General features: G+C 34.4%; 1 protein-coding gene across 1 annotated transcript; it reads right to left on the bottom strand.

Moving 5' to 3' along the window:
* Positions 1-30,615: 30,615 nt before the first annotated feature.
* Positions 30,616-64,080, bottom strand: LOC150108463 (protein SET-like). The gene is made up of 7 exons (XM_090390797.1): positions 63,695-64,080; positions 51,816-52,005; positions 43,349-43,527; positions 40,841-40,932; positions 40,571-40,650; positions 32,976-33,023; positions 30,616-31,423 (listed from the first exon to the last, which is right to left on the bottom strand). The coding sequence occupies exons 1-7, from the start codon at positions 63,962-63,964 to the stop codon at positions 31,386-31,388; spliced, it is 897 nt and encodes a 298-aa protein (XP_090246923.1). The 5' UTR covers positions 63,965-64,080; the 3' UTR covers positions 30,616-31,385.
* Positions 64,081-72,089: the final 8,009 nt, after the last annotated feature.

Here is a 72,089-nt window from a genome sequence, read left to right as displayed (position 1 = left end):
TACCAATCATCTACAAAATTCTTGAAAAAATAACACACACACACACACACACACACACACACACACACACACACACACACACACACACACACACACACACACTAGACTAAGAAACAACTTACAGAAATGCAACATTATTTTACAAAACGAATACGGCTTCTAGATAACAAAAGCACCAGCAAAAAGAAATTTTCGCCAATTCCTTAAACATACCTCTCGATAAAAATAAGCATGCTTCGTATTTCTTCACTTAACATGCTAGTTCAAGCCTGTTAATGCTTTTAACACGCTTGAACATGACATGCTGCTAACCGAACTATACTCAATCATAATAAAAGAAAAACGCTTCATACCTAGTTATTATTATTATTATTACAGGCGACTCCAAGGAGTCCTTTGACTCATCCAGGGAGGCTCTAAACATCATCTCCATCACAACAGTAGTAGGGGTGACGGTTTGAACCAAATGCTTCCGGTGGGCGTGGCTTCATGAGTCATCAATTTCCCTCCGGGCATATGTGTCAATGGCTTCAGTTCTTGTGTTTTGGTTCGCGTATGGAATTATGGGTGATTTTTTTGGTTCGCGTATGGAATTATGGGTGATTTTTTCGGTTCGCGTATGGAATTATGGGTGATGGTAGAGATAAGGATTCGTGTTGTGATTGGTGGGACACTTTAAACCAAATGCTTCCGGTGTGCGTGGCTTCATGGGTGTGGAATGTTTGGAATTTCCCTGGGAGCATATGTGGTCAATGGCTTCAGTTCTTGTGTTTTGGTTCGCGTATGGCATTATGGGTGATGGTAGAGATAAGGATTCGTGTTGTGATTGGTGGTGCACTAGTGACAAGATGAAGATCAAGATAAGATAAGGAATCGTGATGTGAATATTTGTTGTTAGTTGTAAATAAGTGACGTTATTGTTTTGAATGGGAAGGATAATTTTAGTGGTTAAGCAATCGTGTCGTGATTGGTGGGACACTTCTGACAAGATCAAGATCAAGATAACATTAGGATTCGTGACGTGAATGTTTGTTGTTATTGAGTTTGGAATGATAATTTAATTTAACAATATTCTATGTCACACAAACATACAGTTTTTTTTTCTTCTATAGATGGTTGTACTAATTTTCCAATACATTTTGGGTATTTCTTTCCTGTTAAAGTGTGGGAATTCTTAGAGAAAGTCGTGATGGCTCTCGTATTTTTCGAGTTTTTCTGAATAATTAATTATATACTTAAAAAACCTGTCCTTAAACACACACACCTACACACACATATATATATTAGATATAAAAAATCGCTAATGTATCCATGTTGATACTCTAATATATACCATATGATTATTCTTATGGGGAAAAAAAAAACTATTCAGTATTAGAATTACGCTTACCAAAAACATACGAGCAGTTGTTATGGTTAAGTTAAAAAAGTACTTACAGCTTTCCAGATGACTCTTCTAAATACGAATATTCCAAAATAGTTGAATTTTATATCCACAACACAACACAAACACAAAAACCACAAAGAATGAAATTTCTGTAAATACTGTAACCTGAACTAGTTACTTCGTCCATTAGATTACGGACCGTAGATGCTGAGGTTTCGACATTTGCAATATCCCCCAGTGAGCGCTTTTCTTCAAAGGGGATGACATGAGTCACATCCGTAAATTGGGGTATTGTTCAAAAGGTAGCATTTCCTCAAGTTTGGATATTTCTCAAATACTTACATATGACTAAGGGATTAGTATCCACATGAAAATTATTCATTCTTTGTCACTCATTTTGTTACTCACTTTGTTACTCATTGGGGTATTGTTCAAAAGGTAGCATTTCCTCAAGTTTGGATATTTCTCAAATACTTACATATGACTAAGGGATTAGTATCCACATGAAAATTATTCATTCTTTGGAATTCATTGGTGTAGTAAATTAATGCTTACATTTAATGTTAATTTAGATTACTATCCGATTGGTTCTCTGTATTAATTCTTTCCCATTGTTGCCCAAGCTCGGTGGGAAAGTCTATGCGCCGTTTTGTTTAGGGTAAGTGTTATTTACGGTTTCGAATTCCGATTGCTGTTAGAGTATGGAATTCTGACAAGTGAAATTATTATTTTTTTTTTTTTTTCAAATTGATTCGTTATTTTCTGTATTTTACTTTTACAGGTCATATTCTAATAGAATAACTGAGCAGAACTAATAAATATATAAAGTATATGTGAATTTATTTTCCAACACTGTATATTTCTCATTAAGTCTTATCTTTAAGGTATCTATCTTATCCGGTCGCCCTTTGTTGTACGTAGGTGAGAAATCGTGTGTTTTGTTTCGAACTCTTGGTTTCCGTTGGGAAATTACCAATATAACTATTAATTTACCTTTGATTCCTTGTGCTTTTAACCTATTTCTGTAAGTGGAATTTATTTATTTTATTTATTTTTTCTTTAGCATTAGTAAATTTTAAGTAACTGATATGAGACAAACTAGGTTTTGAACTCTCTGCAGTTTTTCTACAGCAATCTTTTTAAAAGTTTTTGTAACGTGTCGTTGGTTTTAAATATCTAATGGCTCTGTAAAATAACCAAACTCTAACAGTATTGTGACTTTTCAGGTGAAATCTTCACCACTAAAATTCTAGCTATTAATTTAATATCCGATTATTTCTTTTGCTTCCAAGATTTGACAGTAGTTTCTTGAAATATTTGAGGGCTTGCATGAACAAATAAGACTTTTAATTCAATGAATCAAAAAAAAAAAATTCTCTGGTTACTTTGTGGCATAAAATTTCACAAGAAAAAAAAAAGTTATCCTTCTTCTTAAATTTGTATAACACATCTACGACACCCAATTTGTTCATTTAAATTTACACATTTTATTTGAACGAAATTTTATTTACAAATTGTATTTACTGAATCTAACAATACAGAAAATAAATAAATTGAAAAATACATCAAAGGTTCTTCCATGCTTGTGGAATTGCCATCGTATGGTTTTGACAATGTGACTCTCATCTGAAAGTTAATTTTCATTTGGTGTTTGTTGGGAATTTATTACTGTAGTAAAATTAAGGGTTGCATATTTATATTTTCGAATCCAATACGTATTCTTCAGAGAATTATTAAAAGCACAGAATCTTTCGTTATGTTTCCAAAAGCATTTAAAAGTACACGTTATGTTTTCACGTTTTAGGCATCCAATTTCATTTAATTCAAGAACAGGCCTCCCTGTTAACATCGTTAATGTTTTTGATTTTTCTCTTCCTTTGGCAAGTAATATGTGATATTTGCATGTTGATTCTATCATCCAATTTCTTAGTTTGTCCAAAGATAGTGAACCAATTTCCCACTTCAGCTGATGGTTATGTTTTTTAACTCTTTCAGGAACGGTTCTGGCTATAAAGTTTGTTAATGTTATTGATTTTTCTCTTCCAATGGCGGTAATTTTTTTTTTTTGATTCATTCATGCTGATTCCTTGTTATCTGCACGCTACGATACCTTTTTATTTTCTACAACGAACGTTTTTTGAGTTTAAGTAACGTGATTGGCTAAAATATCAGCTGTTTGTCTCTGTAAATTAATCAAATTCTAACAGTCGTATTGTTAGAATTTGGTACGACTGTTTTTTCTAGTCTGGTGTAGTAACAAATTGTCACTTATCAGTTCATTTTTACTTTATTCACAAAACTGCAAATCCGTTATTTGGAATGGTCTCTGTTTTTAATTCCCCCATTACTAGAATGTACGGGTGGTAAAGTTTTGAAATAAGTTTCGACTCGCAAGAAAAATAAAATGTTTACATTCAAATAACTATTTATGATCACAGCAAGCAAGAAATTCATCAGCTTTTCAAAGTTTGGAAATTCAAACCCATATTGTTTTCATCATTTGGTATCATTTAAATGAAGAACGGGTATGGCTATTAAGTTTGTTAATGATTTTCATTTTTCTCTTCCAAAGGCGATTATTATTTGATATATACATGTTGATTCATTTGTTATCTGCATGCTACGATATCATTTTTATTTTCTACAATAAACTTTTTTAGAGTTTAAGTAGCGTGATAGACTAAAATATCAGTTGTCTCTCTGTAAATAACCAAATTCTAACAGTCGTACTGTTTGAATTTGGTACGATTGTTTTTCTAGTCTGGTGAAGGTATCTACAGATGTAGTAACAAAATTGTCACTTTTCGGTTCATTTGTACTTTATTCACCAAAATACAAATATGTGTTGTCAAGTTTTGAAAAAAAAAAAAAAGTTTCGACTGGCAGTGATATGTTTTTAAACTTTTATCATGTACAACTATCTTAAAAGAAAAGAAAAATGTACCTTCTTTTCTTTTTTACATCAAGCTTTTTTAAGAGTTTGGTAACGTGATCAGTTAAAATATCTGCACTCTGTAAAATAACCAAATTTTTATCTTACTTTGTGTTGGGAAAGGTAAAATTTGTATTTGTGTTATCTGGAGAGTACAAACCTTTTTTCTATACTAAACTTTAAGAGTTTAAGTTATGTTTTGGGTAAAATTATCTGCTTTCTCTCTATAAAATCACCAAATTCTAACAGGTAGGATTTTCGAGTATGCGAACGAAATGTTTACAGATAACTCAAAAAAAAATGTCAGTAGCATTAGACAAATTTCTAAATACTTAATTACAGGATATCAGGTTTCCCATGGTCCTTGCATTAATTTCACAGTAGTGATTTTTTTTTACAATAATTGAACAGAATTGCATTAAGGTATAAAGTTATGGATTTAATTATCAAATTCTAAACTGAATAACTTAAATAACTTAAAATTTACTAATGCTAAAGAAAAAATAAATAAAATAAATAAATTCCACTTACAGAAATAGGTTAAAAGCACAAGGAATCGAAGGTAAATTAATAGTTATATTGGTAATTTCCCAACGGAAACCAAGAGTTCGAAACAAAACACACGATTTCTCACCTACGTACAACAAAAGGCGACCGGATAAGATAGATACCTTAAAGATAAGACTTAATGAGAAATATACAGTGTTGGAAAATAAATTCACATATACTTTATATATTTATTAATTCCGCTCAGTTATTCTGTTAGAATATGACCTGTAAAAGTAAAATACAGAAAATAACGAATCAATTTGAAGAAAAAAAAAAATAATAATAATTTCACTTGTCAGAATTCCATACTCTAACAGCAATCGGAATTCGAAACCGTAAATAACACTTACCCTAAACAAAACGGCGCATAGACTTTCCCACTGAGCTTGGGCAACAGTGGGAAAGAATTAATACAGAGAACCAATCGGATAGTAATCTAAATTAACATTAAATGTAAGCATTAATTTACTACACCAATGAATTCCGACGGTAACAAAGAATGAATAATTTTCATGTGGATACTAATCCCTTAGTCATATGTAAGTATTTGAGAAATATCCAAACTTGAGGAAATGCTACCTTTTGAACAATACCCCAATTTACGGATGTGACTCATGTCATCCCCTTTCAAGAAAAGCGCTCGCTGGGGGATATTGCAAATGACGAAACCTCAGCATCTACGGTCCGTAATCTAATGGACGAAGTAACTAGTTCAGGTTACAGTATTTACAGAAATTTCATTCTTTGTGGTTTTTGTGTTTGTGTTGTGTTGTGGATATAAAATTCAACTATTTTGGAATATTCGTATTTAGAAGAGTCATCTGGAAAGCTATAAGTACTTTTTTAACTTAACCATAACAACTGCTCGTATGTTTTTGGTAAGCATAATTCTAATACTGAATAGTTTTTTTTTACCCATAAGAATAATCATAGGGTATATATTAGAGTGTCAACATGGATACATTAGCGATTTTTTATATCTAATATGTATATGTGTGTGTATGTGTGTGTGTTTAAGGACAGGTTTTTTAAGTATATAATTAATTATTCAGAAAAACTCGAAAAACACGAGAGCCATCACGACTTTCTCTAAGAATTCCCACACTTTAACAGGAAAGAAATACCCAAAATGTATTGGAATATTAGTAAAACCATCTATAGAAGAAAAAAAAACTGTATGTTTGTGTGACATAGAATATAGTTAAATTAAATTATCATTCCAAACTCAATAACAACAAACATTCACGTCACGAATCCTAATGTTATCTTGATCTTGATCTTGTCAGAAGTGTCCCACCAATCACGACACGATTGCTTAACCACTAAAATCATCCTTCCCATTCAAAACAATAACGTCACTTATTTACAACTAACAACAAATATTCACATCACGATTCCTTATCTTATCTTGATCTTGATGTTGTCAGAAGTGTCCACCAATGACAACACGATTACTTATACACTAATATATTTCCCTTTCCATTCAAAACAATAACGTCACTTATTTACAACTAACAAATGACGTCACTTATCTACATCTCATAACAACAAACATTCACGTCACGATTCTTATCTTATCTTGATCTTCATCTTGTCACTAGTGCACCACCAATCACAACACGAATCCTTATCTCTACCATCACCCATAACGCCATACGCGAACCAAAACACAAGAACTGAAGCCATTGACCACATATGCTCCCAGGGAAATTCCAAACATTCCACACCCATGAAGCCACGCACACCGGAAGCATTTGGTTTAAAGTGTCCCACCAATCACAACACGAATCCTTATCTCTACCATCACCCATAATTCCATACGCGAACCGAAAAAATCACCCATAATTCCATACGCGAACCAAAAAAATCACCCATAATTCCATACGCGAACCAAAACACAAGAACTGAAGCCATTGACACATATGCCCGGAGGGAAATTCATGACTCATGAAGCCACGCCCACCGGAAGCATTTGGTTCAAACCGTCACCCCTACTACTCACAACTATTCGACATTCGCACCGAAATCATTCACTGTCATAGACTCTGGCAGCTAATTCCACTCATTCACCACTCTAAAAGTAAAAATCCTAGCTCTAACACCCTTACTAACCACACTCTTGCCCGGCTTCTACGGATTTCCCCTAGTCCTCCCACCACCAGTCCTGTTCTCAAAAATATTCCCTGAATTAATCCTATAGAAACCCTTCAGCAAATTGAATGTCTCAATCGTATCTCCCCTTTTCTGCAACCCACAAATATTCAACCTGTTTTCATAAGGTTCATTCCTTAGACAAGCTATCATCTTGGTCACTTACCTCTGGATCCTTTCCACTCCTCCCCATCAAGAAGACACCCCAGCACCCAGGGGTTCTTCTTGATGAATACAGTTAAACAATAACTTGCTTATCTCTGCCTGTCAAAGTATTCTTGAGAATTCAAGTGATTTGATGAGCTGATTTAGCTACTTTTGCAATGCACATCCTAAATTTCAACTCCCTATCCACCTACACTCCCAAGTCCCTGGCCTCATCAATATCCTGAGGTATAGTTCCACCAATGTGATATACTGCTGCTAATCTTTTTGCCCCAAAATGCATAACCTTACAGTTTGCCACATTAAATTGACATCCATTCTACTTAGCCTAGACCTCCAATCTATCCAAATCATCCTGCAAAATTTTGACATCTTATGCATTCATTATTGCCCTACCCAACTTAGCGTCATCAGCGAACAAATGAACTGTTCCTCTCAGATCCTTCCCTATATCGTTAATGAACAAATTAAACAGCAGTGGTCCAAGAGCAGAACCCTGCAGCAAATCACTAGTCACAGGCCATCTTTTGGACACTACTCCTGAGTAAACTACTCTCTGGCATCACTCACTCAACCACCCTCCTACCCATCTCATCAACCGTTTATCCATTCCCATATGTTGCAGTTTACGGATTAGACTTCGATGTGGTTTTCTGTCAAAGGCCTTAACTAGGTACAACAGTATCACTGTAAACCCTTATCCAGTTCAGCAATCACTGTGTTATAAAACCTGAGCAATTTACTGAGGCATGATCTACCCTTTGCAAAACCATGCTGTCCCCCATACAGTATCTCATTTTCATCAATCCATTCCTATATTTTTCCCTTGACTACTTTCTCCAAGACCCTGACAACGACTTTTGATATGCTGATCGGTCGGTAATTTGCAACATTAGTCTTGGATCCTCCTTTATGCAGAGGAACTATTTTCCCCTTTTTCCATCCCTTCGGGACTATACCAGACCCGAAACTCAGATTAAACAATCAGGTCAAGGGCACTCAAAATTCTTTAGCTGCTTCACTTAAGACCCGTGCTGATATACCATCCAATCCCACAGATGTATTCACATTAAGGTTCTGTAATAGACCATTCACCACAATTCCCATATAAACTTATGGTTCCTTGATTCCTTCAACGACACCACCTGGATGATATACTCTTGCAAGTACTTAATCAGTAATTGCACTATATCGACTGATTCAGTGATCTCCCTACCATAGGCGTTCCTGAAAATCATTCTGCCATGTACAGTTTTTCTTTTACTAGCAGCATATTGAAAAAACTATTTGGGATTCTCTTTAGCTTGCATGGCTAATTTCCTTTCATAATACGTTTTTGCTTTTCTCATCACACTCGTTAACCTTCTGGCCTGCGCTTTGTACCATTCATGTGCCTGCAGGTCACCTTTCTCGTTAAATTCCTTCTAAAGTTTCTTTTTTTGCAACTCAAGATTAATGGTGTTAGTCATCCATTTAACCCTTACTTGATTTAGTATTCGGACTCTATGTATACGGTAAGCCATTACCTCCTGCAAGTGCTCCTTGACCACTTCCTATGCCCTATCTGCATCCAGTAGTAACAGTTTTACATGCCATGGCACTGAACCAAGCAATCTCCTAAGCTTCTCATACTTGCCAGCACAGTAATTCCACATTTCTTAATCGAAAAATTCACACATTTAGCCACCTCCCAGGTCAAGACCTTATGATCACTCTCACCAATAGGTGGCAACATGGTCATATTCATTACAGTCAAATTCTCAGATCCTATTACCAGGTCAAGCATGCTCACACCCTTAGTATTTTCAATTACATGCTGTCTCAGATAGTTATCCCTTAATAATTGAATAAAATCCATTTCCTTCCTCACATGTGTTTTCTCCTCCTTCCAATCAATGTTACCATAGTTGAAATCCCCCATAATAATTACCCTCCTTCCACTCGTTTTAACAATTTGTTTATGCATACTCTCTCCACCATCTTGTCTATAGCAGCACCCAACTGTACATTTTGTTCCATTAGTCGCAATCTCACACCAAATAGCCTCAAATGAGCTCAATACAACTTCTATACCCTTTGGTTGCAGTACATCAGCTATCATCAATAACACTCCCCCCCATTTTATTCTCTCTGTCCCTCCTGAACATACTATACTTTGCACATTCTATCCAACTAACTACAGGGTGTCCCATAATTCACGCAAGAAGTTATTTTGATAGAACACACAGGATTTTAATTAAATATTGTAATTTCTTATTGATTCATAAAGTATACAGTATAGGGTTATGCATGGAATAGCATATCGGGTAAATGGCTTCCACGGCTTTGCTGGCACATACGCACTCTTTTGTCAAAATTTTCCATGACCGTTTTGCAGAAATGTGGCTGAATTTCGTTGATAGAGGGCTCAATTTCCTCCTTCAAGGCTTGGATGGTGGTGGGCTTGTTGGCATAAACCTTAGACTTCAAAAAACCTCAAAGAAAAAAGTCCAACGGCGTTAAGTCACATGATCTGGGCGGCCAATTCTGATCACCAAAACGGGAAATTACACGACCAGGAAATGACTCATGCAGTAATTGAATTGTTTCTCGGGCTGTATGGCATGTGGCACCGTCTTGTTGAAACCACATGTCGTCCACATCCATATCTTGCAATTTAGGCACAAAAACTAGATTATCATGTCGCGATAGCAAGCACCATTAACTGTTATTGCGTTACCAGCCGCATTTTCGAAGAAGAATGGACCGATGATGCCTCCAGCCCAAAATCCGCACCAAACAGTGACACGTTGTGGATGCATTTGTTTCTCAACAATCACTCGTGGATTTTCTGTACCCTATATGCGACAATTTTGTCGATTAACGAAGCCATCAAGATGAAAATGAGCCTCATCGCTGAAGATGATTTTGTTCGAAAAATAAGCATCCACTTGTTGTTGTTTCATAATCCATTCAACGAACTCTCTTCGTTGTGTGTGGTCATTTTTAATAACCCTGAACTGTTAGATGTCACGCTGTCTTTTGTTTCTCGTTGGCAACACTTTACCGCACAAATAGCGCTAAATTTAAATCTTGCGTGAATTTTGGGATACCCTGTATATCATCTTCTGTCAGCCATGTTTCACTAATGCCAATAACCTGTGGCCAGGAAGAGCCAACTGTCCGCGTGGTTAGCCTAGTGGCGTTGCCCTTCGCAACCATATGACTAGAGAAGGAGTGTCCTAGGTTCGTTTCCCGTCGACGACTTGAGGAGCTGAAGGATCTTCCTCAACCATAGCCAAGTTAGCCGGTCTTGGGGGTGGACAGCAGGGTTTTTTCCACCAGTTTATGTGGCGTTTATCATCGCGCCAGCAGGGAAACCTGCCCCGTGAACACACAGGGATACTTTGATGCATATGGGTAACCATTCTATCCTCGTATTTCGGTTAGGAAATCCAAGCATGCTTGGAGGGTTGTGGGCCTTAAAGGCCTGTTAAAACCATTGAGATAGGAAGAGCCACCCAAGGCCAAAAATTCTTCCCTCTTGTTCCTAATACTCCTGGCATTAGTAGACACGAAATGCAGAGGTCCATTTGTCCCACCCCTATCTTGATGCTAATTATCCCATTCTGATTTCTTGTACTGGCTCGGGCACATTATAAACATTCTTACACTCAACTGCCTCACTGATGTCTGCATATCCACTTCCTCCCCTCCTTAATAGTTCTAGTTTCTGATTTTGCATATCCACTCTCACCTCATTCAGCAACACTTTTTCCAGTCTTCGCACATCACATCCATTCAAATGTAAGCCATCCATCTTGTACAAATCATTTCGCCCATCAAACTCACTCTACACCGTCTGCATAACCTGCGCATAAAGTCATTTGCGATTATGGCCCTCCTCCTAAACTCTTCTCTCTCATACCGCAGCAACATAGTCACTGTCCTAACTCTGTCACCCTTTTCTTTTGCTACCTCTAATAATTCCTTCACGTCCTCTCTCATATCAAATTTATCTCCTTTCAAATCATTCTTCCCGCTACGATCATTTTTTTCACCCTCTGCTTTTTGCGCTCTAATACCCTCACATACATCCTTAATTTTCTCACCCAGTAAGTACGATTTAGTCAAACTCTCATCTATCACACCTCTTACTAACGAGTCACTGTACAACACTCTTTCCTTCATTTCTGAAACACTCCCAATCATACGCTTATTATTCCTTTCGTACACTTCCTTATTTCCGTTTGCCGAGGCGCTCCAACTGCCGCTTCGCTCTGTGTAATACTCTGCGTAACCGTGCAATCTCACTCATTACAGCTAATTTCTCATTTTTTTTATCATTCAAACCATTTTCTATCATCATCATTATCAAATTCCTGACATGTACCCACCAGGGGTGTACAGGATATGACAATACTAAATGAAAAAATTATATCATTACTAACTTCCTATCTACAATTTTCCTCCAAATCAGTCTGTTACTTATCAAGACTCCAACATCATCAGATCTTATATTTCTATCGTCTAAGGCACTTTGTACCTTATCAATCCACCTATATCATGGTCTTCCACTGGGTCGTTTTCCTGCCAACCTGGCAGAGAACACTTGTTTTGCTAATCTTTCCTTGCCATTCTGTTTAGGTGACCATACCACATGAGATTAGCTCTGCTAACGCATTCCTTGGTGCAGACAATGTCAAGTTCTTTCCTAATATCCTCATTTTTAATATGATATTGCCATTGATGTCATCTGTTCACGTCTCTAATCTTTCTCAGGACTCTCATATCTGCGATCTCTAGTCTTTGGTCAAGTGTTTTACTTCTGACCCAACTCTCAGATCCATAAGTTAAAACTGGTTTGAACACTGTCTTTTATACAGCTAATTTAGTGTTCCGACTAATTTCTCTCTTATTCCATATGAATTTATTCAAATGACTTCCAACCATGCCAGCTTTGCTGATTCTGTTGTCTATTTCCATATTTAATTTACCATCTTCAGTAAAAATCATGCCTAAGTAGCTGAAATGTTTTACTTGTTCCACAGGTTCTCCATTCACAACACAGTTGACATTTTCAGTGATTCAGCCTATTTTCATTGTCTTTGTCTTTTTATTGCTGACCTTCATACCATATCTATTACAACAGCTATTCAATTCAGTCAGAGAATCTTGCAGACTTGTAGCGAATTTATTTAGAAGTATAACATCATCCGCATAAAGCGAAGAGCTGATATCATCATCTCCAATTTTGATATCATGTTTAATACCACTTTCCTTCATAATGTGATCCATATAGATAAAGAATAACAGAGGGGATAATGTACATCCTTGTCTCACACCAGATTTAACATTAAACCATCTTCCTGTACTTCCTTCAATTCTAACTGCTGACTTACAACTCAAATAAAGACTAAGTATTGTTGTTATAATGCCCCATTGACACCATATAACTGCAGCGTATTGAATAGCTTCTCTATTGGTACCTTATCATATGCCTTTTCCAAATCGACAAAACTTAAATACAGATCTTTGTTATATTCCCATGCTTTCTCGACTATTTGTCGTAAAGTGAAGATCTGATCCTGACATGATACTGATCCTGTTTGGCCTGAATCCAGCTTGTTCTTCACCAAGCTTTTCTTCCACAATTCTTCTCAACCGTTTCTCAAGTATACTTACATTGATTTTGCCAGGAATACTCAGTAGGGAAATACCTCTGTAATTCTCACATGCAGTTTTATTTCCTTTTTATATATGAGTACTATGAGAGCTCTACTCCAATCATCGGGAATTCGTCCCTCTGTCCAGGCTTTCTGAACTATGCAGTGCAGCCACTGTAAGACTTTTATACCACCATACTTCAGCATTTATGGTCGAATATCATTACTCCTGCTGCCTTTCCACAATTCAAGCCTTTGATGGCTTTTTCTACTTCAAGTATGGATATGTGTTCCTGACTGCATGCCTGGTCAGTGTTTTTTACCACTGTGCTGTCATCACTGCTTGCTTCATTTAGCAGTTTTTCAAAGTAATTACTCCATACTTCAAGGATATCTTTATTCCAGTTTTCATGTCACCTTTATCATCTCTAACTGCTTTTACAGCACTCTTTCCTCCATTCCTAAGTTTCTTCAACAACCTCCAGAATATTTTCCACCTTCTTGATATTTATTTTCTATATTCTTGCCAAAGTCCTCCCATGACTTTTGTTTAGCTAGTTTTACACAGTGTTTAGCATTCCTGCATTTGTCTCTATATTCTCTAAGAGCACAAGCTGACTTATTTGACAGGAACTTTTGATATGCTTTCTTCTTTTCCTTCACTGCCTCTTTAACTTCCTATGTCCACCATGGAGTTCTAATTTTTCTATCCTTGCAGACAACTTCACCACATGCCTCTCTAGCTGAATCAATCAGTGTTTTCTTGAAGGCTTGCCACTGAATCTGCAAGGTTTGGTTCCTGTTCTCAAACTTTGTTATTTTTTCTTCAATAATCTTTGTGTATTTTAGTCTACAGTTTCATATCTGAGAGCTGCTCAACTTTTATTCGCTTTAAAACTTTCTTACATGTTATTCTTTTCAATATGAAATTCAATTTTATCCTGCTCAAGACTAAATTGTGATCACTTCCAATTTCAAATCCTCTTTACACTCTGGTGTCCTGCACCAGGGAGAAAACATCACTATCAACACTAACATAGTCAATGAGACTTTTCTAATTCCTTGCCTCTTCTCTCCATGTGAATTTGTGGACATTTTTATGTTGGAACATGGTGTTAGTAATATCCAGTCCATGTCCTGAGCAGAAATCCAACAGACATTTGCCATTATTATTAGCTTTGCTGTTTTCTCCGAATTTTCCCAAAATAATTTTGTATGTCTGACAATCATTTCCTACTCTGCTATTTCGATCCCCAACAAGGACCAACTTTTCCTTTTTCATTGTGTCAGTTGCTTTTTCTAAAGCCTCAAAAAATTCCTCCACTTCTACCTTAGTAGAACCTTCTGTGGGACCATAGGCACAAATAAGTCTCATTGTCCAGTTCCCCATTCTCATATTTGCCCACATTACTCTACTTGAGGCTGCCTGCCATTCAAGATTAGCCTCGTATTTTGTGTTGAATACTATGGCTACTCCTTTTCCTTGATTGTCATTGGAACTGGACAATGGACCTACATCACTCTACTTGAGACTGCCTTCCATCAAAAAGATTAGGCTTGTATTTAGTGTGGAATACTATGGCTATTCCTTCTTTTCCTTGTTTGTCATTGCCTGAATATAACATTTTGTATTTATTGCTCAGAAAGATCTCACCAGTTTTGGTCTTTTTTGTTTCAGTCACCCCTATTATGTTGATCTGGTACTTATCTAATTCCTCAGCTAGCTCCATATCTTTGCCATTCAGGCTTCTTACGTTGATAGTACCAATCTTTAACTCTGGTGATGTTGAGTTGGGTTTTTTTTTTCAGATTTGTTCCAGTAGCTGACTTTTCGCTGTTCGCCCTGGTTCCCTGGCAAAAACAACAGGCCTTGTTTAACCGGGCGACGCCCCAGCCGGCATGAAATTTTGTCATGTTGTACAATCATTTTTTTTTATTTTGGTTTAACCAATAAGAATGCAATTTGGTCGGCTAAATCCCAAATTGCCAGCCCATCCTCGTTCGTTCAGTATCCAAGTAGATACCCAACAGGGTGCACCACGAGAAGGTGAGGATTGGACATTAGGTCAGAAGCCCTGGTCGGGTCTCCACATTCCTTTAAAGGCTATGTGGAGGTCTCCTCTCAATTATACAGTTTTGACCCTTAAGTACCCCCCTCATTTTCTATCTCTCTGTATAATTACTTTCACTCTCTCTTTCATAACCGCTCTCATTGCTATCTTGTACATCACAATTTACTGTCAAACCACTATTTTCTCTCACATTCTGGCTTTCTTCTACAACAACTATCTAACGATCTGACCCACACTTCAATTCGTCATAGTTTCCCACTACTATCATTAGCTATCCAAACTCCAGCCTCTTTCGGGAATACCCTCACGTCACACTGGTCAAATTCCCTTACATTCAAGTTTTTGAATAAAGACGGCGAAGTCTTGTTTGCCATTGTTTTTCGTCGTATTGGCTGATGTGCTACACTATCAATCGTATTTTTTAAATACTAGTTTAATTAAAGCGGAAATAACCCCAAAAAACCACACAAACACACCAAGCTACCAAAAACAAACAATACCACGTCAAGATTGAATCAATATTGCCAATTTATTCTCAAAATAATACTTATCTTTTCGCGAGCTCTCTGCAAACACTACACACCGCATAGCCCTCTAGATAGTTCAGGAACTATATCTCAAACAGAACACAAGAAACGAAAAAATAGGCATAAATCATATTATAGCCTGGGAATACAGACAAAACACGGATTCCAACAGGGCGCCACATAATACCAGCACTGTTCAAAATTCAACACATACGAAAGTATGTGTTGAATTTTGAACTGTGTAGGTATTATTGTGGCAGGTTGTGAACATAGTTCACAACCTGGCCATGCAAGTCAAATACAGTATATAAATATACAGATGTCACTGTGGTACTGTCAATGAACACAGGCAATAATACAAATATTGTCTCCAAGGTACAAGACCTAAACGAAATCACAACTTCATCATGATGCCTATGAAGGATTTACGCTAGAGTGGCCTGTTCCGACCATAGAAGTCATCGTTAAATCTTTTCAGAGGACGTCCTGGTTTTCTTTTTCCTAGTGTCTTATTTTGGTAATCTTTCTGTTTTCATTCTTCGAACGTGTTCCATCTATATATGTTTATATTTTTTTCTATTATTACTGATTCCTGGTTTAATTCTTTCATAATTTCTTCGTTTCTTTTGTGATCAGAGTAACTTTACGGTTTTTCTCATAAACTTCGTTTCAGCTGTTATTAATCTTTGTCTTTTTGTTTTATTGTCCAGATTGGCAGGGCCAGTCTTGCTGTATACTTTTAGTCTGGTTTGTTTTTGAACTAGGTTTGGTTTAAATATAGAGTTAACTACACCTGTTATTTTTAAATATTTTGCAATTTTTAGGTATATCTCTTTTTCATATGTGATCACACAGCTTAGATAGTTAAATGAATCTACCTGTTCTAAAAAATCTGGTAGAAATCACAACTTCTACCAAAATTTAATTATAATGAGCAGCACCAACAGGAAGATGTTAATTATACAGAATGCAAGAATTATGCAACCTGCACCAGGTTGCATAATTCTCGCTGACTGGAACTTTTTCTATGCCTATTTTCGACCAGTTCCCGAGCCAGTGAATCTTTGACACAGGCAAGAGAGTTTTCTCCCAGATACTCAAGAAAATCGACCATACTATTTCACAATAACATATCGTGTTAGGGTTAAGCATGAAGTGATTGCAGCACTTGTTTCTGTCTTTTCATCGGTTGCCGCTTATTAGTGATAGACATAGGCCAGCTATCTCTGATTGGATACTGGTGGAGATTGAACTGCCCACTCAGTTTCCAAAAGCTAGATAATTAAAAGGTCTTGCCTACTCCCTATGAGTGAATAAAAGGTGTTAGAAATATATATACACATTAGCACAAGAATAATGTTTAATTTGCCAAATATTTTGGTCTGAATATTACAGACCATCTTCAGTAGTTACATAGGAAGAGTTTTTAAAAAAACAAAGTGGAATATGAACAATTGATCATTCATACATAGAACGAGCCACGTGATGTCATATCGCTCAGTATTAAAGGAGTAAACATTTTTAAAACAAAGATATTAATTCAAAAATGCATATAATAATCTTAAATAACATTAGACTGATAAAAAAAATCAAAAAATAATAATTTAATGTGTTATCCTGATTAAACTTTCCCAAATTTTTGATATTGATATACGTACAATCATTATGATTCAAGTTAGGACGCTGAAGTAAGGCTTCTACACTCTCTTTAAATAAACGTTCAAATTTGTAGTGACATGTGTTTGAGGAGAGTTTTGGACCAAAGGATGTTGTGGTTTGTTTCTAATCCAGATTTCTCATGTTGAATTGATGACTAATGCTCATGAATTCTTTTCTATGAAACGTCCAGTTTGTCCAAAGTAAGAAAGATTACAATTACAAGGAACTTTATACATACCAGGTAGAGACAAGGGTGAGCGTTTATCTTTAGATGAAGGAAAATGGTTAGATAATTTGTTGATAGGTGTATAAGTGGCTGTTAGATCATATTTCTTAGATCAAAATCTCGAAATTGGTTCTGAAATCCCGGAAATGTAAGGAATTGGAAATCGACGTATTGAATCTTGGTTGTTCTATGTTGGTTTGTAAGAATCGGAAAGATGTTGTGTACTCTTTTCGGGGAAGCCATTTAGTTTCATGTGATGTTTGATAGTCGAAAATTCCTTCTGTAATAAATGCGAAGTTGAACAGTTAGTTTTGGCTTGTCGGAGTAAACATTTTGTGACTCCTGTTTTTTGAAAAGGGCGATGAGCATTCTTTGAGAATATAACGACCTGTGAAAGTTGGTTTTCTGTAAACTGTTGTAAGAATACCAGAAGGTGAACAGATGAGGACATCTAAAAAGGATAACTTGTCTTTTTCAATTTCCATGGTAAAGTTTATATGAGGATGTAAGGAATTTTCAATTCCTTGCATCCTCGTTCCATACAAAAAAGAATTCAAGAGCATCAGTCATCAATTCAGCATAACAAACCTGAGAAATCTGGATTAGAAACAAACCACATCCTTTGGTCCAAAACTCTCCTCCTACACAGATGTCACTACAAATATGAACGTTTATTTAAAGAAAGTGTAGAGGCCTTACTTCAACGTCCTAACTTGAATCGTAATGACTATATATCTATATATCAAAAATTTGGGAAAGTTCAGGATAAACACATTAAATTATTATTTTTATTAGTCTGTTATTTAAGATCATTATATGAATATCTTTGTTTTAAAAATGTTTACTCTTCTAATACTTAGCCATGACATAACGCGGCTGTTCTATGTATGAATGATCAGTTGTTCGTATTCCACTTTGCTTTTTTTTAAAAAAAAATCTTCCTATATATAGACACTGAAGATGGTCTGTAATATTCAGACCGAAATATTTGGCAAATTAAACCTTATTCTTGTGCTAACGTGTATATATTTCTAATCATTATGTCACAAGTATGGTTAAAAGGCGCTAGTTTATTATAAAAAAAAAAAAACTCATATCGTATATATTACAGTATTTGAGAATCACTGCTTAGATACGGTATAATAGTCTATATGTATGCAAACACATCAACAGCCATCCAAATTAGAAAAATTACATATGAAAATTGCCTCAACATTGCTTTGGAGACCTCACAAACACCAACCAATAACTGAACCCCTTATGATAACTGATGTGGCATGATGGATATCAGTCCCAAGGACTCCAATCCCTTTGTCTCTATGAAATAGTCTTGCATTAAAGATTAGCGAGCACTTGGCTCACCCTATTTAGGGCTGTATGGAGGCACCTGAACCGATAAGCAGAGCTGTTTTCGGGGGCTTATGTTTCCACCTGTCGTGTTCGTCATAATTAGAAGACTCTCGAATGAGTTGATTTGGATGAACAGCTGCTTTGGCAAAATAAGCAGCAGCACTGTTATGGAGGAACGTGGGAATATCTGGAATATCGGTATCATGGTGTAAGAGAGCATTTCTGACAAACCACGGAGCGTTAAAAATCATACGGAGGCACTTGTTTTGAATAACTTGTAGCTTGTTGATGTTGGTGGGGGAAGTGTGACCCCAGGCTGGAGATCCGTAAGTTAACGATGGTCTGATAATTGTTTTATAGATCCGTAGTTTGTTTTCAGTGCTAACTTGACTTCTTCTATTGAGGAGAGAATAGAGTTGTACAATTGCAGAGTTTGCTTTTTTGCATGCATAAACTATGTGGGAGTTAAAGTTTAAATGGTTATCAAGTTGAATGCCTAGATATTTGGTGCTAGTTCTCCATGGGATGGCTGTGTTAAAAAGTTTAACTTCTCCAGAGTGAGATGCTTGTCTTCGTGTGAATAGAATGGCAGTGCTTTTATCGGCATTTACAGATATTCTCCATTTTCTGAACCAGTCCTCCAATTTTCTTGCTGCAGTTTGTAATCGCTGAGTATCAATATTAGGCCTGAGAGATATGCTAAGAATTGCCATATCATCCGCATAACTAGCTATAGTGGTTAGTGATATGCTAGGGACATCAGAAACAAAGATGTTAAAAAGCAGCGAGCCTTGAGGGACACCAGCAGTGATTTTTTTCAGTGAGGATCGAATTCCGCGCAACTTGACCTGGATTTTACGGTCCTGTAGAAAGGAGTTAATAATTTTAGTAAGGTAAAGAGGGATGTTGGCTGTAATTAATTTATAGATGAGACCTTTGTTCCACACCTTATCAAATGCTTTTGCAACATCTAAAAAGATAGCTCCTGTGTGCTGTTTCCAGTTAAAGCCTGTAGTGATGAATTCAGTCAGTCTGTGAATTTGCTGTGTAGTGCTATGTCTGGTACGGAAACCGAATTGTTCTTTCGGAATTATGTTATTTTTATTCACCTCCTCATTAAGTCGGTTGAGAATGACTCTTTCTGCGATTTTTCCTAAGCATGATAAAAGACTGATAGGTCTATAGCTCTGTGGCATTTGTGGTGCCTTACCAGGTTTAAGGATAAGGAATATATCAGCTTGTTTCCATCTTGAGGGGAAATAATTTAATCTCAGAATTGCATTAATAATGGCTACTAAATGCATGACAGCTTTGTGTGGGAGGGCTTTAATTGTTTTGTTGGTAATTTCATCTGGACCAGGTGCTTTTTTGTTTTTAAGCTTCCTAATGATTGAATAGACCTCTTTAGGTGAGGTGGGACAGATATTTTCACAGCTACAAGGTTTCCGAAGCACAGAGCGTACACGACGGTGTATCCTCTCTATGAAGGTCAGATCAGCATGCGTATAATTAGGACGGCACTGAAGCTGGAGGGCATCAACGAAAGCTTCCGCTTTTTCATTATCTCTGTAAACAAGACCTCTTTCTCCGTGATTGGGCTGGATGTTAGAGCGATCTGTACGGAGAGCTTTAGTCAACTTCCACAGAGAATTATCTTCAGCTTTGAGAGAACAGAGTTTTCTTTCCCATTGCTGGTTTTTGTGATCTTTTAATGCGTAACGAACTTGGTTGGATGCTCTATTTAGTTCTCGACGGTCTTGCGGAGATAGTGTGTTGTGATAGCGGCGTCTGAGTCTATTTTTGTTCCTGATCAGAACAAGGATTTCTTCAGGAAGTGAGTTGACTTGAGCTGGGGTGGAAATAGAACAAGCTGCGGATAAGCCAGCGTGTATTTTACATTCAAGATTGCTGACTGCCACGTCAATTTCTTAACAGGTGGAGATAGTAGGTACTGAGTCTATGATAGAGTTCATTTTTGCCTTGAATTTTGCAAAATTAGTGTGGGATTGGTTGGGAATGAGCTCAGGCTCCCCCCCCTTAACTTAAGAGTACTGGATTGTGATCTGAGCTGAGCTCGTCAACCACTTGAAGTTGAAATTGATGACAAATATTGTTAAAAATAGCAATATCCAAAACATCAGGTCTGCCGATCGCTCCATAATGAGTTGGCTCGATTGGGCCTGCAATAACAATATTTCTCTTTAAGGCAAAATTGTAGAGGATCATTCCGTTGTTGTTAAAACTCTTGCTGTTCCATAAAGGATGCTTAGAATTGAGATCTCCTGCTACAATTATTGCTTCATTTGTATCTAGTAGCTGAGAGAGATCAGAGGGGAGTAAAGGTTTGCCAGGGGGGTTGTATACAGAATAAATCTTTGAGCTGCCTGCATTGTTGGTATGAATTTCTATGCCTGTCTCCTCGAGGTTAGATGTATTAGTCTTCTTAATCTCATTATAGCGGATTCTTCTTCTGACAAAGATGGCAGTGCCTCCACCTCTGGCATTGAGTCTGTCATTTCTAAGTAATGAGTAGTTTCTGAGTTTGGGATTATCGCAGGGACGTAGGTGAGTCTCATTAATGAGGAGAATATCAATTTGTAAGTGATCTATAAGTTCCTGTAATTCCAAAATTTTGTTGTTGAGACCGTTTGCATTCCAGAATATTATCTGTATAGAATTTGATGTTGAATCTGGATTAGTCATTAATCATGGAGAAGATGACTTGAGTATTCCTAAGGAATTTGTTGGTATCGGCCTGGCTTGGATTTGTTTTGCTGAAGGCCATTAGCATCTCCCCTAGTGAGGCAGCGAGAATTGCTGAGGAATTTTGACTGCTAGCTGCAGGGAGTACCTCGGTGTTACGTGAGGAAACCACAGAAGCATAAGATTTATCTGGTGTAACTTTTCGTGCTTTGATTTCAGGCACAGATCTCACATTATTTTTCTGCGTGGGCTGAATTAACTCCTGTCTAGGTTTTTGAAGGTTGGATGGGTGGAGAGAACAGCCCTTGTAATTAGCAGGATGTGGGCCACTGCAGTTCGCACATTTAGCAGGTGTGGACTTTGGCTTGACGCAAGTGTGCGAGGGATGGTTGCCACCGCATTTCACACACTTGTAGTCTGCTTTGCATAACATTTGCGCATGCCCAAATTTTTGGCAGCGATGGCATTGACCAGCCGATGCCTTTCTTCTTAGTGGCTCGGTCTTGATGACCAAGTTGCAGACTATTTTAAGATCATAAATTTCTCTCTGATCTCTACTAAGACCAGAGGCATGGGACGCTTGTCTGCTCGATACATTCGAGAAATCTTGATCGGCTCCAAGCCTTGTAATCTAAGGTCAGTAGCTATTTCTTCTGATGTTATGTTTTCTACCAATCCTCTGATCACTACCTTGAGGTTCTTTTCACTTTTGAGTTGGTAAGTATGGTATGGAAATTTATGATCGTCCATAAGTCTGTTTGGCTGGCGGTAGTCCGTTGTTCCTTCAGGATGTATGCAGGCTCCGTCATCTGTGTTTTTGGCTGATCTTGATGTTATTTTTCTTCATCGTCTCTGCAAGCAACGACCATTTTTCCTTAGATCGCAAGACTACTGGTGGGATCCTCTCTTTGGGCTGTATCGGTATATTTGTCTCTGTTCTTGCACTAGATTGTGCTGATGTGTCCATTTGAGGTGCAAATTCAGGTTCTGCAGCAAGACTCTTTCTTTCTCTTCTTTCTGCTGACTTCCTGATAATCATTGGAATCTATGTCAGTTGTTGTGACATTGTCATGTGTACTGTGAGGAGAAATTTCGGAGGTTTGAGGGTCTTCTGTCTCGACCTCCATAACCTGATGAATTTCAACTCTTCCTGGCCATTTCGTGTGCAAAATGTTACCAATTTGCCGAAAAATAGTTAGAAGTTCTTTAAAAGAGAGATCCTCATATGGTGAATCCATAATTAAATCTAGACTTGAAGTGGGGGAAGGATCTGCCTTGTCCCTTCAACCACCAAGTGCTGCACAGGGCAGGGAACAGGAGAGGGCCTGAAAAATGTTTTTGAAGATGAAATAAAAGTCTTACCTGCTCTGATGATCAAGCACTCTGTTGACGCTGGATAATGCACTGACGAAAATTAAGCGACTGTTTATAACAGCAAGCTATTAACTACTATTACAATGAATAAACATAAAAAAATCGCTAAAACATATCAATTAAATTCACAATTCATCATCAATAATACCCGATACGAAACACTAACACACTCGACTGATAATTCTAAAATCGAACCCCTTATGAAGATATACATACATATATATATATATATATATATATATATATATACATACAAAATCTTGAACATTAAAAACCTGAAACACTAAGCAATGTTACTATGGGATTACTTATCGTACCAACAAAAACATATATCACATCACATAACACGACCTACCAAGCACATTAAATTATTATTTTTATTAGTCTGTTATTTAAGATCATTATATGAATATCTTTGTTTTAAAAATGTTTACTCTTCTAATACTTAGCCATGACATAACGCGGCTGTTCTATGTATGAATGATCAATTGTTCGTATTCCACTTTGTTTTTTTTTAAAAAAACTCTTCCTATATAGACACTGAAGATGGTCTGTAATATTCAGACCGAAATATTTGGCAAATTAAACCTTATTCTTGTGCTAACGTGTATATATTTCTAATCATTATGTCACAAGTATGGTTAAAAGGCGCTAGTTTATTATAAAAAAAATAAAAATAAAATAAAATAAAAAAAAACTCATATCCTATATATTACAGTATTTGAGAATCACTGCTTAGATACGGTATAATAGTCTATATGTATGCAAACACATCAACAGCCATCCAAATTAGAAAAATTACATATTACATTACATATGAAAATTGCCTCAACAGTGCTTTGGAGACCTCACAAACACCAACCAATAACTGAACCCCTTATGAAGATATACATACATATATATATATATATACATACAAAATCTTGAACATTAAAAACCTGAAACACTAAGCAATGTTACTATGGGATTACTTATATCGTACCAACAACAACATATATCACATCACATAACACGACCTACCACAGCTCTTTACGCCACTAGACCCTTCAGAAACGCTATGATGAATTATCAGTCATTTCCGGTGACTGTAGGAATTGCCCAGGTGTTCCTAGTGAGATTTTTTTTACAGGATAGTTCATCATTGCTTTCCCCAACTCACCAATTTTATCCGGGCTCGAGACCGGCGTTTGGCTGGGACATATTCATGGCTGTAATCCATGTGTTCACGGGGGCAGAAAAACCCTAACCCCGTATGAGACTGTCTAACTCACGTTTCGTCAAAAGCGTTCAGATAAAGGTATCTCACGTCATTGACGAGAATCGAGCCCAGGTCTATCCAACCAAAGGGCTTCGTCTATACCGACTGAGCCACGGTGGCTCGTTACCGCAACGCAAATAAATATACAATATAATGTGTGTGTATATATATATATATATATACAATATAATGTATATTTGCGTTGCTGTAACGAGATATAGCTATATTTATTTAAAAAAAAAAAAAACATACGTTAAGTAAAGACACTAGAAATGTTTTTTTCCTAGACTTCTTTCACAAATGGGTAATATAATTCAAATTATTCACATCATTTTTAATAAATTTGACATTTTATCCTGCAGTTTCGTAAATTTTTCATCCTTTTAAGAGGAGTAAATGAACGTGACCTGTTTGCAGAATGACAGCAATCAGGTCATAGACAAAAAAATATATTATATATTAAACTAAATAGTATTTGGATTGTTTTTTAAAAAAGCGCATATGATCTATTTAGATAACTTTAAGCAACACTTTTTTCCCTGAGCTATTACAGGAAATAAATAGCTCAGGAAAAGGAGTGGGACCACAATCGTAATTTTCGTGTTCAATTTTAAATTTCATTGTTCAGGGTCCCCAGCTAGAGCATCATGCGCCTATGCATAAGTATGGCTCTGGTCCTCACAATAACCTGCAATTTTTGATTATTTTTTTTTCTATTACGTTGTCTAAAACATTAATTCTTGAATGCTATATTAAATTAATCATTAATTTCCATTCTCACATCTATTATTGTGTCCTATAAGTTGATGGGTGGGGTGAATAATGTTCCTATAGTGTAGACATGCATTTATGGTCATTTTTTAAAAAGTGGGATTTACAAAATATATATAAACATTGAAGAATGAGCCATATTAAAATTAAGATATCTTTTAATTACGTTTTTAATTATCTTTTAATATGCATTACAAAGTGTGTGTATATATATATGTATATATACTTTGTAAGTTTCAAACTTTTGACCAGAGCACTTATGAAAATACAATCCTCAGGCACACAAGTACTGCCAGAGGGTCTGTACTGAATGGACTAATAAAAGGTGAATACACCAAATGCATTAGTAGTGCAAGCTAAGGCAACTGATGCCAAAGATTGTATTCTGATAAGTTCTCTGGTCAGAGCTTTCAAAATAGCATTGGATTTTTAAATATATCTGCTATTTCCATATAAATATAAATAATGAACAGAATGCTGCTTATGCATTCTTGAATGCTTAAACAGCATTATTATATTATATTTTATATTCTTTTAGAAGACTGGAATAAAAATGTTCCTATAGCATGGAAAACATTCCATCCCCAACAGACATCTGCAGATCTGAGGGAGGAAGAAAATCGGTTTTATGGAGGCATTGGAACCAATTTTATTATTACTAGCTTTGATTGATGAAATGTGTGAAGCATATAGATTTCATTCATAAATATCCATTTCCATTCTTTATCAAAAGCAGTAACCACACTCCATACTGATTGTTACTGCATTTTAATAAACTTTCAAACCTTTAAATTCTGTAAGGAAATGTTGTACAACTTCATTTTTGAAGATATATTTTCTTCCTTGAAGAAAATCCTATAATTTCTTTTACTTCTCTGATACACTTGGATTTAATTAAATTGTAAGGCTGAAATTTCATCTCATCTCTGAGGTGTCTTAAAAGTTTGCCAAAAATATCCCCCCCCCCCCCCCTGATAGGAGCAACTACCAAATGTGGTAGTTCTACTAAACCACTACCCAATATTATTTGATAGTGGTTAAAAAAATAAAAGGTTATCTTGTTTCCAAATCAGGAATTTTTTTTAAAATTATTTAATGAAGCCATTCTCTAACAAAGTGAATATTTTTTCTGCTACTGATAATTTGTGACATAACAAAACCTTAAGGACTTGGTGACTTTTCATTAGTTTCTTAATAAGCAACTCACTGAACATTACATCTGACATTGAGTCAACTTTTAAAAATATTTCCATGTACAGACTGGCAACTAAAGATACGAACCCATAACCATGCATTAGGTCAGTTAAATGATGTTATATGAAGAAATTCAGGTGAATTTCAGTAAGGAAACAATTGTCTGTGTCTATTCCCTTTGTGGGAGATAATATCAGCTAATTTTTCCTAACTATTGTAATAGTATACACATATATATCATGTTTTTTTAATAAGTTTAGGAAATTTAATGACCTCTTTTAGTTATCTAACATTAGCTACTTAGGTGGCACCTTGTGAATACTATTACAATAGTTAGGAAAAATTACTGATTAAACTTTTTGTGTTGGTAAAGTACTTTTTTCCCATCTTGGTTAGATACCCTGTTGTATCAATATAAAGAACCCCAAACTCATGAAAAACTTCATCTGAATTTTGCTTATAATTATAATAATGGAATTAACTCGCATAAAATATTCTTTATTAGTAAAATTTTCACCTGAGTATCACAGGCATCATCATCAGTACAATTACTTTACCAACACAAAAATTTTCATAAAATTATATATATATATAATCCTTTTTATGTCACGTCTTTTGAAACTCACTTGGGGTAGCCCCTAAGAGTGTTGAGTCTTCAAAATTCAAGAACCAGCCTACCAGTCTAGGACACAGGGGATTGGGCACCATAGACATGTAGCCCCCCCCTCCCCAATATATCTATAAAAACCTTAGTTTAGCATATTGCCTCACTATATTTTTGATTCACTCTGATCTATATGGTACCACAACCATTTCGCTCTTAACTGAGTGACGTAGACTATTCCCACTATTTTTGCTGGACCACGAAAAAAACATTTCATATAGTTTTGAGTCACAGGCTCATGTATGCAGTAGCCTGTGCTTATATAATAGGATTTGATATGGCTAAAATTGGTGATGCATCTTTCAAAGATCTTACACATTGCATCCTAAATGTTTACTCTTTAAGCCACTTAAACACTATCTACCAATAATTGTCCAGACACCCAGTTATGGAACATTCCAGGTTTGTTAATTACATAAAAATCAGTGTATCAACAGTATTTCATCATAGCAGTTGAGTACAGGTGGTATGGCTACATGGTGTGAACTGACTTTGATAGGTGGGCTGTTTTGTCACATTTTTTCAAACCATTTTAGTCCTCCGATTAGTGGGATGGTGGTCTCAAACCAGTTTTCATCTCCCACAAAAACATTTGCAAACCATGCCCATGGAGCGATTTGAACCCGCAGACTGTTGGTTGGTTAGCAGATACACTAATCACTCAGCCAATACTGCACTGAAAGAGAATATCAACTACAATGAGACTGAAGAACCTATTATTTCCAATAAATGCTGGTTCATTCCATAACTTGGCTAGAATTGACTCATGTAAGCTCTCTGGTAAAGAAAACAGCTGACAGTAGGGAGTGTTGACACTGTTCAAGAGACTAGATATGCAGTCAGAGGAACTTGACATCAATGAGTTCCTCTGAGTGTATATCTGGTCTCTTGAACAGTGGAAGTGATGCCAGCAAAAAAAATTCACATGGAAAAAATGCTGGAAGATGATGATCCAATATAGGAGTATGACGATTTGCCAAGGCATAGAAAAGATGACTGCTATCTACAGCAAGCATTGTTCAAACTACAAACACTTTAATTCTCAATGTTTGTAATTAGTCTACTAAATAAATGTTAGCTTTACTAATTTTTTTTCATTTCGTTATAAATTTATAACCAACATTCAGTTTTAATGTTTTGGCAAAAAATTTTAAGTCATGGAACAATTGCAATTTTACTCATCAATTATTAAGATTGTTTTTCAGTCCTAGATCAAAGGAAGAGAACTCCTGTGATCTGATTTTATAATAAATCGGTACACTGACTGTAAATTATGCACGCTCCCTATTTAACTGGTATCTGTGTTCATATATCTATGCATACAGCCGAATTAAACATTTTGCAGATTGATAATCTGGCATTGAGGAAACACCTAAGTTGTCTAAAATCATCAAAATTAAATATTTAGTCATTGTTCATTAAAAACTCTGTAAAAGTAGTAAAAAGGCTGCTTTTGATTCAAAGTTAAATAACTAAGAGACCTCATAACATTACAGATAGATTGCAAAGAAAAGACATCTTTTGACTTTGGCTTAATTTTTAGCATGTTAAGCAGCTTCTAGGTTTTGCTTTGCTCAATCTGTTGTTTCTTGCATGTAAATATGCAATTCTTTCGGCGTCCCGCTACTGATGACAGTGTTCAAAGTTAACTGGTTTTTTTTTTTTCGATCCAACACTGAAGTCCTAAATTAAAATTGGTTTCAACACTGTCTTTAGCTACTTTTATGACTACCGATTTATAATTTATGTATAGGCTCTATACTACCCTGCATATCCCACTTATACAAGAGGCTTGTAGCTTAGTTGGTATCAATGAAGCACTATAAGGAATTCTCAAACTGAAGATGAGTTTAGCTGATTTCATATAAAGATGTCAGAGAAAAATGCCAAGTTTCCTGCAAAATGGAATAAACTAGTCTCAGTTGCTTTGGCCAAAAATCTAAATAACCAATGTTTACAATATAACTGGAACGTTTTCAGACAGCTTTCCTCCAGATATTTCTCTTACACAAAAGCCCCTCACATTCAGTGTACCTCTTATTGTTTCCTTTTTTATAGATAATTTCATGTAAACCTCAATCCAATCATCTGAAATTCCACATAATTATGCAGTGAAGTAGTTAGTAGCGTTACTATCAAAACATCTGCACATCCCATTAGTATTTATTCACCAGAAAATGATCATTTCTTGTAGAAATTGACATGTCAAATTTCAGAATGATTTATAGTTATACATCTGTTATGTTCATTTACAAAAATGTGTCCAGAGAATTAACTGATAATTGTAGTACTCAAGTCAGGTGCAGTAAAGGTAAATGCATGAATAGGCAAACAATGAACATTACTATCATATTTGTGAAGAATGTTAAACTTTAAAAGAAATGAATTTTTATTTAAATGTACAAACTACCAAAGTCTTTCTGGTAGTGAAGGCTTTTAAAAAAATGTTTACTTACAGTGGCAAATCTTCAAATTTTTTAAAGCAAATAAGGACAGTAATGTCCAAAATTAAGATTACAGGATTGAAATAATTCAAGAAGTTTACTTATACAGATTAAAAGCAAAAAAATCCCAAGTAAGCATAGGTGATAACACAAAAATGCAGCCAAATTATCCATATACAATTATACAAGACAGCAACGTAAGATGCACTAAATCAGCATAAATTGCTTCACTTAAAAGACAGCTCCAATCTGTAAATTCTTTTTTTAGTGCTTTTTAGGCCAAACAAGTTCTGACCAGAAAGTGCCATTTCCGACCTTTAATAGGTAGGTGGAAATTCGTGAAAGACAAAAAAAGTTAGATTCTAAATGGAAATTACATACTAGAAGAAATTTCCTAACAATTTCATGTACCAGAAATGAAATTTAGTGAGGTATATCCATCCAAATGAAATGTGCTTACCAACATAAGAACCAACTCCATATTTAGTTTAAATTGAGCATTTTGGTAACAGCTGCTTATATGAGAATTTGTTGCTATTATTAATTCAGAATTTCATCTTTGGATGACAACACCATATTAGCAGCATAGTGCAATTTAAAATGTATATAAAGTGGTTGTCATACTTTGATGTTTATTATGCAAAACATGAAATGTGTCGACTAAATTTGTCCATTGATGTGCCAAATATTTAATGAAAATGAAAACTATTATACATTGCATTGAATGAAATCAGTTAAATTGTTTTAGCTACCTGTGCTTATCACAATTTCAAGGAAAACACAAGGCACAAAATTAAATCTTAGTAAGACTTAGAATATTAGATGCAAAAATCAAGCTGATAAAAATATAACCACTTTTTGTATTCTAGTATAGACGTTGCTCCACAGAATTTAAGTGAGTGGTGTTTTATAATTCTCTGTGTGAAATTGTATTTTGAATAAACACAACAATGTAATAACATTAAATTTATTAAAAAGTGGTTATGAAAATTCTTTTGCATTCTAGTGCTGAGATTTTCAAAGCTAAAGCAGTAGCATATGAAAATCTCAGATCAAGTGATTCAAAATTTTAAAAGAAACGTGACTTTCAAGTAGTACTTTCATCAGAACTAAGAAACTATGAGGAGAGAGGATTTACTGTAAACAAATTGGTCCATACTGAACGTATAGTCATAAATTAAGCATCTAGCTCGACGTGGATGCTGATTGTGTCTCAAGGGATTATATTATACCAGGTGTCAGCAGACGAGCAAATAGCCTTGAATGAATAAAAGTTACAAATCTAACTTTTCCCTATTTGGTAACTTAAGGCAAATTAAGCAACACAAAAAATATATTCCCAAACAGTTGTTGCTCATATGCAACATCCTCCAAGAAAAATAGTCTGTTTATGGCAGTTAGATTATGGTATATAAATTGTGTTTATAATCAGACTTTTGATTCTCTGCTACAAGCTTCAAAAACAGTGTCATGTGCATTTCACTCTTGGAAATGGTCAAAAATGTGAAAACTTAGTTAACTAAAACCCAAAATTATCCTCAAACTACTGAAGAGATAAAATTTATTCACAACAGTCACCAATATTACTTTTTTTTTGTATCCATTTTACTAATAGAACATCAAGTAACATTTTACAGTGGTACGTACTATAACTGAAAGTAGCCTCACAAACATGGTCGTCTGTCAAAGAATTATCAAAAAGTATTGAAAATGACAGCACAAAATGATTTTAAAAGGACAGAGTGAAAGATGTTTATTGATCAAGAATGGCTACTAAAGAGTTCATGAAAGCTGTCTTACAGTTACTGCAGAAAATGGTTGAAATACTGTTGCAAATAGGAGAGAAGTTTCCATTAAATATTCATACTAACACCACAAGTTTTGACGACAGTCCAAAAATAATTCACTTTCATGCATGATAAACTGCTAATATGGTTTTTTTATGATATAAAAACTATTACTCAGATGGTGCACAAAGCTAAGAAAATTATAAAGATGTTGACATTTCTAATGTGTGAATTTATATGGGATGCTACAAACAACTGTTAATTTTACAATATTCATTAGGCACCCATCCCCAAAAATTTTCAAGGAGCAAATTTGCTGTTTATGTTGTCACTTTTTTGGGAACCAACCATCAGAAATTGCAACAGTTTATTTCAACAAAACTACCAATGAAAAAGGTCTGGCCCTCTGTCTAAAATGCTGCTGGGAAAGATTTTTCCAGTGGCAGTTCATAATGAATGAAGTTTTCAGTCCAAACTGATGAAGAATGATGGTGCACTTACAACAACTGGTGCAACTAAATACATTTTCACTCATCTCCTCCTTCTGCTCCTTCTTCAAGGTCACCTGAAACAAAATTAAACTTTTTATACCATAAATATAAAATCTTTCATTCTGAAATTTGATATTCAGCAATCAAAAACTATTTTATACCTTAAAGAAAAAAATTCCCTAGTTATTCTTTTCCCATTTGAATTAGTTATTAACTCAAGTTGATCTTTATTAGAACTTAATACAAGGGCATTCCTAGATTTCTGATTTATCATCTTAACATTATAATAGAAAAACGTTTAAATGTCCTTAAAAAGGTTTTAATTGTCTTACAATAATGAGTAATATTTTCAACCCATATTTTTTAAATACCGCATCAAAAAATTTTATTATAACTAAGAACAAGGCATGATGAGCAACCTTTGTTCTTCAGAGGGCCACAACTGAAAACCTAATATTCCAAACAGGCATCAACGAACACAGTATTACATACTTTAATATATTAATCAAAAAATTTTAATTTGTGGGGTGAAATGTTATTTGACAGATTTATAATGACTTTTTTTAAAATTTGATTTACATTTTATTAGTAATACTTTCAATATATACACAGGTATGAGTACATAATTTTTTTAATCAAAAGAAATTAAATAGCTGCTGAAATTTAATTAATTAGATATTGGGTCTGTTGTTCACACAGACAAGTACTACCAAATAAACTCATTATTTGCCTGGAATGGATATCCAGCAATGGAAAATTCATCAGTTGGAAAGTAACTCTTATAAAAATCAATAAGACTTAACATTTTGAGACTTGTTTCAGTGTTACTTTGCAAATCAATTATTTCCATTTCAAATTCTTTGGGAACCCTTTCAACATTTATATTTAAGGGTGATGAGGAAATATCAAATTTAGTTTAATTTTTGCATAAGTTTTGGAACTGCGAATTTAATTCTTCTTGTAATCTCTGTATTTCCTCTGCATTTTTTGTGTTTCAGGTGGATTTTCTTTTCTCAAAATTGGAAAATGAGCCATATTAGATTCCAGTCCCCAATTCCAAATTTTTGGTTTATTTTTCAATATCGTACATTTCATTAATAAGTTTGTTCCGTCGTTGAAGATTTTGCATTAATTCATTCAAATGTTGAGTAATGTCAATGCAAAATTGCACATCCAGCCCTTGTCATTTAATTCTGGAAACAGGTTTTTTTTTTTTGTATATATCTCCATGAATAACTGAATTTCGCTCTTCAAATCATACACAAGCTTAAGCACTGTGTCGCAACTTAGCCATCGAACCTCAGTGTTAAAAAGGTTATCGCCATATATCTCAAAAATTCCTTAAATTCGAGATGATTCAGTCCTCGATATCTAATAAAAAATCAGTGGAACAATATTCGGCATTTTCAAAACTTCTGCACTCAAATTTTCTTGGTGCAAAATGCAGTGAGAAATAATTATTTACTACATTTTTGGGAACTAAAGCAAACAGTTACATTTTGCATAGTTAAATCTTTAGTTTTGTAGCACATGAAACAAATGAAGTTAAATTAACCCATCCAGAATATTATTACATCTATATAGGGGAGAGAGAGGAGTAAATGGATGAACTATACAAAAACTTACCTTCTGCATCATCTTCACCTTCATATACTTCCTCTTCATCTACTTCTTCTGGAGAGATCAAAATAAATGAATTATGGGACATATATATATACACACACACAGAACACAAAGACAATTAGATAGGTTATGCTGAACAATATATACGATCATTAAAAGACTACACAAACTTGTACTACAAACTGGAAGAACAGTTCCAGTGTTCTATTTCCAGGTCTTTTAGCATGAACAATGTGGATCACCACAGACAGAGGTAAGCAAAAAGTAACAAAATGATCATATAATCATAACTTCAGAGCATCAATTTTGATGCCTGCATTCTTAAGGCAATTTACAAATTAGAAGTAAATTGTCTAGTCTATATCTTGTTACTAAAGAGAAAAATGTTGCTTTTTATATCATAAATGAATAAGTAGAAAGTTAAGACCAGACCAGGGTTTCCCAAAGTTGAGAGTTCATAAACGACATATGACCTGCCACTCTCACAATGTGAATGGTTTTCAAGATGAGAAACCATTTAATTAATAACTTTTATTTTATGCAGACAACATTAAAAATGACTGCATTCATGCAATGACATCATTTCATGTCACTGATGAAATTTAACACAATGGAAAGCGCTGATCTTGAGTAGTTCTTCAAATAATAAATCCGATGATATGGATCACATTACCATTTTTTAAATAAAAACTGTGGAGAAAACTGATAACCATTTATTTAGACCAGCTTAAAAATTTCTTTTAATAACAGAACAGTTTTTATATGCATTCCACCCATAATATACTGGGGTTGGATTAGATAATCTGGTAACACTCCATAAGAAACCAAATATGGGAATTTTTAGACACTTCAGACATCCATGTGTATAGGCTTCAAAATACATAGCCTGTTGGAATGCACAGATACTATCCACTCACATAAGGCTAGGTGAGTTAGAAATTTAATGTTGTGTTATAAATGTAAACAAGCTTTCACAAAAATATCACTTTTTTTTGCATTTTTTTTTAAATATAAAGCTAAAATTTACTCAGCTCTAGCAGATTTCAAAGCTTTTTTTTAATTACAAGTTTTTGTTTCAAAAGATCAATTTCCGAAGTGCTAATGTATGCACAAGCAAGTACTTCATTAATTTCAGGAAACTACTCACCCTTAACAGAATGTCAATTTAATCATGATGTGATGTAAGGCTGATTGATTTGTTTTTATTACTGGAAAAACCAAATTAATCTTACTGATGGTGCTTCAGGATGTTACAGATATGCTGGTCAACTTCACCATAACAAAAATACAATCACCTGCCTTCCACATTATTACATTAAATACAACCATTTAAGCTGTCAAGCTTAATATATTACCACAGTGTTTCTCAAAGTGCGGCACGTGCACCCCAGGGGAGGGGAAGGCAAAGGTCATTAGGGGATACATGGCAATTTTCGGCTATGCATAATTAAAGGAATCATTATATTTTTCAAGAAACAGTGCAATTAGAGACAACTGGGATAAAATGGCACTAACTAATGAATCACATCCCCTCTCCAACAGAAACTGCTGTATAGACCAAGCAAAACCATATTTTGCTTAAAACCACCCCCGTCGTTAATGTGTTAAAACTAAGAAATATATAGTGAATGTATTTCAGATATTATGGAATTTGGCTGAAGGGAATTAGCATTTCAACTCAACTGTTGAAATGCTAATGTCTTTGGTTCACACGATCTTTTGTTAATACCGCACCGATCATATGCAGCTCTTCACTGCTCTACGTATCTCAAGTCTTGTAAATTACTGGTAATTTTTGCTTGAAATAATGGGAAAGAAGATGACGCTATTTGGGTAGATGACTTTGACGATGCACACAAAGAAACTGTTCACGATGCCAAACGTAGTGATAGCGAGTAGGAGCTTCTTGGTAAGTCCACTACATTTTCAGTTTTTTTCCGAAAATTCCCGCACATCTCACATGATTTTTTAGCTTTAATTTTGGGAAAAAAGTTAAAAAAAGAGAGCAATATAGCAAATACAAGTAGCTGTAAGCAACAAGAAAACGTTTATATTGCATCTGGATCAAATGAATTGATGAGTGTGTCGTCCGACATCTCTAGAGAACCAAAATTTTAAAATAAATCCATTTTTTGTTTACATGAACATATAAATTCAAATAAAATAGATATTTAATTTTAATTAAATTATGAGGTACTTGGTAATAATGAAAATTTAAGAAGGGGTATGCGGATATCTGAAGTTTGAAGAACACGGTATTACCAGAATAACAGTCACGGCTATGCATCTTCATTCAAACAATTTTAAAAATCTCGCTACTGGCTCATTCTAATATCCTAAATCAATGTTTCCAAAAGTGTCGTGCTTGTTCCCATAGGTATACAAAAAGGCCTTTAGGAAATATGAAGCATGCTTTCTTTCTACTTTTATATTTTTGTTGCCATGTCACATTTAAATGGATCTATTAAATATTTCATAACTACCCTAAAATGTAATGGCCCTCAGTAACTGTTTCACTACCTATGCATGCATCTACTCGGGGGTTTTCTGCAGACCCCCATAAAAAACGTCCTCTTGACGTGGAGCCCAATGATGGCAGATATAGAAACATGTTTTATAACTTTTTATTAATGAAAATTTAAACCCCCCCCCCCACCCCCCATGTGTACTGGATTCATGCAAATCAAATGTATTTACCGATTCAACGTGGTACTTATACAAAGCGGTTTCGATAAAAACACGGTCTACATATTGTAGTAACCCGTTATCTTTTCATATATTTTTCACCCCACGACTTAAAAATTAAATTTTATATGTCTGCACGTATCGTGCATGTAGTTATAAGTAGCGTATTTCCCCTAATTTATATAGGGAGATTCCCATTAGCATGCATGTACATCAATTGTTTACCGTGCATAAATCTCAAGCTGAGCATTTTATTTTCTGGTGAGTTGCATACAATAAGCAATGCTTTTTTTTTTGTGTAAAAAATTTATGTTTGTAGTAATGGCCACTTAGAGGGCTTTTGCGATATGGTTGAAAACTAAATTAGTGAATTAATTGATGGGAAAATAAATTTAAATAAGGAAAAACTTCTGACTGTGATGAATCCATTAAAGAATTCAATTTAAATAAATTACCAGAAGGATTGGACTTGGCAAGAAAGTTAGGAAGTTATTTTACAGATAATAATCCCTCAATAGAGCACTCTTCATGAGAATTCACGAGACAATTGAATATTTGTTTAGCTCCATATTATGAACTTAATATACGAGGGTTACCTGTATTTGTAATTTATGACAACGCAAATGTAAAAAATACAGTCATAATTATTTGCATTCAGATGAAATATTATCTTACCTGAGAACAGATGAACTAGTATTATTAAAAGTTTAGAAACTGTTGTTCCTTCTGAGATAGTATAGGCAGCTACTCCCCCCCCCCCTAAAAGTGGACACTGAAATGCCAGTGTCCACTTTTAAGAAGAATGCATCCTTCACATTAATGTAACATTATGCCCTGCAGTCAGATTCATATTTTAACCAATTATATTACTGTACACATGCTTATTTCAGCAATACTATTTGCACAGCAAATTTATAAAAACAATGCATATTCTTCAACACAAACTGCTTTCGTTTGTGCTACATAACCCCCCCCCCCCATTTAATTTTGCCCTTTATGCTATACTTACTGGTTAAGATCTTGTGTTATCCTGGCTTTAATTCCAACTAATAGTAATTTCTCACACAAATTTTTAATGCACTTTCCACTGAATGAATTCCCATTTCCAACATGTTTGTTCTACCTTCTATGACCATTTCCTGTGTACCAAAATGGGGATGCAAAGTACCTTATTCGATTGTTGCAATTTCAGTACCTCATGCTATAACACACAGAACTGAAATGGCCCATATATATTTCAACACAATTAAGAGCTGATTACTAGTTTCCTATGAACAATTTTCATTTAAATAATCTATTAGTTATCAGGTTTTCAATATAATCAGTTGTACAACTGTCTTTTAAAGAACTCAGCTGCACCTGTGCTTTCGATTTTTGTGCAGAACATCAGTTATCTTCCCTTCTGCTTAAATGACCATGTTATATTATGTTAGTTCCACTTACATCCTGAATAATCCAGACAAGAATATTATAACAAACTGATTCATTATACCAAACTGTTGAAAAATTACAACCAAAGCTTCACAGGTACCATGGAACTATGAGATATTCACTATTACAAACTATTCCCGAGTTTAATATGACTGATTCCCCATGTAGCAATGTTCAGTTCCTTTCTGATTATATACTTCATTATCAATGTCGTTTTGCCAAAGAAGTCATATTTTATGTGGATTTCCTGACAAATCTCAAGGTCTAATTATGTAGGTTCAACTATATTTTCTAATCTGACCTGGCTCAATGTCTTGTATACCTTTTTAAAAAGGTATTTCATTTTTGTTTCCACAAATTAACTTGCTCCCCACCATATGCACCCATACTTACACTATGAAGTTAAATTAATACCACATTTTGAGAAGTTTCTTTTGTGTAATAAAAATATTCCACTATATGCAAATGATATCTTCAGGTCAATAAAGCCTAGGTAGAAATTCCTGTTATATTTTGTTTTCTTGACTATTACTCAAACTAATGGCCATTCATATTCTTCTTATGGTGCACCCTGTTATCTATCTACCTGGATACTGATTGGACAAGGATAAGCAAGCAATTTGGGATCATCATTTATGCAGGCAAATTTAAGATTTCAAAAAAAAAAATACAAATAACTGAAAAAGAAATTGATACCAAATCTAAATACAAAATGAAATAAAAACTGGGGGGTTGCTTATTTATCAAGAATGTATAGCTGAAGAACAAGGATTGGCAAGCAATGTGGCATTTAACTGACCAAACTGTCTTTAAACCATAATGAAAATGATGGTAGAGTATGACAAAACCTGCTAACTGGAGGATCACCCAGTTATACGCAACCTCAAGTTTCTCACGGAATCAGGGCAAACAGCAAAAAAGTTACCCAATAGAATACATCCCAACTCAGAATTACTAGTTCATGATTGGTACTATCAACATGAGAATCATCACCAGAAAAATTGGATAAGTATGAGATCAACACAACAGATGTGATTGAAACAAAGACAAAAAAAAAAAAACAGGTCAGCTCCTATACGCAAAAAAATATGAAATGCTAGATTCAGGCAATAACAAGCAATGAAAGGAAAGATTAGATAGTGTTCAACACTAAATATGAGGAACTATAAAGTAGATTGATGTGGGTAAATATCAGAATGAGAAACTGGGTGATGAGATTTATTTGTGCCTATAGTTATCATCACACAAAAGGAATACCTTTTGTGTGATGCACTAGGCCACCTGAAGATGAACTTGCATCCATCTTCAGGTGGCCTAGTGCAGAGTGCGACTTCCACTGAGTTACACAGGTCTATTATGAAAGTAGTCCTGGCAAGTAAATCAAGCTTGTGTTCTTAGAGAATACAGAAACTAATTAATAGGAAGGTGGCAAATATTCTGGAGGCTATTGAAAAGCTTAGTCCCTGTTCCTTAGTAATTATTTTTGAAAGATTGCTAAATGAAACAAGCAGTGATGAGTAGTAGTAGTAGTAGTAGAAAAATACATCAAAAACCTGATATGCAGCTGGGATATATGATAGTTGACCAGAAATGTTCAAATATGTTGTATAAGTGTTACAGTGGCTACACTATATAATTCAGAATCGTGGAATAAAGATCTCATACTACCCACATATAAAAAGGGAAACAAAGCTAAATGCAAGAATTAAGATGTATGCAATATTTTTACTTTAAACAATTCATTGAAAATAGAAGAATTCAAAAAGAAAGTGGCCATTATAAGAGTCTTTGAGAAAATTAATAGACAAATTGCTTAAAATGTTAACTAATTTAAACATACCAAACCAGCTCTTCCAGTGTATTCAAGAAATATATACAGGAAATAAAATAGCAGTCAAATCAGAAGAAATGAGAATGAGACATAAAAGGAGTACAGCAAGGATGTATCCCATCACACTCTCATAATCTGGAAACAGCATAACCCATTTGGTATAGAAATAAAGATAGATCCACTACTATTTGCAAATGAGCAAATTGTAGTAGCTACATCAGAAGATTTACAAAGATCAGCAAAATCATTAAATTAATCTAACAATATAATGAGACTATTTAAAGTAAAGCTCTTCAAAAACACAGGTTTTAAGGTGTAAATAAGACATTGAGCAATACATAGTCTATTCAACATGTAGATAAGCAGTTAGAATTGAAGGAGGTTGGTGCTTGTTAAATTAGGAGTGCAACAAGGGTGACAACATTATTTCCAGTTAATCATCTATACAGATCACATTATGAAAATTGGAAATATTTATCTCAGCTCTTACTTCATGCAGATATCATACTCTTAAATAAATCCAAGACAAGCCTGATCAAATTGAATAGCTGATGTAATAAATTTGGAAAATTTATTACATCGGAAAATAAATTTGAAAATCAGCATTAAAAAGATAAAGACAATGAAAATAGATAGAAACATTGAGAACATCTTAAATGGAGAACTTATAGAAAAAGTAAAACATTTCAGCTTTTATACTAATTTTTTTTGTGAAGATGGAAAATTAAATGTGGATCAGAACACCAAATTAGATGTATTCAATATTGTTCAAAGCAATTTTAAGTTATCGATCTGAGAGATGGGTTAGAAATAAAACACTTGACCAAAGACTGCAAATGTGATTTCTGTAAAAAATTAGTGGATTATACTGCCATTGATGCTACCAGATGAACAGGCAGCATCACATTAAAGTGAAATAACTATTAATATAAAAGAATCTTTTATACTTCAAGTCTCCGGAAGCATCACCATTAAGCCAAACCTCAACACTGGGATATCAAGGTTTGTATTAACAGTTAATATTTATGCAGAACAATGCATCTCAACTTTATTCCTTTAAATTTCATTAGTGCTAATGTAAAATTCCATTACAGCATTCATTTCATATTTCCATCTTGTGCCATCCTGCTCGTGATGTGAATCATGCGTTTGTTCAGCATATCCACTATCCAGTTAGTCACTCAGTAGCTGTCGTGGTTATCAGATTGACTGTTGCAGTATCACAGTGCTTGTGTTCAAGTAATCCTTTAGTATTCTACTACTTTTATTGCAGTATATTGTTATAATTGTTCTATCTTATTATTCTAGTTATTGTTGTTAATCTCTTACTGTGTCTAATTTATAAATTAAATTTATCATAGGCATGTATGTATAGGAAAAAACGTGTGTGTGTGTGTGTGTGTGTGTGTGTGTATATATATTGGGTTTGGTACTATCAGCTGGAGGGGGGGGGGGGGGCTTGGAACATATTCCTCATGTAAAGGAGGACTACTGTAATTAAAACATTTAAATCATGTTTAATAGTAAATCTCATGAATGTTAATAAAATTTTAAAGAGGGTATAGTATAAAAAAAACAGGCAATATTTACTCTTCATGTAATATAATTCACAATTTTTTAATATAGAAAAAATGCAGCATTCAACACTCACCAGCATCTTCTTCACCTTCCACATCTTCATCTTCTCCTTCTTCTTCTACTACCACCACAGAATCATCTACATCTTCTTCACTATAATAAAATAAAATAAAAAATATTGTATTAATAATGAATTGAAAAAAAATTAAATAACTGCAGTGGTAATTTATTTATTAGGTTCAACTGACTAGGCAGATATTACCAACTTTATGCTTATTTTAAGCATCTAAGTTCAAATATTTAGAATCAAACGTTTATTTTAAAAGATATTTTGCAATGTTACCTATCCTCCTCGCCTTCTAGTCCATTCTCAACTTCAATATCTGGAACAAGGAAATACTGCAGTGGATTTGGCCACATGTCATCTTTAATAACCTGAATAAGAAATAAAAGAATTCACACCACTTAATATTTAAATTTAGCATTATTAACAATACCTAATGCAAACACTGGCACAAGTTAATATAATAAAGCTAATGAGTATGAAATAATATTTCAGTAAAGTATTCCTAACTTGAAGCTGTAGGTGTTGACTTATTTATATAAATAATTCATCTTCTGGTGCATATGCCCATGAACTGTATAAGATATGATAGTAAAACTTGATCAATACTTATGGTTTGAACAATGTCTTTCATATGCCTGCTTGGTCTTCTGATTTCTCTTATGATCCATATAAAAATATTCACTTGGCACCTCACTATACCTGCCTTACATATTATCCATTTAACATCTTCAATAAATAAAAAAAAAAAGCTGTTCCTAAATACCTAAAATATATAAAGCATTCTAGATCAATAGTGTGAATGCAATTTAGGTTTTCCACTTCTCTATTTTCAGAATAGATTTCAAAAATATCTGCCAAATCACTCAGTATTTACAGGAAATTCTTCATCTTTCATTAAAAATTTAAATTTCAATAAATTATCAGGATTATCCTTACAACCCTTTACAGATCTTTTAATCAGTTTTGATGTAGTTTCACTCTTTACAAAAATCCTGTTGGTGATACCATAGAATCAGTATGCAATGGTTTACCTCCTGGTATTGTAAAATTATTCGAATTATGCAGTAATCTGATAAATTCAGATTACTGCATAACATAACATATTGCTGTTGTCAAAAACTGTATAAGTAGATAGAAGGAATTGAAATGAGGTCTCCTATTTTTCCTACTCTAGCAAGTTATTTTATAGGACACTTTGAACATATTCTCAACATTTTTTTTCTCTCCTTGGTACAAGATATATTGATGTTTTTGTTGTATGGAACTCTTTAATTGTCTGAACGTCATGAATTCTTGTGAAAATTAATTCCTTTAGCCAAAGAATTGAATTTACACTTGAAATAGAAGATAAATTGTCTCCCATTTCTAGATGTTCTTCTATGTCAACATAAGGAGAGTTTACAGTATATTGGAAACAAAATGGTCCCGGTAAATATTAATGCTCCTCTCATCATCACCTATCAGAAATATAGTGAGATTAAAACTTTAATTCACTGTGTAGAGAATTAGTTCTGATTCTCTTTTCCATAATCAACTGCCATTTTATTAGAACTACAACTGATCTCTACTGGTTATAATACAAACGTATTTAATTATGGCATTCATCCTAATCCTCCACGAGAAAAAGTTTTTAAAATTTCAATTCCACAATGACTATCAGATAACATTACAAAGAACACCAAGGGCATATTTGATTTCAAGAGTCTGGCCACATCTTATTCACTAGACAGCATTGAATGTGTTGGAAAACTAATGCCCAACAAGTTTTTTTTCCCTTAAAAGATTATATAAAGAAAGTAATAAAGCTTGCATCCACAGTGTGAATCTCAACAAAAACGACTGCATTAAACTTTCTCAATTTTGGGAAGTCATTCTAACATTCCTTATTTCAGTATGTCCTGAAACTGCAATTATTTAAACTTTTCTTTGAAATTAAACATTTGTATGGAATTATCCTCCTGCAATCGATAGCATATACTGCCACAAGTTTGAAATCTGCATCTGATTGACAATGGGTAGGAAACCTAGCCACTACAAATTTTTCCTAACTTAAGTGTAATTTCTGTTACTCTACAACAGCAGACATTTTTTACTATCAGGAACTTTTTCAAGCATTGTATCAACACCTTTAGTGTAGTCACAAGTTACATCAATAAGATATCAAAGTTGCCTTATACTACACCAATAAGATTTCTAATCTTTTTAGGACTCCACAACCTTGTCATCTACCAGCACTTAAGAAACCTGGTATTTACAAGATCAGTTATATCTGTGAGTTATGCTACATAGGGCAGACAATCATGTCAAGAGATACAACAGTCTGAACATTTTAAAAATGTAGAGAAAAAATAAAACAAATCAGGATTGGCAGCACATAAATGGGAACCAAAAGTGAAGTATCATGGCAACAAACTGAAATGATCTAAAGATTACAGTTTCTACTCAACAGCATTCAAAGTCAGCAAGATTGCATTGCTATATGCAACAAGAAACAAGGCATGATGTTACAGTATGGTTCTCTCATAAAACAGTATATGTTGAAGCAACTGGCATGCTTAACACCCATCAAGGTCTAGATAGCACAAGTGTGCATTCGCATTAGTCTCTTTTTCTCTCTCTCACACACCAAAATTGAGTTCCCCTTTATTCATTATATGCTGTGCACATCATGTACACAATTCACAAAACCTTGAGTGTCTGATCATATAAACCAACATTACAATTTCATCATTTACTAATATTAAATGTTTCATATTGGTAAAGTAAACAGTAACTTAAAATTACCTCAGCAATATCATCTGCTGATGCATCTCCATGATCAGCAAACCACGAGAAAAAAGTCCTTGGTTGTTCATGAGCCCTTTTCCTGCTACCTTTGGCATGTAATTCCCTTTCTTTTTGCCTCTTAGTGAGATCCATTCCTTCTTTCCATTTGATTTGTGTTGACTGAGAAGCTGGATCACCTTCAGATAATGTGAATATTACATGAATAAAGATACATTAAAAGTTTTTAGTATAACAAACATTTTCCAAGTTTTAGAAATGTATAAATATTCAAACATCACAAGGATTTTATATATATAAAATAGCTAGAATTGCATAAAGCTAACAGATTAATTTTTCAATCAAACAATGCACTGATAATATCATATAAATAAAATCAAGCATAGCGGTGAAAGAAATGACATGATAGAAAACAAAAATAGTGAAATTGACAGGGAGGAATTAGTCTAATTTGAAAATACTGTTTTTGATTGATTATCGCATGGATATACAGGTGTTAAGATATTTAATTATGATTTTTTTTTTTTTTTTTTACAGAAAAGAGTAGTTTTAGGTAATTGAAAATGAAATAAAAGATGTTAAAATATTGTTATGTTGATAAAAAATACTTGTTAAAACTTTATTCTACTGTAAGAACATAGCTGCAGTGCTTGTAGTTTCACTATTTATGGTTGACTAATGAGGTTGTTAAGCCTAACAGTGACTCATGGCTTACGTTATTGGTGGAAACAATTTATCATTCAGCACAAAGAATCGGCAAGATATACATACCTTCCCACATTGGTGGAATTAAAATACCTGTAGATATATTTCATACTAAGTGCAACAAAATAATCGAGTGAAAAAGAAACTTCCTTCCATCACAAATAAATGTAATCAGTAGACCATTACTGAACAGAAGCTTCTCTTCACTGTGATACCCAAACTTCATTTCAGCTTTTCACTTCCATACAATAGGACTGGTAGAGCTAATGTATTGTATACTTTTAGTCTGGTTTGTTTTTGTAATACCTGTGTGAAATGTGGTGACATTTCACACAGGTATTATTAAGAGAATACAGTGTATGCTTGACTAATATGGCAGATGGAAAAACATAAGGGAGAGGTGGAAATCATTCCCTTTAAGAAATAGAGAAAAATATTAGAAGTTGTATTTTATGGATTCCTTCAAGTTTCTATTGAGAAGCTTCTGTATCTTTGCCATGGTTCACAGATAATTCATCGAGAGGAAAATTTTACGCTGGAAAAATTCATTGAAAGCATTATTCGCTAGAAAATTGAAATGATATTGCATTGATAGATATATGAAAAGTAAATGCACTGCAAGATAAATTTCACAAGATATAGTTTTTTATGTATTATTTGTTTAATTTTAATTAGATTTTCATATTTTTATTCTTATACAATGAAAGTAATATATTATTGATCGGTGAGTTTCCTAATTTCTGTTTCGTCTTAAAAAGTTGTAAATATTTTTTATCATTTAATACTGCAGATTTTGCTGATGAAATGTTAATATTTACAAAATTCAATAGGTATAGGAAGAAAGGCATCACATTTAAGAATACTTATTCTGCGAACCATTCGTTATATTTCTGCACACTTAGACACCCATCCAGATGTGATACTAGTATATATATGAGGGTGGTCTGAAAAGTTCTCGGCAACAATGAAAAAAACGAATTATAATTCCAAAATTATTTTATTTTTCAACATAATCTCCCTTAAGACTTAAGCGCTATTATCCCTTTCCTGTAGTGGTTCTCAGTAAGATCTGAAAAATACTCCTGTACAGCCCCAATCACCTCTTGATTCGAAGAAAAACGCTGAACAGCGGAGGAAGATTTTTAGTTTTGGGAAAAGATAGTGGGCTGGTGCATTGTTCTTATGAAAGATGATATTTTTCTTCTGCAAACTGGGTCTTTTCTTACGAATTTTTTCGTCTAGTCTGGTTAAAAGATTGGAATAATATTCCTCAATTATTGTTTTACCCTTTTCAAGATAATTAATAAACAAAATGTGTTTAGCATTCCAAAACATTGATGCCATGACCTTTCCTGCTGATGGAACAGACTTTGTCTTCTTTGGCACTGAACAACCGGCTTCTCTCCACTTTTTGGTTTCTGGTGTGTAATGGTGAATCCAAGTCTCATCCATAGTAATAAATCGACGCACTAAATCAGTTTCATTTTTGTTAAAATGCTCCAAGCACTGTTCAGAGATTTTCATGCGAGTGCATTTTTGTTCTGCTGTGAGCAATCTCAGCACCTGTCTTGCACAAAGCTTTTTCATTTGCAATTAATTCTTCATGAAAAATATATCCTACACGTTATTTTGAAATGCCTATAGTCTCAGCAATTTCATGCACTTTGACTTGCCTGTCATCCAATACCATATAGTGCACTTGATCAATGATTTTTGGATGTTACACTTTTTTGGACATCCTTCACGTGTATATAATCGTCAAGGCTGGTATAGTCATGTTTAAATTCGGTAGCCCATTTCTTAATATTTGAAAACGAAGGAGAAGAGTGCCCATAAATTTTAATGAACATTTCAATGCACGATACTTAATTGTATCCATTTCACTTTTGCTTCAGACAGCTGTATAAAACAAACTGCTTCATAGAATGACTTGCAATTTCAAGCGGATGCTTATGACAAATGTACCAACTTAGAAAAAAAATCGTATTGAGTGTTGCCATCTATGGACGAGGCCGAGAACATTTTAGACCACCCCCGTAAAATCGAAATATTATTATTATTATTTGACAGTTATATGGTGTTAATTAGAAATTATATCAAGCAATACTTAGTCTTTGAGTTGTAAGTCAGCAGTTAGAATTGAAGGAAAATGGTTTAATGTCAAATCTGGTGTCAGACAAAGATGCACATTATCCCCTCTGTTATTCGTTATCTATGCGGATCACAATATGAAGGAAAGTGACCTGCTATCAAAATTGAAGATGTTAATCTCAGCTCTTTACTTTATGCAATGATTTTATACTTTTAAATGAATCCAGTACAAAGTCTGCAAGATTCCCTGACTAAACTGAATAACTGTTGTAATAAATTTGGTATGAAAATCAGCAATAACAAGACAATCGTCATCGTCATCATTCCTATCAAGGATTTAGGCCTGTTCCGACCTTAGAAGTCATCACTGAATCTCTTAAGGACATCCTGGTTTCCTTTTTCCTAATGGTTTGTAATTTACGGCTTGTTTTGGTAATCTTTCTGTTTTCATTCTTTCCTCATGTTGCATCCATTTGTGTTTATTTTTCTATTACTGATTCCTGGTTAAATTCTTTCATAATTTCTTCATTTCTTTTGAGATCAAATAGAGTATACTTTCAGTTTTTCTCAAACTTCATTTCAGCTTTTCACTTCCATACAATGGGACTGGTAGGGCTAATGTATTGTATACTTTTAGTGTGGTTTGTTTATGTACTAGGTTTGGTTTAAATATAGAGTTAATTACACCTGTTATTTTTAAATATTTTGCAATTTTTAGGTTTATATCTTTTCCATTTTCATATGTAATCATACATCCGAGGAAATGAATTCACCCAATTCTAAAATCTTGTCCTTTAAAGGCCATCATTTTTGATTTTTCTGTTGATATTATCATTCCATAATCTTTGGCTATCTCATTTAGATTTAAAATAGCTTTTAGTCAAAAAGTCAAACTCCTTGGTTTCTCTTGTATATGATAGCTCACGATTTGATCTTATTTGTTTTGATTATTTTCATATATACTTATGATAGCTTTTAGAACATTATTTGGTATTTGTCTTTCGTTTAATATGGTAAGTAAAATAAGACAAAGACAATGAAAATATTAACTCCATCGTGAATGGAGAACCTATAGAACAAGTAAAACATTTCGGTAGAATAGGGGTGCTTAAGGGTCAAAGCTGTAAAACTGAGAGGAGACCTCCACACAGCCTTTCAAGGAATGCGGAGAACCGACCAGGGCTTCTGACCTAATGTCCAATCCTCACCTTCTCGTGGTGCACCCTGTTGGGTACCTACTTTGATACTGAACGAACGAGGATGGGCTGGAATTTGGGATTTAGCCGACCAAATTGTACTCTTATTGGTTAAACCAAAATAAAAAAAAATGATTGTACAACATGACAAAATTTCATGCCGGCTGGGGAGTCGCCCGGTTAAACAAGGCCCCGTTGTTTTTGCCAGGGAACCAGGGCAAACAGCGAAAAGTCAGCTACTGGAACAAATCTGAAAACAAACCCCAACTCAACATCACCAGAGTTAAAGATCAGTACTATCAACGTAAGAAGCCTGAATGGCAAAGAAATGGAGCTAGCTGAGGCATTAGATAAGTACCAGATCGACATAATAGGGGTGACTGAAACAAAAAAGACTAAAACTGGTGAGATCTTTCTGAGCAATAAATACAAAATGTTATATTCAGGCAATGACAATCAAGGAAAAGAAGGAGTAGCCATAGTATTCAACACAAAATACAAGGCTAATCTCCTTGAATGGTGGTCAGTCTCAAGTAGAGTAATGTGGGCAAATATGAGAATGGGGAACTGGACAATGAGACTTATTTATGCCTATGGTCCCACAGAAGGTTCTACTAAGGTAGAAGTGGAGGAATTTTTTGAGGCTTTAGAAAAAGCAACTGACACAATGAAAAAGGAAAAGTTGGTCCTTGTTGGGGATCTAAATAGCAGAGTAGGAAATGATTGTGAGACATACAAAAATATTTTGGGAAAATTTGGAGAAAAGAGCAAAGCTAATAATAATGGCAAATATCTGTTGGATTTCTGCTCAGGACATGGACTGGTTATTATTAACACTATGTTCCAACATAAAAATGTGCACAAATTCACATGGAGAGAAGAGGCTAGGAATAAGAAGTCTCATTGACTATGTTATTGTTGATAGTGATGTTTTCTCTCTGGTGCAGGACACCACAGTGTACAGAGGATTTGAAATTGGAAGTGATCACCATTTAGTCTTGAGCAGGATAAAATTGAATTTCATATTGAAAAGAATAACATGTAAGAAAGTTTTAAAGCGAATAAAAGTTGAGCAGCTCTCAGATGTGAACTGTTGACTAAAATACACAAAGATTATTGAAAAAAAAAATTAAAGAGTTTGAGAACAGGAACCAAACCATGGAGATTCAGTGGCAAACTCTGAAGAAAACATTGACTGATTCTGCCAGAGAGGCATGTGGTGAGGTTGTGTGCAAGGATAAAAAAATCAGAACTCCCTGGTGGACACAGGAAGTTAAAGAGGCAGTGAAGGAAAAGAAGAAAGCATATCAAAAGTTCCTGGCAAATAAGTCAGCTTTTACTCTTACAGAATACAGAGACAAATGTAAGAAAGCTAAACAGTGTGTAAAACTAGCTAAACAAAAGTCATTGGAGGACTTTGGCAAGAATATAGAAAATAAATATCAAGAAGGTGGCAAAATATTCTGGAGGTTATTGAAGAAGCTTAGGAATGGAGGAAAGAGTGCTGTAAAAGGAGTTAGAGATGATAAAGGTGACATGAAAACTGCAGAAAAAGATATCCTTGAAGTATGGAGTAATTAATTTGAAAAACTGCTAAATGAAACAAGCAGTGATGACAGCACAGTGATAAAAAACAGTGAACAGGCATGCAGTCAGGAATACATATCCATACTTGAAGTACAAAAAGCCATCAAAGGCTTGAAATGTGGAAAGGCAGCAGGAGTAATGATATTCGACCAGAAATGCTGAAGTATGGTGGTATAAAAGTCTTACAGTGGCTGCACTGCATAGTTCAGAAAGCCTGGACAGAGGGACGAATTCCCAATGATTGGAGTAGAGCTCTCATAGTACCCATATATAAAAAGGGAAATAAAACTGAATGTGAGAATTACAGAGGTATTTCCCTACTGAGTGTTCCTGGCAAGATCTATGCAAGTATACTTGAGAAACGGTTGAGAAGAATTGTGGAAGAAAAGCTTGGTGAAGAACAGGCTGGATTCAGGCCAAATAGAGGCTGTCAGGATCAGATCTTCACTTTACAACAAATAGTCGAGAAAGCATGGGAATATAACAAAGATCTGTATTTAAGTTTTGTCGATTTGGAAATGGCATATGACAAATTGCCAAGAGAGAAGCTATTCAATACGCTGCAGTTATATGGTGTCAATGGGGCATTATATCAAGCAATACTTAGTCTTTATTTGAGTTGTAAGTCAGCAGTTAGAATTGAAGGAAGTAGAGGAAGATGGTTTAATGTTAAATCTGGTGTGAGACAAGGTTGTACATTATCCCCTCTGTTATTCATTATCTATATGGATCACATTATGAAGGAAATTGGTATTAAACATATCAGAATTGGAGATGTTAATGTCAGCTCTTTGCTTTATGCAGATGATGTTATACTTCTAAATAAATCCACTACAATTCTGCAAGATTCTCTGACTAAATTCAATTGCTGCTGTAATAGATATGGTATGAAGGTCAGCAATAAAAAGACAATGAAAATAGGCAGAATCATTGAAAATGTCAACTGTGTTGTGAATGGAGAACCTGTGGAACAAGTAAAACATTTCAGCTACTTAGGCACGATTTTTACTGATGATGGTAAATTAAATATAGAAATAGACAACAGAATCAGCAAAGTTGGTATGGTGGGAAGTCAAGTGAATAAATTCATATGGAATAAGAGAGAAATTAGTCGGAACACTAAATTAGCTATATACAAGACAGTGTTCAAACCAGTTTTAACTTATGGATCTGAGAGCTGGGTCAGAAGTAAAACACTTGACCAAGGACTAGAGACTGCAGATGAGAGTCCTGAGAAAGATTAGAGGCATGAACAGATGGCATCAATGGCAATATCATATTAAAAATGAGGATATTAAGAAAGAACTTGACATTGTCAGCATCCAGGAATACGTTAGCAGAGCTAATCTCAGGTGGTATGGTCACTTAAATAGAATGGGAGAGGAAAGATTAGCAAACAAGTGTTCTCTGCCAGGTTGGCAGGAAAACAACCCAGAGGAAGACCAAGATATAGGTGGATTGATACGGTACAAAGTGCCTTAGACAATAGAAATATAAGATCTGATAATGTTGGAGTCTTGACAAGTAACAGACCGATTTGGAGGAAAATTGTAGATAAGAAATTAGCAATGATGTAATTCTTTCATGTAGTACTGTCATATCCTGTACATCCCCTTGAGGGTACATGGCAGGAATTTGATGATGATGACTTACGATAGCTTTTAGGATATTATTTGGTATTTGTCTTTCGTTTAATATGTTAAATAAAATAAGACAAAGACAATGAAAATATCAACTGCATAGTGAATGGAGAACCTATAGAACAAGTAAAACATTTCGGCTACCTAGAAAAGATTTTTATCAAAGATGGTAAATTAAAGTCAACAGAATGACCAAAGCTGGTATGGTAGGAATTCAACTGAATAAGAGAAATTAGTCAAAACACTAAATTAGCTATATACAAGACAGTGTGAAAGCCAATTTTAACTTATGGATCTGAGGGCTAGGTCAGAAGTAAAACACTTGACCAAAGACTACAGATGAGAGTCCTGAGAAAGATTATGGGCATGAACAGATGGCAATATCATATTAAAAACGGGGATATTAGGAAAGAACTTGACATTGTCAGCATCCAGGAATGCATTAGCAGAGCTGATCTCAGGTGGTATGGTCACTTAAACAGAATGGGAGGGGAAAGATTAGCAAAACAAGTGACAGGTTGGCAGGAAAAAGATCCAGAGGAAGACCTATTAGGTGGAATGATATGGTAAAAAAGTGCCTTAAAAGACAGAAATATAAGATCTGATAATGTTGGAATCTTGATAGGTAACAGATTGATTTGGAAGAAAAGTGTAGATAAGAAGTAGTAATGATGCAAGTTTTTCACGTAGTACTATCATATGCTGTACACCCCTAGAGGGTACATGCCAGGAATTTGATAAAAACTTAGTATTCTGCCACTAAAACCCCTTCCCCCAAGTGAACTTAATATAGAAACCTTACATTAAATCCATATATCACTATATTTCTCATGAGAACAATTAGATGCATTTGCACATTAAAGTTACTGGAATATATTTTATCGAGTTATTTTCAAGTGTGTAGGAAGAAATGTATGTTGGACAGTTATTAATAAAATAATAAAAATGTATTTCCTCAATTTTTTTATGCTATCTATAAAAGAAATTCAAGAAAGTTTAATGTATAAATACACTTACTCATCCAGATTAAGGCTCTTAATGCCCTATTAAGTAAACTTAAAATTACTCAAATTTAGTTGTTCAGAATTAGTTTAATGCAATTAAAAAAAAAATCAAGTGCCCTATATTTGGCTATGTTTTTAATGAGGAAAACTGTCATCTTCAATTACTGGGAATGACAAGCAGTAATTGTTCCTTAACTGCATATTAAATTAGTTTATAAATTTATTATTTTTGATAACTCCCTACCTGAAGAACCAAGATGAAATTCCTTTACAATGACATCATTTTCAAAATATGGATTTTCATCAAAGTAGAATTTAATTCTGTACCCAGATTTAATATCTTCAAATTCTTCAACCTCCAATTTTGTAAGAAAATGAAGACATTCTTCTTCTTCTTCATCTAAAATTGCAGATATCTGTGGATGATTTACAAACTGAAATTTCGTTAAGGAAGAACAAATTATCTTTACCTCTCAAATTGCTATTCAGAATATACGAATTCAGTACATGAAAAAATAAATGTTTTTAAAAACTTTTACATATAAAATAAATTGAAATTTGGACTATCATATATAGTACAGAAATATTTTTAAATACAATGATAAAAACAAGTAATAAAATAATCAGAAAATATCTGAAATGCAAAGACATATTTCTACAGAAACTCAGAAGAATATTTAAATCTAATATTAGCTTGTCTTATCACTGATACAGATACACCACTGTAAAGTAAGACCTTGCAAAAGGTAAAAGAAATTGTTATATAAGTCAGTTTCAAAAAATGTAAATTAGTAAATTTACATTTTCATATTAAGTAAATTTATATAATTTACTTTTAATAAATCTAAATGGGTATTTATTATGCCAGTTATCGGAGATTTCAATACACCATCATAAGTGTTAATCATTTGATTAACATTAAAATTTATTCTGGATTAAATAGTAAATACTAAGAATCAATGATATTAAAACTAGGATTCATATGTAACAAAAATCTTGTCTTCTTACATAATCTTTGATTACTAATTACTTAAATTCAGAAAAACCAACAACAATGTGAACACTGCCACTAATTTAAAACCATTGTTATAGGTCATCTCTGATTCTATTATTACTAGTACAGAATGTTTTAAGCTAGAATGATTTCATTTTTTTTTACTAAAAATAAGGATATTTCCTGAATAATCAGGATATACTGAGATCAACCTTTTATTCTACACAGACCAAGCTGGTTTAGATTTCTGCAAAGTAACAAAGCTACTAGGCAAGTACCAATGAATTACACCATGTGTGAATTAAAAAAACCTGGCAACCTCCACAACAAGATTATGGTCATGCTAAACTCAGCAATCCTACTTCTGAATATAAAATATCCTTAAAGAACTTTCTCAGGACAAATACAAAAATTGGAGCATAATGGATTTTTCTTTAGAATTCTTTCAATATACAGTGGTATATCTCGCTAATCCGAACTGTGGTTTGAAAGAAAAAAACATTCATTCATAATGTATTATTTTTATTTAATAATTATTATTTATTTTATTATTATTACCACATACAGGATAACTACCGTGATACGCAAAAAGAGGGAATTCAAAATGTGCAGTTTGGTTAAAAATATAAATCCAGATGTTGAAATTCACAAACAGACACAGAATGGATTAAGGGTAGAACCGAAAGTGAATTCGGAATCAAATCAGATGCTGAAATTATAAATATCATGCTACAGAATTTATTAGTTGACAATAAAGAACTCGGGGGGGGGGGGGGGGGGGGGGGGTAAAACAAGAAGAGGCAATTGACAGTTTTAATGTGTGTATAGAATGGGGTAAGCAGAATGATATGTCAATGTCATTCCACAAAATTTTATTTCTAATGCAGCTCTGAGAAGAAGCATTCGAAAAAACTTTAGCTTCCAAGAATGATACGAAAATCAGTATGACTTTTTTTTTTTTTACAAAGAAATAAAAAAAGTTTGTGTATTTTGTAAAACTTTTGTGTTGTGTACAAGAAAGTGATTTTTTATTTTTACACAAATTAAGTTATGTACAGAACTATGCAATTTTATTAAATCAGAATCCTCAACAATACAAGTACATACAAGCTAAAATTTTTTACTAAAATAAACTTGCGTACTGTATTATTTTTTAATTTTACATTACAGTATCCTTTTTTTCCTATCAGTTATTTCATTTATTTACAGAATTAAATTGATGCACCATTAGAATCTGATTATTTTGTCTTAAAAGCTAGTTATTGTCTCTTGGAGAAAATTCGCTAATCCAAACGAGCAAGGTTTTTATTAGTTCGGATTAGCGAGATACCACTGTAGTCAGATTTGCATTAACCTTTTATTTTAGTGAAGACTTTAGTATAAATGAATGTTGATATGAAAATGCTAATTTTTTTAGATTATGCACATTAAAACCTCTAGAAAAATCTGTCAACTCAGAAAAGTCAATTATTCACTTCAGCATGTGAGAATGATTTTCTAACAGTACGTGAGATCTCATTAATTATATCACCTTCAAGTTTAAGGAGTTATTGGGTCTCCAAGACCACTCACTTATCACACCTCTTAAACTTACAATGCTCGGTCCTCTTCTGAGATTAGATGGAATCCAAAAATCTATTCACCAATTTTATATCTGGCATATCATCTCTTCCATGTTATCTGCAATGCCATTTGGTAGAAAACAGGCATGGAAAAGATATGTCATATATATATATATATATATATATACACACACACACACACACACAGGAAAGTACTAAAGTTAATTATAGATAGTTTTCTCTAAAAACTACTTTGCTGTTTCTCATGCACTGCTTTTGAAACATATCCAAATGACTTATGGATAAGTTTTCTAATGCTATAACAAGATCTAATATTTCTACCTGCACATTATCAATGGAGAGACATCTAGGCAGTCCTGCCTAATGTTTTCCATAGCACTAATGTATAGATTTAAACATTTTCATTGGCAGGACTGTCATAAGAAGTTTTACACAATGTACTAAATCAGCTTTCTTAACTGTTGGATGGGTGAGAAGATCCAGATCCATTTTTTTCTTAGCTCATTCAATCTGATATCCTCATATTTCCCCTCTAGCAGCCATATTAGTCACATAAAACAACAATCACTGCAGTTGCTGAAACTGATGACATCCAGCTGTTTGAGCTGAAACTGAATCCTGGTTAATTAATATCAAATTTTGGTTCATTCTACTATTCAGTCTAATTCCTAACCCAAATTAAGGATGATAAACCTAAAATCAATTGAGCATCCAATCAGGGCATGTTTCTATATATGCTTTAGTACAAACCATAATTCACACAAAACAAACTTTAACTCATGTTTATTAGTGGCCTTGAGAAATTGGAATTAGAATTTTTCAGGCTTCCAGTGAATCACATGTTTGCTATTCATTTTCCATAGTACCTATCACATCTTATGACATCCAACAGATGTACTTTGGCACTGCAATCTATTTCTTAATTTACTGTTCAGTATCTTTCGTTTCCAGAAATTACCTCTTGTTGTCCCACTATCTTAAGAAATAACTTTTCCATATGATAGGATGGATATATGATCAAGAAGCCTACAGTTCTGCAATTCACATTCCTACAGTCTAATCTTATAACATTGTATTCTCTTAATCATTTCTAATATGCTGTCTCTAACATGTATACTGTAGAATAAATGTTTAATATGTACAAATATCCTAGGGTACACAAGTGACATTCTTATAATAATCTATTCATTAAGTAGTTTTATAGTTCGACATTCACTGTTGTCAATATTCCCAGTATTTCAATGAAATAACATATAGCAGAAAGTAATTTCTTGTGACATTCATTTTTGAACATTTTACAACTCAAGGATATTTTCTTCTTGTACTGTAGAAAGTTTCCGGTATTGATACATTTTTAGATAAATCATAATTTAATAAAATAAATAACCCTACAAGTTTAGTAAGTCAGACTTATATCGTCAGGAGCACTAGCAGGTCATACACCAAAAAAATACTACAAACAATTACACATAGTAGATGGTATCAGAACTTCATAATTGGTACATTATGGCTTCCTTGTAAAACAATTATGACCAATAAGACATTTTTGTTTGCTGCCAAACTTACTCGATGTCTTGTTAGTTGTATGGGATGATTTTTTTTTTTTTTTTTTTTTTGCCTTTTATGGGTTCAGACAAGCACTCTTTCCCCAAACTTCTTGTCTGCCTTATAGCAAATGCTACAAGAGCACACATCTCATAAATGCCTGTTTTTTACATGGAATGATGTGGAGGTTTTGGTAGATGGGGTTTTATGTAATGATTAAAAAAAGTCACTTTTAATGTTGTAATTGAACACTATGCGATTTGATGCACAATGCTGAGTAAAACGCATTCATATCACAGCAGTATAATGCAAAAATTTTGTACATTACATGCAGGATAAAATCAAATCTGCTCGGATGGACATTCTTTATATGGATTGAGGATAAAACATCACTCCTAGAATTTAATATAGATCCGTGTTCCCCTAAATACTTATATGGAAGGCTGAAATCCCAAGGATTTGTAGATTATTTATTTTTAAACCTTTCACCCAAGTGATAAGAAACAATAGCAAATGCATCCTTTATATTGCAATGAAAATTTGGACTCAAACGACCATACACAAATCCTCTAGAAATGTAAGCAATACAAACTCAGTACTTCTTTGGCACATTACTTGATATCTATGAAAGTTTATGTTAGGGAATTGCATATTCTTTCATAATATCTGACCAGGAATCTCAATTGTCATTTTGTGACAGAATTTCAAAGATAGCATTATCATTCATGAACAAGCCACTCCAAGAAAACAGCAAAGATAATATAGAATTGCAGGCACTAGTTCAAGTCTTTTATTTCTAAATGAGGTTAAGTGTTTTGAATAATGGTCAAAGCAACCAAGGCTATTAGGTTAACTATATACTATTCTGGCCAATTTTAAAAGAGGAAAATCTGTCTCCATGAGACTAGCATAGGGGATAAGGAGAAAAAATTCAGGAATGCTAACACCTCCACTTCCTAAAGAATCTAGAGTAAATTTATGGTTATGCTACCAGTAAGATTTCTCCAGTTTATCAAATTAGATGCTTTTAGCAGGCAGTATGAAAAATCAAAGTAATACAGCTTACACAGATAATCTAAGATATGCCACAATGGCAAAGCCACTTTGCCATTGTTGCTTTTTTGTTAGTTAGGATTTACTATAAGATGAAACTGCAAACGAGTAACTGTCAGGCCTTGAAAATTTTTCTACTTTTTCACCAACAGGAATTAACCTAAATGGAAAAGTACATTTGCCTAATACAGCATAGCATGTGTTCAATCCTGGACATAGTCAGTTTAGAACTTTTTTTTTTTTTTTGGTACCAGGATAGCACCAGCTCGTCACATTCTTTCTGCATTGGGCTGGCATATTTTTGTAAATGGGGCCAATATATGGCATTCCAGTTTATTTTAATTGATATAGAAAATCTCAAAAGTAATGTTATTTCAAGTCAGAAGAAAATTCTGTGCAAAAGTAATGTCAAGGAATTTTACGCTGCAGATTTCACATAATTTCACATTACCTTAGTATCCCCCCCACCTCCACTTCCTAAAGAATCTAGAGTAAATTTATGGTTATGCTACCAGTAAGATTTCTCCAGTTTATCAAATTAGATGCTTTTAGCAGGCAGTATGAAAAATCAAAGTAATACAGCTTACACAGATAATCTAAGATATGCCACAATGGCAAAGCCACTTTGCCATTGTTGCTTTTTTGTTAGTTAGGATTTACTATAAGATGAAACTGCAAACGAGTAACTGTCAGGCCTTGAAAATTTTTCTACTTTTTCACCAACAGGAATTAACCTAAATGGAAAAGTACATTTGCCTAATACAGCATAGCATGTGTTCAATCCTGGACATAGTCAGTTTAGAACTTTTTTTTTTTTTTTGGTACCAGGATAGCACCAGCTCGTCACATTCTTTCTGCATTGGGCTGGCATATTTTTGTAAATGGGGCCAATATATGGCATTCCAGTTTATTTTAATTGATATAGAAAATCTCAAAAGTAATGTTATTTCAAGTCAGAAGAAAATTCTGTGCAAAAGTAATGTCAAGGAATTTTACGCTGCAGATTTCACATAATTTCACATTACCTTAGTATCCCCCCCTTAGCTGCGATCAACCTAGTCCGAAAATTTTAAATGGAAAATTCCAGAAATAAACAATTTATAATTACATCGGCAAAGTGGATAAAGATACAACATTATTTCAAAAAATGTTTGTAGAAACTATGAAAGTTTTTAAGTTGACCCAAGAGCTTATGAGAATATAATCCTTGGCGTCCCTGAGTTGCCTTAGCTTGCACTACTTGACTTAAGTAGCTAAGGCAACTCGTGGATGTCGAGGATTGTATTCTCATATGCTCTCAGGTCAACTTACAAAACTTTCATAGTTTCTACAAATATTCAGCTTTGAAATAATGTTGGATGTTTAATATTCACTTTGCCAACAATTTTACATCGCTGAAATTAAGTAGTATGGCTCTTTCTTTTAGTAATAGACAATTCATAAGTTTTAAATTGCATGCCATTCTAAGTAGTTCTCAGTTATCATATCAACTGTCATGGTATCATAGTGCTTGAGTTCAAGTAACCTTATTTTACTTAATAATGGCCCCAAAGCACAAGAGTAATGATGCTGACAATTCAGATATCCCAAAGAGAAAAAGTGCTTCCTTTTAAGCAAAAACGGGTAAAGTTCGACTTCATAAAATAACAAAAATAATAATAATATATATATACAGGGTGTTCGGGATAAATTTGACAGTTTCGTAAGGAAAAAGAAAATCTTCTTTGTATCTATTAAATTTAATGAATTGACAAAAAAACATTACAGGCAGAGTTAATTACAATACTATCAACAAGATTTACTCAAAATAACCACCATTAGCATCGATCACAGCTTCAATTCTGCTTCGGAACCTCGAACAAGCTGATGCTACAGTCTCCCTGGGAAGGGCCGCAAAAACTGTTTTAATTTTATCCATTAACTGGGCTTTTGTATTACTGGAAGTGCGATTGGTGTCTTTTTCAACTGCGCCCCATACAAAATAATCCATGGGGTTAAGGTCTGGGGAGTTTGGAGGCCAAACATTTGGACTGGTGAAGTCGTAGAAATTTTCAGACAACCATTTTTGACTTTTCCCAGAAGTGTGGCAAGGGGCCGAATCCTGCTGCCATACATACGGCCTACCATTGGCTACCCTTGTTATCCAGGGCTTGACTACAGTTAGCAACTCCACGAACAAAGCCCGAATTCCAATGCCAGGGTTCTTCAACACCTGTTCCTGCAGATTTGCGAGGAATTCTGTTGTACGAACGCAATCAGATCGTCTGCTAGGGATCTTTCTTCTTGCTACATCCTCGTAGTCACCATTGCAAGTCTCTAGTTCATGCCTGATTGTTTTTACTGTATTCAGGGAGCATTGGGCAGCAGTCGTAATATCCTTATTTTGATGGCGGGCACGAATCATCATGATACAAGTTATTCTCTTCCATGATTCAGGTGGGTTCCAGCTATCCATCCTTTCTGACATCTTGTATATGAATGAAGAAGGGTCCAAACTTTTAAATGAAGAGAAGTGTGTGTTAATACATGTAACTTACGGAAAAATATAATTAATTATAAATATGTCAAATTTATCCTGAACACCCTGTATATATAAAAAAAAAGTATGCAAGGTTGCTAAGTTTCTATTCATATAAAACTTTTATCACAGTAAGTTGTTAACTGTTCTATTATTAGTAATTGTTGTTAATCTCTTACTGTGCCTAATTTATAAATTAAACTTTATTATAGGTATGTATAGAAAAAAGTGTATATGGGGTTCAGTACTATCCACAAGGTGTCTTGGAACGTATCCCCTGCTGATGGGGGGACTACTATGTTTGCCTTTTAACTGCATGTAACTTAAAAGGATTGGGTCTTTTCTTGAAGTAAGTGAATAGAAAGATGAGAAAATTCTTAGAATAAATTTCACTTAATTATTTTGATATGCCTTCATGCATGCCTGAAGTCTGAGGCCACACATCGATGGTGACAACAAACACTGCTCCAAATCCACCTTCAGGCTGGTGACGCTGGGGTGTTGTTTCTTGCAAGCTACTCTCTCAACCTCTGACCATATGAAGTCCAACGGATTCAGACTGGGACTTCCAGACAGCCAGAGTGATATGTAAGCAGGAACATTTTTCAGCCACAGGTTATAGCACATTGTCTTGATGCACTGTGGCAGAGATTTCGACCCACTTTCTCACAGAAATGCAACTTGGATACCCACTGATATGTCACCCCCCCCCCAAACCAGTGACGTGGAGTGATGACCTCTCTGAATCCTGGGTACTGTGCAACCATCTGAGGAATATACCATATCATTTTGGCAGTTATACAACTCTTCAATAGTGCACATACTTCCAGAGAAGTGCCTTTGATTTTATCACCTTCTGCCACACAAGTTATGGTGTCAGGAAGTGTCCAGTAGAACGATGAAAGGCTCTTACCGCCAATCATTCATCTCTCACATCACTCTCTGCATTTTCACAGGATCACGACAGAGGCACGTCTTCACAGGCTGTTGCATCCTGACGCAGCATGGTCAACCTATTCTTTGGTAGTCAGAATAGTTTTGTGTGTCTTTATAACATTTAATAGTCTGATACACAAACATCCTACTGATCCTGAGTGTTTTAGTGTGTTGAAGATAACAGGCAGCCAATTCCAACCATGTGAATTGATATTCCAGCAATACAATTCTCATAATCTCCCCCACTACATATTAACCCCTACACAAAAACAGATGAAACTCAGAAAACTCATGACAACGTTCAATTGGATTGGGTGACACAATAACTGATCACAGCCACTAATTCCTGGAACACTAAAAATTTGACCCAATGCACCATCTGTACAAAAGGTGTCTGTATTTGTGATTGCACGCACACACACACAGGCTATTAACACAAATGTGATGCAATGCTGACACATTAAAGTGTCCTCTTCATGAAGCATTAGTATATTGTGTTTAATTTTAGGAATCACATGAAGACAGGAAACAATCTGGGAAGTCTAACAGGAATAATTGCAAAAATGTAATATCAGTGATATTGCTATTCCTTGGGTGTGCACTGCACACTGAATATATGTTCCTGGTATTCACATAGAGCTGTTCAAATGTTGATAATGCTTCAAAACTTGAAAGATAATCCTGAGTAAAATATAGGATGACAATGAAACTCCAGAACCCTGCCATATTTATTCCAATTTTAAAAACTATAGACTTAAATTTATTGAGGAAGAAGCCTTCTCAACAGGGGTTCTACAGGGGCAGATCCTGCATAAATTGCTACTTTTCTTTGAAATTACTAATTGAAAAGGCAGAAATTCAGTAAACCAACACACATAGCATTCATAAGATTACAGGAAGTCTGACTAATGAAGACTGAACTTTTAAAAACACCTGTTGAAACCCAAAACCAAATAGAAACAACCTACAAAATCTTATAGGTAATCAAACTGAGAATTGAAATATCAAATTGGAAACTAATATTATTATGGCATCCAACAAGGCTGCCATAACAGCTACATCACAACTACCCTAATATAAATATATGAAACTAATATTACTCTTAGACATTGGAGACATTACAGTGATAGCCATTTTAAGTGCAGATGATCAGGTACTTATGGCCAATAATGAATATAAATTGCAATATTCTGTGCACCATTTAAACCTTACTGCTAAAAATTTTAATATGGAAATAAATTGTAAAAAGCAAAATTATAGCCTTTCAAGGAAAGGAACCAATTCAAGTAAAATATGTACTGAAAATATAATTCTTGATCAAGTAAACTGTTATAATTTGACAATAATAAAATTGAAACATCCTGCTGAGCATACTGAATCAAATTTTAATCAGACACAGTACAGAGGCAAACTTAAATTAAAACATAAGGTATACTTGCCATTGGAGAAAAACCCAGATCATCAAGAAAACAAGATGAATGGCTTAATTAGAATGAAAAGAATTTCAGGATATACAAGACTGGGCAAAAAAACAATGATTTAATGAATAAACTAAATACGATGCCTATAATAGTCTATCCAGCAACAGGCAAAAATGGTTATGGTATGTAAACAGAATGAACAGGACCAGGATACCTTGACAGGCATTTTGTTCTGATACATTCCTACAGAAAAACCAAACACGATGGTTTAAGACCAGCCACTAGTGGACAGGAGAATGATATTCTATAGATGCACAAAATGTGCAACTAAGTTTCCTAAGTTAAATATTCAAACCTTGGTTTTCAATGAGCATGTTATTCCCATAGTGCCATTATATTTCCTGGCCTGGATGGATAAGAGCCTCTACTCTCCAACCAACAGCCCAGGTCTTCTTAGAAGTCTTTTGGTATGAAACTATCACTATGCTTAATACACAACCAAAGTGGCTTGAAGAAATTCTAGATTATTCAACCCTTAGCCTATCCAAAGTACTAATTATAGCAAAGTTACTATTCTCTATGTGAAAGACATGATTTAATGAATAAACTAAATACGATGCCTATAATAGTCTATCCAGCAACAGGCAAAAATGGTTATGGTATGTAAACAGAAAACTAAACTAATGAACAAATTTTAGAGCAAACAGTGACTCAGTTAAGACAGAAAAACAATTATCCTTATTAGAACACCTCTATGAAGTTCCAGAGTTCATTACAGAATGCCATACATTATGTGATTTGCTGTGTACTACTGACCAGATATTTTTGTCTATTGAGTTCAATGGACAGTGCCTGTTTTGTAGGAGGAAAAGCCTAACTTACCATAAGCGAAATCCTGCCCCCCCCCCCCAATGGGCCCAGTTAATTCACTTTCAAATGAAAAAGCACAAAGATTGTGCTAATGGCAGAACTCAAATCAAAATTACACATCCCATACAAATGATGAACAGCAGTGGAGAGTTATAGAGCAGGTGTTCTCCCTTGATGAGTTTGGATTCCTTGGTGGTGCATAATATAATTCCCTTGTGTACTATTCATCATGAAATACTAATAACTTATGCTCTAAGAGCACTGTATATAACATGGAAAGAACTTTGATCAAGAATATATTTTTCTGTCCTAGATATCTTAAAAATGTTGCAAATCTTGAAAATTTAAGTGTACCTCAGTACTTAAATCTTCCTTTCATTCTACACTCATTAATATTCATAAGTATATTCAATAAATAATCAGTGTAGCCAAATTACAGTCATTTTGTGATGTCTAGTTTTTGTTAGAAGATAATAAACAGGTTTTCATATTAAATTCCATTTCTCAATTGACATGTAATATCTCTTTGACAATTTTGATGCAAGTTTGTTTTAAATAGGGCTAGTAATATTACTACTGATTCATGTGAACATCAATATATGAATTATCCAGGTGAAAAAATTAACACTTAATTTAATGTCGTTATTCCCTATCAAAATATTCTAAAGTTCCCACTGTATTAGTTCGCTAATTAAAATAACTGTTTGAAAATTCATATTACGAAATAAAAAACCGCCACAGAATGGAAAAAGAGTAAGCGATACAGACAGTTATTTCGTCAAGGAATGAATTTAAAAAAAATTAAGGTCACTAACATGGAACAATAACATTACATACTAACTGAAAACACTGAATAGCAAATTTCTCATTCTTAACCAAATGGCAGCTTAAATATAAAACGCAACTAAAATATTATCAAATTCGAATAAGTAAAACTATCTAAACTTAATACTTCTCAAACATTCAAATTAACACTAACAAGTAGGGAAGATTATAATGAAACAGCGAATTATCACGTTTAGGCTTAGACCCAAAAAGCATTGCTGCTCTCTTGGCCCAAGTTGAGAACAAAGCATGTGCACTGTCTACGTAGTCTACAGCCATACTTCCCTAGTTAGGCTTAGCAACGTATTAGGAAATTCTGCAATATTCACTGATCAAACGATAAAAAATACATATACTTAAGTTCCATGAAAAGGATACGGCAGTAACCCAGAAATTTGGTATCTTCTTAATGAGGTCATTACGTTTTTCAAAATATGGCTTCCGTAACTTGTTGTATTTCTGCTCAACTTTCAATATTTCTTCGCTGGCTTTTTCATTGAGTGCGTCAATCTCATTCTGACAAGCGTCGATTTCTTCCAAAGCCTTTTGTGTTTCAGCATCATAATCTCTGCTTTCATCACCTTCTCCAGAAGACGGTCCTTCCATCTTCTTCACTTTTTTCGGCGTTGGCCCACTTGCAGAAGACATTCTTGTTAACTAAAGACTTAATACTAAACAATTTGTATAAATGAAAACTAGCTTACCAGCAACCCTTCTTCGTGAATGTTAACACTACTCAGCAATCGATAACGAGGGAGAAACTAAATGCGCATGCGCGTTTTTCTTAACACAGCCAACCACGCCAATTTTCGCGCCCGAAGTGAACGTGATTGCAATTGGTGAGCGGCAAAAATTTTAACCACTCAGAACATAGATGTAGCTAGCTCTGTCCTCTTGTAGTGCTGCTTTAAATACGTAGAAAAGCCTCATGTCGACTCCTTCTAATCCGGGCAGTTTGATTGTTAATACTGTATTTCCATTTGGTCGCGTGGGAATAGCGATGCTCTTTTTGAGTTTTAATTATAAATTACTTGTATCATATTTATACTTCAATTAGTTAAGATTATCCATTTTGAATATGCTTTTCCATGTCGTGTTGCAAATTTTATACATATATTAAAAAAAAAAAAGAAAAAAAAGCGACTACTGATCGTATATGTCAGGCTCTAACTAAACGATAATCTGAAAATGAACTTTCACCAACCAAGAAATAGCTACTAGCCGAACATGTTCCTTATTTATTTTCAATTTTTATTCCTTTCTTTTGCCATCATAAGTAATAATTTTTGATGTAGTTGTGAGAGAATATATGCTGCAAATACTTGAAATCAGCCGAACTGAGTAACAACTTTATACCAGCGATGATGAACAAATAATTTTTATTTTAATTTTACACTATTACATACCTCAGCGGTTTGGAGGGAGTTATAAATTTAATATTTAGGTCTAAAATTTTTAATTATAGAAAAAAAAAGTCATTAAGTCTCTCAATAAAAGAACGTTTTCGATTATTTAAAAAAAAAAAAAAAAACAGCATACGGAAATAAAATTGTACATATTTTAAGAATAGTGTAACATATGTAATTTGCTAACTGAAACGTCGAATTCAGTAATACATGTTTCATTAATGATTTTGAATGTTAACTCAGTAAAAGTGTATTTATTTCCACTGTTCAGTTTGTGGTCATATATTTCTAAATATTAACTTTATAACAACCCAGGAAAGATGTATAAAATACATGAATTTGACCTCTATGATCTGGGATAATAATTAAAAAAAAAGTTTTTGGTCATTCTGTCGCCGCTTCGTTTTTAAGTAGACCGTATTTTTTTTTTTTTTACATACTTGTAATGCAATTTACGTATAGTAAGATCAGAAGTTTAGGCTCAGTTTCAAGAATTAATTCCTTGGGGAAAAAAATAAATTTGTTTCCTCATATCTAAGTCCCTGATTATCACGCTAGTCGATAATTTCAGAATATTTGCATCATTATGATGAGTCTAATCGTCACTGTTTGATTCACAACTAAATTTCTGGAGTGATTTAACGTTAGTCCTTTCGGAAATATATTATATAGCTGAATTATAATTATGGTATGAAATTCTTAAAAAAAAAAAAAAAACTGATAGAACCACTTCTGCATTCAGAATAACTTAATAGCACGGTAATATTATATATAAGTGCACACAGAATATTTGGATGTAGCAATTTCACTCGATTAGAAAGTAAGTAAATTATAATTGACAAACAGTTATTCTTACATTATTTTAATCCTTTGCAAAGTATTAACTCGAGAATATAGCTACTTGTCGATTTATAATTCTAATTATAAATAGATTATGCCTTTCTTTTTTTATATGATATACGCAAGATTCATGATTATATTAGAATTGCAGAAAGCGACTGAAATTCGCGTAGTGCATGGGATGGAAATACACAAAAATCATTTGAAAGTAACTCATGCCATTACGTTATTCCCATTGCATAACTGAAAATTGCTATACCAGTAACAGGATGAACGCACAAGTGGCAAAGCCGGCCGAAATGCAGCTTTCGCAATTCCCAATTTTGGGTGGCCAAAAAGCTTGGGAATGTTAATTGTTTATAGTTTTACATAAAAATTAATTTAGAAATTGAATAAATGTTGCGATTTATAAATTGCACCTTTGTAAGGTGTGTGTGCTCTAAATAATATTTATTTAAGGTTTCGGACTTCCTTAATTAGAGGACCCCAAATCGTACTCATCTGTTGATGAAGTCTATGAAATCTGTTTCATTGGTCTATTCTATGTACATAGAATATGCACATAACATTACTAATTATTATGTCAAGTTTATTTTTCTGTTTAAAGCGATTTTAAGTTTTTGTGTGTATTTTAAAATAGTGATAAGATTCCCATGTTTTAATACAATATTTTAATTACATTGAGAGAATTAAATTCAAATGGTTACCGTACACATATCCTAATTAAATTTTTCTTTAACACGTTTTTTTGGCATTAAAGTGAATAATGAATTAATAAAAAATTCTCATAAAAATTTTAAAGTATATTAATTAACATAAATATAATTATTGAGTGGTATGATACTCGGTGTTGACCTCCAATGATAAGTTTTGTGACTCCAATGGAGGTCAAGAAAATAATTATTTCAATCAGTAGTAATTATCACAAGTATAATAAAATAATATACATACTTTTGGACTACAAATTCTTGCTGACAATATACGAAGTCTGCAGCACAAAAATATTATTATTATTATACGGGTATCTTCATGGAATCAGAAGACTCATCACGGAAGACCCAAGCTATCAAAACAATGTCTATCATACCTTTTCTTGAACTCCAGATGAAATACTCACAACTAAGTCAGGCAATGCATTCCATTCATTCACTACTCTCCAAGCAAAAAAATCTAGTTCTCACACCCTTATTAACCACACTTTTCCTTAATTTCCAGGGATGACCTCTTGTTCTTCCATCACTATCACACATCTGAAATATTTTCCCTGCATCAATCTTATAAAAACCTTTAAGTAATTTAAATGTTTCTATCATATCCCCTCTTCTCTGCCTATCAACCAACCTCTGTAATCCACAAACTCTCAATCTATCAATGTAGGGAGCATTTTTTACAACACTCACCAACTTAGTCACTCTCCTCTGAGCCCTCTCCAAGGAATCCAGGCGACCAGACTTGAGCACAGTAATCCAAATGTGGAAGTATCAACACCTTATAAAGAGGAATAATAACCTCTTTATCTCTGGATGTTAGTGTGTTCTTCAATAACCAAGTAATCCTATTTGCTATCTTGGACACCTTAGCAATGTGTCCTCTGAACTTCAACTCCCTATCCACTAATACTCCCAAGCCCCTAGCCTCATCAATCTCTACCGTTCCATCGATGTGGTACACAACTGGTAATCTTTAAACCCCAAAATGCATAACTTTACACTTTTCCACATTGAACTGACATCCATTACTCTTTGCCATTTTGCCAGCTTGTTTAAATCATCCTGCAAACTTTCAACATCAGCTTGATTTCTTATTGCACTTCCTAACGTTGCATCATCAGCAAACAACTGAATATCTCCCTTCAAGTCATTTCCTATATCATTTATGTACAAATTAAACAATAACAGCTCAAGCACAGAACCCTGAGGCACACCACTGGTCACCTGCTTTATCCTGGACTCTGCTCCTCCATACACTACTTTCTGGTATCTCTCCATAAGCCATTCTCTCATCCATATTCCAGTTTAGTATCCATCCCTATTTGTTCTAATTTGCGCAACAGTATTCCATGAGGTATCCTCTCAAAAGCCTTTGCATAATCCAGAAGTATCACTGTGTAGCCATCATGACCGAGTTATTTGTATTTGAAATGGAAAAATTCACTTTATTTTAACGAAATTTGAGGCTGTATTACTCTTATTCGATAAAGTAGGAATATTGATGCTTGTGGTTGCTGATTCTATTATTTAAAATATTTACCTCTGGTATTTGTATGAATGCATGATTTTTTTTTTTTTTAATGCAAGAATTAAGACAATTATCATTAGTAGCCCACTGTAGCAGCCTTTCATATGCTGATTTAGCTACTATTTTTGTTAGTTAAAATTCAGTTATTTGGTTTCTTTTCTATTCTATCATTTTTGAAACATGGCAACACTGAAAGCATGTTTACATAGTATTACATACAGATATTGTATTAGTGGTCATATGGGTTTAAATAGTTGTTAGAGTGGCTATATATTTCATTTAATCCTTTATCGTAATCCTAAAAAAAAAAACTTCCGTTGCCGGCCTGGTTGGCCGAGTGGTTAGCATATCCGCTCTCTAGCCAAAAGATTGTGAGTTTGAATCCCACCATGGGCATGGATGTTTGTGAAAATAGTAGTGGTTGGCGGTAGATGGCGTTGGTGTAGTTGCGGTAGTTGGTGGATTGAATGGTGGAGACAGAGCTGTAGAGTAGGTGCCCTCCCTCAATGAGTCCTTGGACTCCATGAGGTGTCAAGTAATAATAGTAAAATAATAATAATAAGTTGTTAGAGTGAATTTACAATTGGCTGTCTCATAGATATCACAGTGTTATATATGGAAACAGTATCAAAGAAAAAAAATATATATACCAGTGGGATTCCACATGGCCCAGCTCTGTACTATGACTATTACTGTTCATCCTTTTATATTAATGATATTGTTGCTGGAATTCAGGGAAATATTAAGTTGTCAGCAAATGATGTGAAGTTAGGAAAGTTATTAAGTGTAGTTTTAATGCTGTGGCTCTTCAGAAGGATCTAAATAGTTGCAGAGATGAATGGGGGATGATGCCACTTAGGTGGCTGCTAATGTAAGGATTTTGAATTGTGGTACACTGCACATTCTCTATGTGGAAGTATACCAAAGCAAGTTGAAGCAGCACAGGATCTTGGTGTTATGATCAATATTGCAAAGAATACTGTGAACATGTCTCAATATAGTGAAGGATGACTACAATATTTAGAAGAACATTAATCTACAGGGATAAAATGGTGTGATTCCATTGTGTGAGATACTGATCAGGCCTCATCTGGACTACTCCACTCAAATTTGGTTGCTATGGATTTTGAGTGTTTTTTTGGGGGGGAGGATGCTTTTTTTGATGAAGACGCTTTGGAGAGGATGCAGAGGCAATTGACAAAAATGATATCAGGACTGTGGAATTCATTATAGAAAGGGGTAGCTAAGTGAGATAAATGAAATAGATTCTCATCCACCATGATTCACAGTGACTGACCAGAGGGGGGGGAAAAAAAGTTGCTATCCAATTACTGAGAATGAAAGATAGACCAAAAGATAGTAGTTTGCTGAGCAGGCTTTGATGCCAAACCTGATCAAATGCTCTAGAAATATCAAAAGCAACAGCATAGGTGTCTCCAAAACCTTTCCATATATATAAATCTAGAGTAGTGGAATTCATATTAGAGGTGACTGATTAACTGGGTCTAAATATAGCAAAGAAGTTGATTGTTAAAAACTACATCCATTATTTTAGATGACTAATAACGAGAACAGTGGACAGGCAGTAGTTTGACAGCACTTTTATCTTTTTTTTGGGAGGGGGGGGGTTGAATATATAGGACTTATTTCCATGTATTAAGATAGATACCAACGATGTATAGTAGTGGTTCCCAAACTTTTTTGGTTCACGGCAACCCTAGTGTATTCCACGGTGCCCAAAGTCAGAACATAGGACTATCTAACAGTTGCAATATTTCTCAGTGCCCCAGCACACAGCTTGGGAACCACTGATGTATAGGATAGGTATTAATTCTAGAGCACAACTTTTTAAAACAATTGTGGAAATATGATTGAGACCAGAAAACTCGAGAATCTATGTTATTTAAGTTTTATATCTTTCTGACAAAAGACCACAAGTGAGAGAGATAAGTACTGTTTCTGATAGATTATTAATATTACTTCCAAGAGCCTCCATGGAGTCTAAAGACCCATCATAGGAGGTCAAACACTCACAGCTCAGAATTGCTATCATACCTTGCCTTGAATACATTCAATGTTGGAGCATTCTCCACCCACCATGCAAAAAATCTCCTTTTCGCTTCCATACACAGGATATTTGTGCAGTTTTCAAGGATGATCTCTCATTCTTGCATCACCATATATCCTCTGCAATAATTTCCCTGTATCTATCTAATAAGCTTCTCTCTCTCTCTCTCTCACTAACTTATGTCTCAATCATATCGTCTCCCCCTTCTCCAATCTGATGCTCTGAAGACCACATTTACTCTAACTATCCTTATACTCAAATATTCCAGTGTCCTGAGACACTCTTAGTTATTTATCCCTGCACACACTCTCTCTCTCTCCCTCCAATGTTTTCTTATTGCCAATATAGTCAGGTGACCAGATCTGTGCACAGAAAATCCAAATGAGGTTCTAATTAGTGCCTTATACAGTGGCACTAATAATATGTATAAATACACCTCCTTATTTGTACATATTATTTTTTTGCATCATAGCAGCAGTTTTCTGGGACCCCTTACAACTTAGTTCCCTATCCACCCAGATCCCTTGCCTCAATATGACAAACTTAATTTCATCTTCACCTTCTCATAACTTCCCCATTCTTCAGTCCAAAACACCTGTTTTAACAACATCACATCAGAACTTTTTGACATTGTTCTTCCTAATTATCATCAGCAAACAACTTAATATCTTCTCTCATGCTCTGAACTATATCACTAATTATAAATTAAACTGTTGTCCCAGAACAGAACCCTGTGGTACTCCACTTGTAACCTTCCTTTTTCAAGACATTGCCACCACCATACACAACTCGCTGGCTTCTATCAGTCTACCATCCCTGTAACCAAGCTACCAAATGACTATCCATCTCCATCCTGCTCAATTTCAGCAGTAGTTTATCATATGGTACTCAATCATGTGGTACTTAATCAAATGCTTTTAGCAAAATCCAGACAACTCATTGCATAAGTGTCTCCTGTGTCCAATACACTAATTACCTTATTATAAAATGTCATTTCTCTAGCACATTTCCCTAAACAAGAAGCAAGAACTGATACCTTTTAAGCACCTCTACCATGATATGAATAGTCTCAACATCTGACCTAAAATTGGTCGTGACTTTATTCTCCAACATTTTGAGTAAATTAATAAATTTATATTTGAGAGGAAATTATGTTCTTTTTGTCGCTATTTTACCCAAATGCAAGCAAACATAAGTTGCACACGCAGTATCTTCAAGACTAAGTGACTTGTAAAAAAAGCATTTAACTTCAACACAAAGTCACTCTTGTATCTCATAATTATCCCTTCTTTGGCATGTATAATGCTGAGCATTAAGGTGGAAGTCATGCAGTAACACTTGTTTAAATAAGAGAAGTGTTTTATTGATGCCTACTTCAAATATAGCCTTTCAAAATTTTAACAACTTCTCTGCAGGATTTCTTCCCCTCTGATCCTGTATGGAGTAATCTGTTTGGTGAGACTTGCATAATGGTTGCATCATATATTAACAGTTCTTCTTATCCTTTCAAAAGGGACTAACTTGAAGGTAATACCTGTTACACTTCTGGGTATAGCACTCTTGGATATAGCAAATGAAGTACGTAATAAATTTAGTTTAATCCTTTATCCAAGTGTAAACAAACAAAGTTTGCACCTGAAAATATCTTCAGGACTGAGGTAAGGTGGTACATCCTTTGGCAATTCGTAGCAAAGGTGGATAAGCTCTCATCACTCCTTGTCTTAGTATCTCCCATAATGCAAAACACATCTCCTTGCGGACATGTATACTGTTATGCATTAAGGGAAGGGCCACTACCCAGCCTGGTTTCAACCTTTATTGAGGTCTCGTCAGTGGGAGCCAGACCCAGAGTGGTGATACTAAGGCAGAAGCAATGGAGAGGTCATATTTACCTATACGAGTTGCCAACCGGTGTACCAACTTATTGTTAAATTACTCTGGATTTAGAGAAAGATGTTGGAAGTTTATTTTGCACTTCGTTAGACTGTAATAAATTTAGTTTAATCCTTTATCCAAGTGTAAGCAAACAAAGTTTACGCCTGAAAATATCTTCAGGACTGAGGTAAGGTGATACATCCCATAGGGGCAATAATTTCAATTCTAGTTATCAATTAGAGAAACAAATGCTTTCTTTTCAACCACTTCCTGATTTAGTCAATCTCTAAACCAGGCAATTAAGGTTTTCTTCCTCTCGGTAACTTAGGTTTTTAACCTCATCTCA

This window comes from Typopeltis vanoorti, chromosome 3 (assembly GCF_054136105.1).
Source record: "Typopeltis vanoorti isolate ZY-2024b chromosome 3, IOZ_Tvanoo_1.0, whole genome shotgun sequence".
Taxonomy (NCBI): domain Eukaryota; kingdom Metazoa; phylum Arthropoda; class Arachnida; order Uropygi; family Thelyphonidae; genus Typopeltis; species Typopeltis vanoorti.
The sequence above is the reverse complement of the archived record's forward strand: the minus strand, read 5'-3'. Positions and strand labels throughout refer to the sequence as shown.

Excerpts from the sequence above, each read along its gene's own strand:
- LOC150108463 (XM_090390797.1), bottom strand. The coding sequence starts at position 63,964 with ATGTCTTCTGCAAGTGGGCCAACGCCGAAAAAAGTGAAGAAGATGGAA. Across the intron at positions 52,006-63,694 it reads CAAATTTCTGGGTTACTGCC|TTTGTAAATCATCCACAGAT; the intron begins GTATCCTTTTCA and ends ACGAAATTTCAG. Across the intron at positions 33,024-40,570 it reads GGAAGGTGAAGAAGATGCTG|AAGAAGTAGATGAAGAGGAA; the intron begins GTGAGTGTTGAA and ends TGATCTCTCCAG.